General features: G+C 30.8%; 1 protein-coding gene across 1 annotated transcript; it reads right to left on the bottom strand.

Annotated features, from left to right (window-relative positions):
- Positions 1-24,483: 24,483 nt before the first annotated feature.
- Positions 24,484-51,165, bottom strand: LOC108917614 (protein tramtrack, alpha isoform-like). The gene is made up of 3 exons (XM_018724314.2): positions 51,085-51,165; positions 49,193-50,067; positions 24,484-29,420 (listed from the first exon to the last, which is right to left on the bottom strand). The coding sequence occupies exons 2-3, from the start codon at positions 50,025-50,027 to the stop codon at positions 28,843-28,845; spliced, it is 1,413 nt and encodes a 470-aa protein (XP_018579830.1). The 5' UTR covers positions 50,028-50,067; positions 51,085-51,165; the 3' UTR covers positions 24,484-28,842.
- Between the last annotated feature and the right edge of the window lie 20,924 nt (positions 51,166-72,089).

The following is a 72,089-nucleotide window of genomic DNA, read 5'->3' as shown; positions in this document are numbered from 1 at the left end:
TTTCAAAGGCGTTTTGTGTAGGTACTTTTAATATAGAATAGGAAGTAAGGAAGACTTGTATAGGACATTTTAAAAATGAACTTCATGTAAAAATAAGCAATTTTCATTAAGTAATTCTCGCGCCAATATCCTTGACAGGAAAAATGTCCTCGGATTGGACAGGGTCGAGCGGGACTATCGCTCTTTACCCACGCCATCTCTGTAGGCCCGGAAGCGTCGTAGAGGCAGGCTCTTCGTGGAAGCCTCCTCCTGTCCTGGCTGCACCCCGTCAGCTGGGGCCGTTTCTTCTGGCGCTCTTCTTTCTACGCCAGCGCCGGCTGGTTTGTGTAAACATGATTTAATCAATTGTTGCTCCTTTTCATTCTACAGATTAATGTTGAAAAAATATTTTCGATTTTTCGCTATATTTTAAGTATGTATGGATCGATTGTTTTAAAAATTTGTAGTTTTACGTTTTTCGAGGTGGTAAAAACGATTAAGGAAACAGTGTTGGGGGTCACAATTTCTATTAAGATATTCTCTTACTTTTCTAAAAAATAACGACAAGGAAAAAACTACTTCCTAATCAAATTTAGTAGAATTGATAGAAACAATATGGTATTGTAAATTTATTATGTAAATGCCTACTACTTTGGAAAAAATAATTTTCTAATTTAATTCCCAAAAACTTAAAACGTCTGTATCTCGAAAATGGTTGAGTTTATCGATTTGTAAGAAGGATACATTTTTTATTAATTTAGAATTGAATGTAGTTCAGTAATTTCTAGTTAAAGAATTCAAAATTGTAAAATACTAAAAGTTAGACATAATTTCACAATGCTAGGACAGTACACCTAGCCTCCCCTATACGTGACCCCAATACTATTTGCATATTCGTATTTGCCACCTCAAAAAAACGTAGAACTACAAATTTTCAAAACAATCGGTCCATACACATTTAAAATATAGCGCAAAATCGAAAATATTTTTTTAACTTTAACACCCTGTAGAACGAAAATGAGAAACAATTAATTATGGCATATTTGGCTCAATCGCTATATTTTGACATTAACAATCTTAAGCTGTGTACTAATGTGTATTAATGACTCACCCTGTATAAATAAAGAAGAACCATCTATTCAAAATAGGATTTCAACATTTCTNTTGAGTAGAATTGATAGAAACAATATGGTATTGTAAATTTATTATGTAAATGCCTACTACTTTGGAAAAAATAATTTTCTAATTTAATTTCCAAAAACTTAAAACGTCTGTATCTCGAAAATGATTGAGTTTATCGATTTGTAAGAAGGACACATTTTTTATTAATTTAGAATTGAATGTAGTTAAGTGATTTCTAGTTAAAGAATTCAAAATTGTAAAATACTAAAAGTTAGACATAATTTCACAATGCTAGGACAGTACAACTAGCATCCCCTATACGTGCCCCCTATACTATTTGCATATTCGTATTTGCCATCTCAAAAAAACGTAGAACTACAAATTTTCAAAACAATCGGTCCATACATGTTTAAAATATAGCGCAAAATCGAAAATATTTTTTCAACTTTAACACCCTGTAGAACGAAAATGAGAAACAATTAATTAAGGCATATTTGGCTCAATCGCTATATTTTGACGTTAACAATCTTAAGCTGTGTACTAATGTGTATTAATGACTCACCCTGTATAAATAAAGAAAAACCATATATTCAAAATAGGATTTCAACATTTCTGAGCTACATCTGTCGTAGTTTTCATGGACTAAAAGTCAATGATCAAGGTTGATGGGGCGAGACAGATTTAATACTGTTGAAATCAGTCATGTTACCTATTAATTGTCGAATATTTCTGAAAATGACACAGTTTCGAACCTAGGTTGCTTAATGAAAATTGTTCACTTTTGAATTATGTTTTAAAACTCTGATGATATTCTTATATTTCATGAAATATATGTTATAATTTCTTTTTTTTTACATTTGCCAATAACTGAAAGTAAGTCACTGTTTTTAGGTAACAAATTCGTCATCCAAAAATAGAAAAATTCATATTTTAAAGTATGTAAAAAGAGTTTGTCTTATCTCTTCATCTATTTAAATTTGAAATTATGTCTATTATTTAATGTTTGAAATTAAAATCTTAAAAATTACTTTACTTTGTTTAAAACAAACTTGAATGCAAAAAAATTAATTTCCTAGATTTAAAAGGCAATGTTTTTTAAACTGTATTAGTATTTGTATATTGCCTAGGTATTTAACTGAACTATATCTGATGTAAAGGTAATAATAATTACGATTATATTCCTGTTAACTTTGTCGAGAATTTCATCTCAATATTTTTGTTACTTTGGGAAACTGTATGAATGTCGTGTACATACACTAGACTAAAGAATGTTAAATAAATAATTTAAAACCGGAGACAATGTTTCATTTCCTCATCCCTGGAAACTACAAGAAACTAATACAAATTACCCCATTGTCTTGTTTTTGGAGACCTGAAATTTTTCAACTTCCTAACATCCGTAGGCTATTATCAAAGTCGGGCAAAAGGTAATCAGACATGAAATACCGAATACATAATTCAGTAAGGTCAGAAAATCTTAATAGTGAATACAATATTTAATATTCATAAAAAGTTTATGAAAACTAAATATTATTCAATATTCTCATTTAATAACTCACATTCGTTATTCCGTAAAAGCGGTGAATACAAGAAAGAAAGAAAACTTAATCCAGTTTCCAAAATATTGTCGATTTCTGGTTCATTAATATAACGTTATACTGAAAGTAGCTGTCAACGTTATTTAAATAAAAAAAAAATAAAATGGAAAAAGCAAGCATATAATTTTTTACCTGACTAAAAATATATTTCTTTTAAAATGTAGTCAAACGTGTTAAAATTCTACTCGTGAAATAGTTTTCTTATTCAGGGTGTCCCGAAATTAGAGGGCAATATTGCTACAGTGTGTTCTATGTCGAAAAAGATTACTTTTTCTTTATATAAACGTGGGTCCAAAAATTCTTCCTAAGGAAGTTATAGTCACTTAAAGGAGCCACTCTGATGATGTTTTTTTCTAAATAACTCCGAAACCAGTTGAGATAAATTTATGAAATTTAGTAAATAGCTTAACTCTTACGTGCTTAGTCCGCTACTAAAACGAAATTTACAAATTTTTATGACATACATTGCAAATCTGGGGGGAGCGGGGTAAAATTTACCATAACTTTTTTATGCTTTGACTTTTTTAACTTTTGACTGAAAAGTATGAAATTTCTGAGTTTTTTAGTAAAAAAATGTACCCTTGGTCCATATTGGTAGAATGTTCCATTTTTGTGTCAAATCCGTTTAAAAATAATGTTACAAGTGTTTATCACCGGGATTCGAAATTGCCAATATTTTCAATCGGGTTGTGAAGAACAAAAACGCGTTTGGCGTCATTTGTATTGACAGTTCAGTTATTTACTTTTTGCGAATTGTTATTTTCACAGTAATTTATTATTTTTAGTAAATTATTATTTGCCTAAGTAAAAAAAAACAATTGAAATTATTAAATAGTAATACAATAAACTAATAAAAATAACTGAAAACCACACTATTCATAAAACTTATCTTTATCTCAATAGTAATTTTTAGCTCAAAAAGATTTCCATTTTGCTGAATACATTTTTCAGCTCCACATCGAATTGCCCGCGAAGACCTCAAAACTTCAAAATTATTTTGTCTTATTTGACTCGCAGCTAAATGAATCCTCTGTTGTAATTCTTCCAAAGGATTTATTTCTGTAGCGTAAACTACAGCTTTCATCCTACCCCACAGAAAGTAATCTAGAGGATTTAGGTCTAGAGATCAATGTGGCCCTGGAATGGGACCACCTCTACTTATCCACCTGCCAGGCAAATGAGATTGTTTAACCAATTTATGACATTAAAGGTAAAGTGAGGTGGGGCCCCATGTTGTTATAGTGTAACGTTAAGCGTACCTGTGTCATCCAATAGTTCTCTAACATAATTTTGCAGAAAGTTTAAATAACCTTCTGCATTCAGGCAAACTGGAAACTGAATTAGTAGTCACTGGTCCTCTAAAATCCCTGCGCACACATTTATTGCAAATATATTTTCAAAATTTGTGCGCCGTATTGTCCGTGAATTTTTCATCTGAGCAGAAATGGGTATTATGAATATCTGCTATCTCTAAATTCGTAAAATGTTGCATTTTCGAATGATAACAATTCGCAAAAAGTAAATAACTGAACTGCCAATGTAAATAACGCCAATCGCATTTTTCTTATTCAGAACCTGCGACGATAAAAAATATTCACAATTTCGATTCTTGGTGATTAACACATGTAACATTGTTTTTAAACGTACTTTACACAAAAATGGAACATTTTACTAATCTGAAACAAGAATACCTTTTTTTACTAAAGAACTCTGAAATTTCATACTTTTTCGTCAAAAGTCAAAAAAAAGTCAAAGCATAAAAAAGTTATGGTATATTTTACCCCCCTTCCCCCCAGTTTTGGAACGTATGTGATGAAAATTTGTAAATTTCATTTTAGTAACGGACTGAGCACGTAAGAGTTAAGGTAGTTACCAAATTTCATAACTCTCTCAACTGGTTTCGGAGTTATTTAGAAAAAACCATCATCAGAGTGGCTCCTTTAAGAGGCTATAACTTCCTTAGGAAGAATTTTTGGACCCACGTTTATATAAAGAAAAAGTAATCTTTTTCGACATAGAACAAACACCCTGTAGAAATATTGCCCCCTAATTTCGGGACACCCTGTAGGTGTATTTTTATCTCTTATGGACTGCATTTCTAAACAATTTGATAATTCCGTAAAAAAAATGTCCCATATTAGTTTTTTTAACATTGCTGAATTTAGACTATTATAGAAACTTAGTTTGCTGCTCAGTAAAAAATAGAAACAAGATACTAATTGACTATATATCTGAGAAACAAAAGATTTATGATTTTTTTCATACAAACCTTTCTTTGAATTAATTATGCAAATGTGAAAGAATTACGAAAACATTATCTGGGATCATTTTAGTTTCTGCCTCAGCGGGTTCATTCACCTACAGCAAAAAGATATTTTTCATCTCTAAAAAATCATAATATTAACAGTTATTAAAATCTTTGATTTCCCAGATATTGCCAATTTCTTATCTTAAACATTTTTTTTCGGAATAGCGAATGGAGTCTTCTCTTTTTACTCGAAACTTAGCAATTTTAAGAAAATTAAAAATTTTGTGTTACATACATGGATATTAATGAAAAACTTATGACTTTAACACCCTTCTAAACAAAGCCTTTTTTGGATTGACGAATATGTGCTGACTGTATGATCATTGATATCTGTACATATTTAAATGAAACCTACTGATCTTTTGAAAACGGTTGGCTCTATGTGAATAGTAAAAAACTACTAGGTATTTCCTTTATCTTCAATTTTTCTTAGTTCACCTTTATGAAACTTTATATTTGGCAGTTTTCTTTCGAATTGTATCATCAAGAACTGTTAATAGGATTCTTTTCTCTTTTTTTTCTGACGGATTTTCCATTAACTTCCATATTCCACAGACGTTGATCACAATTTAAGTCTCAGTATCTAAATGTCTAAACGTTTGAAATATTTTAATGTTAGGTAATTTGATTTGATCTAATTATAAAGTATAACATGGAATAAAACTAAATAACGCAGAAAATTTATTTATTTACATTATTGTACAGATCTAGAAGTAGTTTAAACACCTAACTAAAAATAAAACCAGAAAAATATTTATTTCTGTTTCATATTCCGTCTACATAAATCGACTAAAATATGTTTAAATATTTAATCACTTTCTCAGACTTCAAGATACGTAAATCTTACATTCTAAAGGTATGATTACATGAATACACCCTATGGGGCAGATATTAAAAATATGTTTTATACATCTGAAAGTAAAGTTTATACATCTCAAAGTAAGTTCACATATTTGCAATGTACATGCGATACTATTTGGCACAAAGTAGTTATGGTATGGCTCAAAACAAACTAATATTTGCTTACTATACACAATACGTGGTAAAAGAAAATAAGTATATTTTATTCGCGACACAGGTAGGTATGTATATTTGAGCCACACATGTTTTTACAACTAATTAACAGCTTCATAAACTAATTAATGAGCTTAAGGTATCAAAAATGAGGAAAATTAAATTAAAAATGAAAATATACTTTCCCTTTTCACTATACATACAGGATAAGACAAGTAATGGCTATAGATTCTTTTGTATTTATGATTATTGGACAATGTACCAGGACCTTCCCATCAATTTTTTATATTGTATAAATGGAATAGGTTCACTGCACTTCTGCAAGATTGTGTTATTACCAGTTTATTTTATTTTTATTCATATAATTACACAGGGTGTGTTAGATTTCACGTAGGTCTGAAAAGGTGTAATTAAACGAATAAATAAATAGGGTTTTCCATGTGAATATTTTTCAAAATAGCTTCTCTCTTTCTCCCTGCCTCACTCTCAAATATTGGGTAATAGTATTATTTATAGTGTTTAAAACATACAAATTATTTTTTTAATTTCACCAAGTAAGAAAATTATCAAATAAATTAGATTTGTTTTTCTACGAGTAACACGATTTTCAAAATATTGATTCCAACAAAAAATTCGAGAACCGGGACATGTTTCATCAATAATATTAAATAAAAAAAAAGATTTGGAAGCTATTTTTTTACTAAATTAAATAAAGCGATCGATCAGTTCTTCACCGCTGGTTGTTTAGGAGACATTATAATATCGTTACATAAATACGTATGATATACAAGGTGTTTTCAAAAGAAGTGGCATAAATGTTACCGCTTAATCTACATCTAAAAAAAAATTGTATAAAAATTACCTTAGTAAAATGCTCATCCTTTAGAAGATACACCCTCTAAGTTTCCAAAAAAAAAATATATGGAATAGAGGCTGTAATTTGAAAACCAAAAAAGGTATAACAGTTATTTGAAACTATTATCATTAATAATGAAAATATAAAAAACGTTTTCTTTTAAATTGAAATTTTGTATCTCGAAAAGAGAGCATTTTTGAGAAATGCTTAATTTTAAAAGTATTATCACAAGCTTTTGGGTCCGCTATTAAAACTAACACACCCCGTATTTATTTTAGTTCAATATAGTTTCTCCATAGTTTTTGCTGTAAATATTTTAATCGATGTAATCATTCGATATTTTGCCAAATACAACTATCCTGTACTACGAAAGATACGATGATGTTTTTTTTTCAATTTTAGATCTGTGATGCAATGTTTGGCTAGAAGCTGAATCCTGTATGTAATTAAACATTAAACAATACCTTTCTTACGACCGTCTAGAGACTTAAAGATTGAAGAGATACCAATGCAATAGTGAGAATAAGAGATAGTACAAATAATTCTTTTCCAGCCTCATCTGTACTATTTCCATAGTACATTATTTATAATCAATAAATTTTATTGAATCAGTATTCATTCAGAATTTTACCCTGTATCAGTTACATATTAAAATGTTTTTTGACATTATTATATCATTTTTCTTATCTAATAACAGTTCTAAAGATGGAAAATTACTAGCACTTAAATTCAATAATTATTTTATTTAAAATTTATTCAAATGAAAAAAGTGCAACAGAAATATTACAGAGATGATTCCTGTCCTCTAAAAGATTCCTAAGGTATCTATTTTGCTTGCTTCAAAGATTCCAGTCAAGACATATACCTCAAATTTCGTACAGTCCAACGATTTTCCACAGCAAAATTGCTGTGATTGCTTCGAACACCCAGAAAGCAATTTTGCTGTGGGTATTGAGCACCCAGAGCAATTTTCTTTCTTTATCCTTCGGTTCTATTGTTAAAAATAAATTCATTTTAGATATCTCGAGCAAATATGAGTTCCTGTGACACACTTTTGAAAACTCAAAGTTGACGTAACAATAATATTTTTTTAAATTAATGTTTAGATCTAATTTTTTTCACTTGGGCTATTTATTCAAATTTGATGTACGTATTACTGATTATTATGATTGAGCAGTTTAATAGTAAAAACTCTTCTTTCAAATCGATATCTATAACTTTAAACTGTTAACAAACAAAGAAGGAATTTTAATAACAGATTACGTTTTATAGATACAGTCGTGAGCATCTTTAACTAGGTTAGTTAACTTTAAAAAATTATAAAATTGAAAAATAGTAATCATATTTTTTATTTTAAATTCGAAACAAATATTATCGTATTAACATTTCTGTTACAAAATAATCTCCTATTACAGACGTTACAAAACTATCTCCATTTACAACCCGTGTGCCTCTAGACCAAGGGTCGGCAACTGGCGGACCGCGGTCCAGGTCCGGACCGCGGAAGGTAAAATACTGGACCGCCAAAAATTTTTTGAAAGTATAAATTACTCAAATAAATTATTTAAAAAATGTTTTTTACGTTTAAGTGCCAATCTTATCATTTCTTCTAGTATTTCACAATTGTGTGAGTGTGTGAGTTCTTAATGGTTAGTAAGCAGATTAAATTTGAGTCAAAATTAAAATAAAAAAATAATATGATTTTTTTTTTGGACCTCGATAAAAATTTTCAAAAGTATCCGGACCCCTCCTAAAATTACTTGCCGACCCCTGATCTAGAGTTTTCATTTCGTTGAATGTACAATTTATGGGTAAAAATATTATAGCCACGACAATATTAGACGCTCGGATGAAATTATTTTGCTGTTATTTAAAAAAATTAGCGCAACGCAAATTACGGAAAGGTTAAATCTATTCGACTAACATTTCGACATTTCGAAATGGCCTAGGTAAGTATGTGAAAGAATACTCTAAGTAACATCACGTAAACTTTTTTGAGATTTGCAACCCTCCTTTAAATTCCGATGTATCAGTTAATTTTTTAACAAATTTTCCATGAAGTAGTACAGTCCGTACGATATTTGTTGAGATGGAATTCCAAGAAGACACCTGCATCACTTTCTTGGAATTAACAGCATTCAACACCCGAAATAGAAACACATTGACGAAAAATTTCAAGGCAAGCCGCACACCCTTTGAAGGATCATAGATCCCTAAAAAATCGGTTAAAGAAAAATTTGTTTATTCTCAAGAGAAGAGTCAACTGTGATAGTTTGTTGTAACATCATTGTTACGTCCTGTATGAATTACAAAAGAAATGTAAGATTACAATTAATCAGATTCATAATCATTATGACGTACGACTTGACGAACTAATGCAGAATGTATTTTTTGTAGGATGATGAAGCAAATAAGATATAATACGAATAATAATATATAATTTATAATCATGAAGAAAATATATTGTGAATTAAATACTTTTCTACGCAAGGTTTTCTGGTTCAAGGAATTTCTTAGATCCCTATAATAGACAATGGTAATTCTTTTCAATCTCAAGACGGCTGTAGAAAACATATTAGCTCAACTTCAAAATATTTAATTTAAACTTATATAAAAACAGTACAAGTTATAAACAACGTTTATTCACGAATATTTACAGTGAGCTAATATTTCAATATTTATAATAATGAATAGTTCCCACTGGTATTATAAAATAAAGTCATTACCTACCTATAGTTAGAATATAATGGAAGAACTTCAAATATTGCAAACTAAATATCATTCTAAACGTATTGAGCAAAGGATTTGGCACAAATAAGTAATACATTGAGTGTGTGGGGGAGTAATATAAATATACACATTTAACTTAAAAATATCAAACAATTTGGCACCACGTTTCATAATTGAGCTCTTAGAACTAAGTATATACACGTTTGTCGTTTCTATATCATATTGGACAGAAATATATTTTCAATAAAAAGACAATGACAATTATTATTTGCTTTTAAATGAAGTGTATTAAATGTATTATTTGGGAACAATAATCATGAAAAATAATACCTATTCATCATACAGTTCCTTGATAAATTATTTCATTATTTTGTCTTTTATAAATTGTGGGATTTGTCCACGATATTTATTATAGACTCTAAACGGGTAAAATATAATGAATCATAGAAAATTCAAAAAGTACTGCTAAAACATAATCCACTATAAATAGTGGATTATGTTTGAGTAAACTCAAGTTCCAATTATTCACGTCTTGCTACATACAATTCTATTAAAAAAAGATATACTATGCAACATTTAATGTTGCATACTATAGACCATGTTTTCGTTTATTAAATATTCGAAAAAGTAGTTGGAGAAGAAGTTCTAGCATAAAATATATCAATAATATATCTTTCCATCTATACTAGAAACTATAAACAATTTTTACAACCCCCAAAGAAACCTAGTATGTTTCCTCACTATGCAATATAACCCTGATGTTATAGCATAACGATTTCTTATTATCTTTGGTTTTAATCTTGCACATTATATTATTCAGAAATTCCTTAACATATATGGATGAAATAAAAAAATTTAGAAATTTTTTTATCTATTTTAAGATCTAAGTATAGTTCTCCTATGAGTTTTTACGGAACACAAAATGAACACCAGAGACCGTTCCAGTATGACTATAATTAGTTCTGAAGCATTGACATGTGAAAATTTTATGAATAATGCGGTAAAAGTGTTACATACCTCATTGCCGAATAATAGGTACTGAAAAGGGCATCGCAGAAAACAAATGGACAAGGGGATATAGTTAAAAGGACTGAAAATGTAGTATGCTGTACTTCATGACACCCTGATCAAAAGCCCTCAAGGACGCAACGTCTGAGAATGGCCAGTTTTAGAAATATAAAAGTCATGAATATTGGTATCCACTAATATTGAGAGTATCATATGGCGTAAGCACTCTCCTACCATCCACCCCAGTCACGCGGGTTTGAGTGAGTGAGTGTGTTCATACGTCCAAGCACATTTGGAAAACAGCATTAAACAACTCTTTACTCCATATGATACTCTCAACGATGACCATTGATCCTTTATATCTCTAAAACTGGCCATTTTCAGACATTGGGCCCATGAGGACTTTTGATCAAGATGTTATGAAATACAACGTACTAAACAGTCCATTTGACTATACCCCTTTTTCCGTTTGTTTTGTGCGGGATCCTTTGTAAAGTATAATAATTAGTACAATGCTAGTACACAGTATACTCTCCATAACAGTTTAAATATACGTACTGAGTCTTTAATGTTTCCATTGTATTATACCTACTGTTATGATGCATTTTTGCAATTCATGTTATCAATGTTTATTTGCTTTATCTTCAGTAACTGATAAAGATTGTCGAGGGTAGGTTCGATTTCATGTTGAAAAATGTTTTCATCGAAAACTGTCCCACGAATAGACTCGTCACTGCATTATTGTGATGCAAGATCCACTAGGTAAAAAAAAAATTTTTTTTTCACCTAACTTTTTCAGGTATTCTTTCCACTGCCTTCAAAATTATTTGGAAGAAGTAAATACACTACGTGAAAAAGTTAGACGGAAACATTCGACAGTTTTATCAATAACTCATGGATTTTCGTAACCTCCAAACAGGTTTTTTTATTGTCTCGACACTAAAGAAAAAGAGACAATTTAGTGGCATTGATAACACAGGTCAACAAGGGTCAAGAAGCAGACACACTAACATGCATTCCCGAAGGATTTTGGTGCGCTGAATTCGAATCTGGCCGCAGAATTGCTCTATCACGTCAGGTTTTTGAGATATCCTAACCTAAAAGTGCAAAAAACACTGTTTTTCGTCATATTTGAGGTTATGTAGTAATGCCTTCTATTTTAAAAAAAAATACATACAATTTAAAAGTACAAGGCTCCTTCTTTCAAATGCCGTTGAGTTTACTCAAATATCTTTTTTTTTTCGTTGATATATCACATGCTGAAATTTCTAAGTTTATCACTTTCTTAATATGCGAAAATCTACTAAGGATTCCTTAGACGTCAAACAGTTGATTGCAGCTCAGAAACTTTATTCTCAGAAACCTTCAATGCATACGAACTCAAACTCACAAACTCCAAATCCACAAACCCACAAACCCCAAACCCACAATCCCTAAACCCACAAACCCCAATCCTACAAAACCCGAACCTACAAACTCCAAGCTTACNATTTAGTGGCATTGATAACACAGGTCAACAAGGGTCAAGAAGCAGACACACTAACATGCATTCCCGAAGGATTTTGGTGCGCTGAATTCGAATCTGGCCGCAGAATTGCTCTATCACATAACCTCAAATATGACGAAAAAGAGTGTTTTTTGCACTTTTAGGTTAGGATATCTCAAAAACCTGACGTGATAGAGCAATTCTGCTGCCAGATTCGGATTCAGCGCACCTAAATCCTCCGGAAATATATAATCAAGTTTCTGCTTCAAAAAAAAGTTAAATTTTGTTGGTCTGTGAATTTTATCAGCATTTAAACAACAAAATTATTCAAAAATTATTATAAATAGAGCGAACGAATCGTCCAGTTTTGTCACAGAAGGTGAATTTGATGAGGTAAGTAACGAAAAATCGTTAAAATATTCACATATTTACATAAAAATAATTTTAATGATATACCGCTATTTAGGGAATTTCAGAATAAATAAAATTTTGCAAGAATTATGGTATATCCATTCAAGCAGTGTTCATAACCGAAGTCGATCTCCTACTGTAACCTCGTCTACTTACTGCCGCACCTTGAGCTTCGCATTCCTTTCTCACCCTGTCGATGATATCCGCAACGAGCTTTTCCTCTTTTACCCTTTGTTCCTCCCAATCCGTCGATTTGTTATCATATTTCCTCCTGCTAGAAGTCGCAACTAAGGGTGTGTTATTATTACTAGTAGTTTCAATAACCTCCTCTTTGATACTGATGTTCAGCTCTTCCTGCGTCTCCTGGTACTCCCCGTGTCGCGCGGAGATGTGCCCCATGTACCCCTTTCGACTTTTGAAGAAAACGTTACAATGGGTACATTTGAACAAAGGGGCTGGATTCACTAAATTGTTCACGTGTAACTTGTACTTATGCCTGTACCAGTGAGTCCTCGACGCTAAAACCTCACCGCACAATTTGCACACAACACTGCCGTCGTGCCTAGTCAAGTATTCTAATAATTCGTTTTTCTTTTTTTCGTAATTTTCGTCTACTTTTGAGCTAATATTTTCATCGTCCGTCAGGAAGTGGACTCCTGTGTTGGGTTCAGTTTCTATGCTCTTCTCGTACCTGTCGTCGACTTCCATGTTTTCCTGTAGCATATTTCGTGCCGCCTCTGTGGAAATAATTACGGATTCCTGCTTTATAGGCGCAATTAATTCCACAGTTATTGACGTTGGAAGGTTGGTGTGATTCTGGTTATTTTCTTGATAATCGTGGAACTCCTCTAAAAAAATATAAATTATTAACAAACACATTTATATTCACTCAAGAAGTTTGTATATGTATATACAGTAAGCGAAAGCCTATATTTTTTTTAGATTCAGCAATATGCTAGGTAAGCTATTTTGATTATGCATATAGAGATTTGCATCCTGAAAACTATAAGAGATCGGAAAACTGTTAAATATGACAGTTTTAAACCATTCTCCGAGCCATCCTCTTACTAATTTAATAGTAGCTCTTTTCATTTTCAAAAAAAAATAAAAAAAAAACGAAAAAACTTCTGTAAAGGCATTATACACCGTGTACTCAGTTTTCTTATAAATGTATTGAATTTTGTGCCAAATGAAGAAAAAAGAAAAAACATTATTTTTACAAATAAATTCTTAAAAATAAGGAAGTAACAATACCTAGATATCTTAACTGCAACATTTACTTTTTTTTTTTTCAAGATTTCTCGGAAACGGAAAGAACTTCTATGACTATAGCAGTCTTTTTTGTACAACAGTTCATCACACAATATGTATCACACAATTTAGTCAAAAATTACGTAGGTTAAAGAATATACCAACAATTATTTTGAATTAGTTGTAGCACTGTATTTGTGCTGAATGAAAATACATAGATGTATTTAAAGAAAAAGATAAATAAAGCATTTAGTACTTTTATGTTTATTTTACATTTTTCTAATAAATAGTGACTAAAATAGTATACAATTTTGACGGAAACAAGAAAATAAAAAGCAATAGTTTACATAAAGTTAATAATGATTTATTTATTAACAAATTAATTTAATGTATGTAACTTTAACTGGCTAGACAGTTCATACCAAAATTTAATTAATTCTTTAAACTCTACTAAAGTTACAGTGCCTGATTTACCTATAGGCTGTGTAGGCTGCAGCCTACAAGCCCTCACCATGATAATACAATTTTTTTAAGACCTCCTCATCATGAACAAGAAAAGAAAATTATTCTGAAAAATATAATTTTTTGTTCTTAAAATTTGAATAGGCCCCCCACCAATTTTCAGCCTACAGGCCCCCCACCACTGTAAATCAGGCACTGCTAAAGTAGTAGTAGTAGTATAATATGGTTGTAGTAACAAAATATTTTTTTTTCAGAAGTAGGAGCTAGTAGAGTTTCAATGCATCATAACATTTTTTAGATATTAGATGTTATAAAATTTNAATTTAATTAATTCTTTAAACTCTACTAAAGTTACAGTGCCTGATTTACCTATAGGCTGTGTAGGCTGCAGCCTACAAGCCCTCACCATGATAATACAATTTTTTTAAGACCTCCCCATCATGAACAAGAAAGGAAAATTATTCTGAAAAATATAATTTTTTGTTCTTAAAATTTGAATAGGCCCACACCAATTTTCAGCCTACGGGCCCCCCACCACTGTATCTCAGGGACTGCTAAAGTAGTAGTATAATATGGTTGTAGTAACAAAATATTTTTTTTTCAGAAGTAGGAGCTAGTAGAGTTTCAATGCATCAGAACATCTTTTAGATAATAGATGTTATAAAATTTGTGTACATAAAAAAATTTAAATATCTTTGAAATGATTAACATATGCAACCAATTATACACTAGAAATAACCAAATATTGATGTTCAATGTATGAGAAATATAAATTACACTGAATTTAATAGAAACAACATTTTGGAAAATGACTGGATTTTGCTTTCATTTCCACTTTCATTTTAATTGTTGTCCGATTTAGTTTCATGAGCTAAGAAAAATAAAAATCAGTCTCTAAAAACTATCATGTCCTCCTGTATGTATTTGAATATGAAAATAGATGTGTAGTATACCGCTTCATGTTCTAACAACCAACAGTAATTCTTTTTTCCAGTAATGTATTATATATATGTGACTGATCAGTGACGTTTCTCATTATTTGGTAAGTTTTAGCTCCTCCCAAATTTTTCCTTGTAATACAAAAAACATCGTCGTTTATTCATTGTGTATTTTGCACTGGCATTTCTTTTACATGTACGGTATATATCTCAGGAGATATGTACCTTGTATGCCATATATTATTACTACTATGCAATACACTTAGGATACTTATATAAATAATAACATGACTAATAAGTAAAAATATTCGGTAAGTACCTTATATAAATGGAAATTTAAAAAGTAGAGCTCATTCAAAAGCTACTTGATTTTTTAAAATTTACAAATCACTATAAGTTCTTCAGTATGTGCGAGAAACATAAAAATGTACTCATTTTTTATACATACACCCGAACCCGAAGGTAAGCATCAGAAACTTAATTAATTTTTTTTAATTTAATACACCTTGGGGCAAAATATTAATACATTTTTTAAAATTTTGAAATTAAATTATACTAGCAGCTTAGCAAATATCGTATAGATTTATTTATGTATTTTTGCAACCTAATTTAAAAATTTTTACTATCTTGTTCTGAATGCTACTAATTATAAACCATTTAAGTAGGTACCTACCTTTATTATTATAATCAATATAGTTACTTCAGACTGTTCTTATAAAGTGTAAAAGTTTATTTATTTATTTATTTTGTGAAATGTTCTTTAATTTCTTCCCAGATGATCTGCCAACAAAGACTGGGAACTGCCCTGCCTAGATGGATAAAAAAAAGATTGACTGATTTATGAATTAAAGTTTTTAATAAATTGGCAATTTTTAAAATGTAGTAGTTTTGAACAAAATAAATAAAAAATCATAAGATCTCATATAGATTTCGAAAATTAAGTACAGTTGGCGCCACCCAAATGTGAACGGATTTTGGTTGTTATGGAAATTTCATCTGGATTTTATCATAGTAAATCAAACTTTTCTTAGTGGCGTAACACAGAGAGGGTATTCTGATCGATAAATTCGACCAAGGCATTGTCTTCCGCATCACTGGAAACCTTCCCGACACCTTGCCTGACATATCTTTGTAATCTTTGTTATTTAATATAAAATATAAAACTCTTACTAATATTTAAATCAGCAGCCCCTTCACTCAAAGACCAATTTATCTTCTAATTTAGCTACAGCCCTTGCTTTTGCGCCTCAGTTAAATGTTCCTGCATATTTCACGTTACTCGTACTTGTTTACATTTCATTCTGTTTGCTCTAAGTGACATATATTTGACTACTATTGAATTTTATGACGACTATGATTTGAAGTTTAATTACACGGTACAATATTGCCGTTCACAATTGGGTGGCGCCAACTGTACAGGCAGAAAGAAAATGTATTCTCGATTCGTTTGGTGTAAACATGGAATCTGTTAACTTAACGGAAACCATATAAGACAAAATCTCTTATCTCCTACTTCCATTGTTCCAAAAACAGAATCACTTATCCTGTTCTTGCACGTAATTTTTTGAACTTGATATTATAAATAATTTTTTGGATATACAGTCTGTTTGATTATAAAGGTCCCAAGCAATAACTCCGTTATCTATTTTTGGACGCCCTGTAAAGTATATATATTTTTAAATGGGATGAGAGATGCAGATGAGTGGTGACGTCATCAATATTTTTTTAAATGAGAATGTATAAATTCTTTCGCACATTTTGATAGATTTTCTTATTTTCTTTCCAATCATATGAAATATGTATGCTTTTTCATAACGAAAATTTTGGGAAAAAATGAGAAAACTTTCAGCCTTTGACTTGAGTTTACGGAACTCGCTTTCTAAATCGTATTAAATATAAGACGCTGGAAAAACAATTTTGCATACTGCTATCTGTCACATATAGTTTTGTTTGTAATTGCTGCCATATTTCAACTAATAACAAACTTAATGATTACAATGAATTAGTTGATATACTGCAGGTTTATTATGAATGTAGAAAAAACAGTGTAACAACTTTACATTTATATCAACGTTATCCTAATGAATTTTTCCTAACAGAAGAAAGTTTAGTAAACTTGAAGTAAATCTAAGAGAGTTAAGGTATAGGAAATATATGTATGTAACAATAACTTATTAATATTAATAAACAAAAAATTGTACAATAGGTACACTATTAAATGCAGACAAAAAATGTAAAATGAATACATAGTGAAATTTAAAAATATTGTTCACACTGTTGTCCTTTTCTTTCGATATATAATTAGCATCTTCAAATTACACTTCTAACTGCATTTAATTTAACGTTATGTGGAATACTATTTATTGCAGTACTAATTCTGTCTTTCAACTGATCAATGTTATTTGGTAGTGTTAGACAAACTTCGTTTTTTACGAAAACCTAGGGAAAGAAATCCAATGGATTAATATCTGGGGATCGTGGTAGCCAATGTATGGGTCCTCTTGTACCATTCCAGCGGTCTTCAAATGTAGCATTCAAATAATAATTTGTTTATTTGAGAATTATGTGAAGGTGCAACGTTGTCTATAAAATTGTAAAGCTGCAACTGTTTTTTCTACATTCATAATAAACCTATTTACAAAATCAGTTTGGAGAGCATTCAAAGGTGTTTTTTAAAATTTGTTTAATTTAAGTTAGATGGTCAGTACCCACCCATTGGAAAACTTCAGAGCTAATTTGTTAAAAATATTTTCTATGCTAAGTTTATACGATCTTAGAAGAACTGACTCTTTAAATTTTATGAATAAACTTATATAATAAAATTGATTGCTCAAATTTTCTTGAATGAATTAGTTTCCACGTTCCAAGAGTAGAATTTCGTATCATTTGCATTTTTTATCTTCCCACACCACATACTCTAATTTACTGAAATTCTCTTCTCTGTATTTTTTATCTGAAATTATGCAATAGGTGTGCAGGATAAAATTGGAGATATTTAATTGTAATTACATTATCTTAAAGAAAGTATTACTTTGTTTCTACTTGTGCATGTTTGATTATATCCTAATTATGATAATCCTTCAAATACATCTGTAATAATCTGGTCACGTGACTGTGGGATGGTGTAAATTTAAAATGAAAATAAAAATAAAAATAAACTTCTTCATTAAAATCATATTCATTTCATTACAAGTTAAACTTGAAAGGTGACCACAATTACAAACAAACCGATATGTGACAGATAGCCGTATGCAAAATTATTTTTCCAGCGCCTTCTATTTGATATGATTTAGAAAGCAAGCACTGTAAACTAGTCAAAGGCTGAAAGTTTTTTAATTTTCTTCTCAAAAATTTCATTAGGAAAAGGCATACGAATAATACATGGTTAGAAATAAAATAAAAAAATTAATCAAAACATGCAAAAAATGTATACAATCCCATTTAAAAAAAATATATATGAAGTCACCACTCATAAGTGACAAAAAATAAAATTTTTGTGCATCAGTATAAGAAAATAACATCCCATTTAAAAATATATATTTTTTACAGGATGTTCAAATATGGGTAACCAAACCAACTTTTACTTATACAAATATTTACTTTAACTCATGCAAATATTGTACTAAATTAGCCAAGTGATATGGTAAAAAATACTAATGTAAAAAAAGTTTTGCCTCTCTTGAACAATTTACATATTGGTGCTTATTACAATTTTGCACCAGTTGTATCCACTTTCGGTGAATACCAGAACATTTTTGTTCTTTTTCTTAAAATTGTCACTTCCTTTATAATCAAAACATATTTAAGTATGGGCCAGACTATATGTTACAATGTTACCTGCAGAGGGACTGGTGTGGGGACTCTGAGGCACCGCCTCCCCCCCCCCCTAGAAATTTCCATAGTAAAAAAATTTAATTTAAAATTTAGTTTACAACATTATCTAGATAACTAGAGATTAGTCTGATGAAACACATTAAAAAGGAATTGTTAAATTTGTAATGTAGTCAATTCAACTCGACTTGCAAAATTCATTTGAAAAACACTGAATACGTGGGCTCCTCGTAGCTCGCCTCTAAATCTGTAGTGTTTACAGTGGTGGTCATGGTTACCGTCACACAGCAGTGAAATACGGAGTGAGAGTAGCGCATATTTACTATGCAATTTGGGCTTTGTTTAGTCCGCCCGTAACTGAATAATAGCTATTCACTGCTTTTTTTTATTAAACATAATTTGTTTACGTGTGGTGTAAAATCTTGTTACATATACGTATTCTTTCTTGTTTTATAAAAGATTGTAAAAGTTAGATTGTAAAGACAAACTCACAGAACTTGCAATGTTGTCTATTGAAAAATCAATGGTGCGAGAAATAGCAAACTTTAATGAAAAAGTAATTGAAAAGTTTATTTCAGACAAAAGCAGAAGTATGAATTTTCACTATAAAACATAATATTGAGCTCATTTTCCTTATATTTCAATTGTAGTTAAAATAAGACTACCCAATTATATCTGATTTTTTTTCAACACTATACCTATATTTTTCCGTCCTCCCTGGTATGAAAGTCAAGAGTAGGGATGCAAACGATACTTCGATACTTACGGGGTATCGATACTTTTGTTTCGATACTAAGGTATTTTGGTATCGATACCTTCAATTTGATACTTTACTAATATCAATACTTAAAGAAAAGTATCGTATCGTATTTTAATTGGTTTTGCATTCAGCTTATTTTACTTTGCAAAATACGTGGGATATAGAAAAATGCCATGTTTCAATGATGATCAACACAGATGAAGAGGGTGGGAGAATTGTAATGAAAATACGAATAATTGTAAAGGACAGATTGAGGCTATAAATAATATTTTATTTATTAAGTACATATTTATTTACTTGAAATTTGGGAAAAGGTGTTGCTTAAACGATATTTATTGTTCATTATAGAATACAGATGTTCTGAAAGCTACATAAAGTATACAGTCATGCGTAATGTTCTGTGAAATGTCGTTAAAATTTTGAAAATTTTTTCTCGAAAACTAGGATCGACCGCACAAAAATAACTCCAGATTCGTATTTAGCATCTTCGAAAATAAGAGAGTAGGAAAAATTTTTGTGACCATTTGGGCATTTTTGTTATAGTAAATAATATGAAAAATATTCAGAATAAAATATAAAAAATATTAGAGGTAGATTTATTAATTAATAAAGAAAAGTACATTAAACAAACAATATTAATTCTTACGAGATAGACTTTGTGGAAAAGGAAGTATGATTATATATTACATAATAATACATCTGCACCAGTGTCACTAAAAATAATATAACGAAAATAAACATAAACAATAAAATTAATTATACGACACGAGACATATATATTTATATATAATTATTAAAGCATTAAAAATTAATATAATACCAAAACGACAAAAAATATAACGATGCTCGAATTTTTTGCAATCACAAATCTATGAAAATAAAGGTAAATTAATAATCATCGAAAATAACATAAAAATTAATATTTATAACATGATACTGTTTATATAAAAAGAAACATATATGGAATATACTATAAAATACACAAATTTTGAATTTTCAACAAGATGCAAATTCACAATTTGCTAAAATAAATTTGTATCCTCATTCTTTCTTAATACTAGTAACGTTAGTAAATAAATTTCTATATTAATTGCACTTAGTGTTACTATTCTTACTGAATAAAGATCGCAACTGTCTCTTGTCATGCAGTCGCAACCTTACCTGGAAGAACATTGACAAAAACTGGCCTTGGCCTAACAAATGTTAAACAAAAAATAAAAACAAAAACTATCACACAGTGATTCTATACTATTGCCTTTTTTCATAAGTTAGATATTACATATCTAAGTTTTGTACATATGTCCAAAGGCATTTCGCCTTAGTACAAAATAAAATCACAATATCTTTATAATAAAACAACACTTAAAGCACAGGATAAAATTATACTGTTTTATATCAAAAATGGAACTGAACAGTTAAGGCACGTTTACATAATTTTTTTAATTTGATTTCTGACAATGTCCAATTTTTATGTTTTGAAAAAGTTTCTGGAATACAAAGAGTGACCGCAAAATCCGCCTGTTTTTGAGACTTTAATAGAGGCGACAGGAAATATCCTAAAAATATTCTAAAAATATTCAAAAACTCGTCATGAAAAATGAAAATGAGCATCACTTTCAGTTTTTCGAAAATTTTCGAAAATCCCCCTTATTTAGGGGTTGAAAAGACAAAAAAAGTGAACAAATTAAGAATCATCAACAGTTGTAAAACCCCAAATATTTCTATGTTGTTATGAAAATATTTTTTCACATTATTTACAATTTTTATATTTGGGGGATGATTTTACCCCTTGAGGGATGATTATTTTTGAAAATGATTGATAATGTATAGGAGCACTTGTGTATAAATTATTCTAATGAATGTATTTCGAAACATTTTTTTTTTCGTGCATTATAATTATTTTATGTATGTACTTTGAACCCGATGGTTGAACTTAGGGCTGGTTTTACCCTCATTTAGGGGTATTTTCCTTCGGATCTAGTGATTGTGGGTTATTAGCGGATCAATTATCACGTACAAAAAAAAAGAAAAAAAATTGTAACTTTTAATATTTTTTATATTTTGCATTTTTAGGCGTTTAGGGAATGATTTCACCCCAGGTATATTATGGGTTGATTTTCAATCCGGACAAGACCGTATCAAATATGAAATTAGATATTTTCACGTTCATAATATTATTTTGATAACAACATAGAAATATTTTGGGTTTTACAACTGTTGATGATTCTTAATTTGTTCACTTTTTGTCTTTTCAACCGCTAAGGGTGATTTTCGAAAATTTTCGAAAAACTGAAAGTAATGCTCATTTTCATTTTTCATGACGAGTATTTGGATATTTTTAAAATATTTTTAGGATTTTCCCTGTCGCCTATGTCAAAGTCTCAAAAACAGATGAAAAAATGGCTTTTCTTGCGGTCACTCTATGCTAAAAAAATCGTCACAACACATTATGAAAAGTAACGTTTCAGGCGATAATGTATAAAACAATCATATTCAACATTTTGAAGATACTTGTAAAAAAAATTTTAATTTTTCCTTTTTTTGGCAGATAAACGACGGAAATTTTTTATTAGATTTAAATTCTTGAAAGTGTTTTGGATTAATCCATCCCAGAATATTCCAAAATTATATTAAAGCAAAATTTCTATACACAATATTGAGGTTCAAAAAAATCAAAACAGTAATATGAATTATGTTAAAATTTATATTTTCCGATGCGTAACGTGTTAATTAAGAATATAGACAAACATTAATTAATGAATCTTTGGATTTTAAGAAAAAAAAGTTCATAGGCACGGGGATCTGCAACAGCTCTGTATTCCAGATAGATAAAGCATTGTTTGAAAAAAAATTTACAACTTTTTTTCTTGAAATATTTTTAGATTGCCCATATCTATGCCCATGGCCCAGGAAAGAAAAAAATATTTAATACTTGCAAAATTTACCTTTGAATATACAGGGTGTTTGGTACGTCGATGCATTCCTTGCAGGAGGTTATAGTACATGTGATTTGTTTCCGATCTACAGGGTGTTAAAGTTTTAATAAAAAAATGCAAATTTACAAATATTGCGGCAACCGCTCAGAATATTTTAATGAAATTTTACAAGCTTTGACAGTTAACAACAATACATGTTTTATGATAAAAATATTGTTTTCAGTTGCGTGCACACAGGCACCTCTTTAAATATTTTAAAATTATATGCCACTGAATTTTCTTAAAATAAGAATTATTTTTAAATTGCTTGTTCAATTTCGAAGAGAAAAGGTATCTCGACTGTTTTTCGGGTTAAAAACTTAAAATCGATTTATTGCATAGCCTCATCCGGTTTCAATAATTCTTAAAATATCAGATATTATGCACTCAGCTTTTTTTTGTACCAATTTTATTACAAAAAATTATTACTCCTCGCAGTTAACATCAGTCTAAAAATTTTTTATCAGTTTTTAACTTCACTATTCACTATCTAAACAGAAATTAGCAAGTTGGCTGACATTTTCGACCGGGGTAACCCGGGCAGAAATAAGGTGAGCACGTGCGTGCGTTCTTTTGAGCAATATGTTAAATAGTTACTAATTAAAATAAGGTAATAACATAATAATTATATTAGTAATTTTTTTCATTTCCTAGCGAGCTTTGTACTCATTTAAACTAAAGATTAGTTAAACGAATTTTAAATTACAGATAACATAATCTAATCTCTAATTAAATAAGGAAGCTTTTAGACTGATGTGAGCTGGGGGTAGTAATAACGTGTTGTAATAAAATTGATACAAAAAAAACTAAGTGCATAAGTAATTTCTGCTATTTTTCAAATTATTGAAGCCAGATTACGCCATGCAATAAATCGATTTAAATTTTTTTACTCCAAAACTGTGCGTCATAAGAAAAACAGTCGAGACACATTTTCTCTTTCAAATTGAACAAGGAATTCAAAAATAATTTTTATTTTAAGAAAACTCAGTGGCGTATCATCTTTTTCGTTAAAAATATCCAGAGATGTTCCTGTGCGCAAGCCACTGGTGAAACTGAAAACAATATTTTTATTGTAAAACATGTATTGTTGTTAACTGTAAAATTTCAATAAAATATTCTGAGCGGTTTCCGCGATATTTTTAAATTTGCTTTTTATTAAAACTTTAACACCCTGTAGATCGGAAACTAAGCGTTTTCGGAACTTGGTATATTAAGAAATTATATCACAAATCACTTGTGCTATAACCTCCTGCAAGGAATGCATCGACTTACCAAACACCCTGTATATTAGTGTGTAAAGTTTTAATGAAATGGCAGATAGATTCTTACCATACAATACCAATAAAAAAAATCAAATTATTTTCAAACTGAATTTTCTATCTGAAATCTAGAAAATAGAGCATTTGGAATTTCTATAACTTTTTGTCTCAAAATCAACCAAAGATCGATTCCTAAAAGTTTCTCTACATACTGTATTAACACCCTGTACATCTTATTTTCGATGTCATGCGAAGGAATTACTTTTTATTAAAGATGGAAGGTTGTGGTTTTCCTGAACATTGGCTACTTCTTTATAAAAAATCTTCATGTCAAAACAAATTTCCTAATTTCTATAATTTTGGAGTTAAAGCCAAAAATATATATTTTGTTTTTTACTTCTCAGAGACCACTGTAGCAATAAAGTAATTTTTTCTGAATCGACACTGTGACATAAATTTTTTCCCTAGAAGCCCTAGTGGCATATTTAATTCTTCTTTTTTTTTTAATAAGTCAATATTTTCGATTTAGAGGTCAAGGTTATAATTATTTAAATGGAAACCATAGTTGGCCAGTTAAAAAGAGAGATTTATATCGGGAAGCAAATAGTTCTTATTTAATCCATCTATTTAAATTTGTTTTTCTCCATAGCCAGCTATATACAATTATGACACCAGTTGCTTTTTAGTAGAGTATTTGTTTTTGATCATGGCCAAGTTCATTATTTTTATTTAATTTAGAAAAAAAAAGAACCCTTTTTTGGTTTTTGAAATAAGTTAAAATATATATTTTTAGAAAACATTCAACACTATTTTTAACTATGTCACCGCCAACTTTGATTCCATTAAATATTTAACTGATCAGTAAGTTGAAAACCATTACGAGGCAAAAAAGTAGGCCACTGTATTCTATAAAAAAATGTGGTAACATTTTAAGTCAACTGTAGCTGCGACAGAGGTCACACAAAAAATCATTTTTTTTAATTCTTTGGCTGTTCAAATTCAAAATAAAAAAAAAAATTAAGATCTGCTTTCACCCAGAGATTTCCCTCGCAAGTCGCCCATGTTCATAAAACTTAACTTTTATCTTTAATAATAACCAAAATGCCCTAGCATTACACGAAAAATAAAATGCAGTCCTACTGTAAATTATGGACTCGTAAAATTAATGAAAAAAGAAATAAGCTATTTGGTATCACGAAAATTTCATTTATGAGATATTAATACGTTAATCGCCCACGTCAAATAGTAAAATTTTTCCGCCTAAGCCAAAACTCTCTTTAGAGATATTTTTATTGATAACTTTAAAATATTACGTAATAATTTACAAACATTGCGACATATTTTTTCGTAAAAAAAAAATAATCTTAAAATGTGAACCAACGTTTGGTTCTAGGAGCCTATGTATCTGTGAGGCCCCGTGACTCAAACACGGTTCACGCATCATGCAGACTTGCATTGCCTGTTTTGACTTGTTTGTAAAGCTCCAACAGTATACGCTTGTCACCGACGGCACTTGCTTATTCGTTACGTTTTCCTATTTGATACTGAGAGGACGTTCTATTGGAAGTGAATATGAGTGGTGATTACAAAAGAAATCAAGCAGAATTACAAAAAATTTGGGACAAATTTTTGTCTAATTTGGAAGAAGAACCTTTTCAAGGTGAGTCTTCATCAGATGAATACAATCCTAAATCTGATAACCAATATTCTTCAGATGAAGATTTTAGGCCACATAAAAGATGCAAAAGGTAAAATTTTTCATTTATTTTCTCCCAAAATATGATGTAGGTATTTTTTTTACTGTATTGTACTCACAAATTATTTCTTCACCATTTTTTTACATAGTATTATCTAAGTTATTTTTTAGGCCAGAAAGTATTGCATTGACATCTAAGCCAAGAGCAAGTCAAGATCATGATGACGCTATTCCTTCAATGTCCAAGAAAATTTCTCAACCACAGAATATAAACTCGTCTGTAAAAGATGCTATAGAGGCAGTTATTATGATATATTGCACAATGGATAACGACAACTTGGACAATGATGATCCTGATGAAGCAAATGAAGATGCGACTTGATCTAATGTTACCGGAACAGGAAATTTGATTTAATAGGTCCAGTAGGCCCCTCTGACAAAATTAGGGAATCCTATCTGGCTAAGACACCTGTCGATTTTTTTACAATTTAGTAAATCTTATAGTAACCGAAACAAATTGTTATGCTCAACAAAGGATCAGTAAAGGAATTCAGCAACATTCTAGACTGCATAGATGGAAAGACACTGATGTGGAGGAAATTAGCTCATTCTTTGCAATTTGTTTGTGGATGGGCTTAGCAAAATACCCTAAGGTTACACATTATTGGAGAAGAAGCCCACTGTATTCAAATTAATTCTTCCGAAAGATGTCCAGGAACCGTTTTGAGTTGCTGCTGCGTTTGCTGCATTTTAGCAGTAACGAAGATGCTATTCCTGGTGACCGTTTAGCAAAATTAAGTCCTTTGCCGAGACTACTTTCTGACGAATTCAAAGAAGTTTATGTTCCGGAACGAGAAATTTGCATAGACGAGAGTTTAGTTCCATTTAGTGGTCGTCTACTGTTCAAATAGTATATAAAAAATAAACCCTTCAAATTTGGGATAAAGCTGTACAAGATTTATTGCAAAGGAGGATATACATACAACCTGAAAGTTTACACTGGAAATGACAAGGATCCAAATATTAGTGCATCAACAAAAATTGTCCTTGAACTTATGGAACCACTTTTACGGTTCTTTTTACGGACAATTTCCATGAAAGCGTTGGTCTTGCACAGGAGCTCCTAAAACGAGAAACCCACCTAATCGTCACCCTTAGAAAAAACAGAAAACTCAATCCTGTAGAAGTGACCACCAGGAAGCTGAAAAAGGGAGAGATTGTTATTAAATAAAATAACGGGGTGGTTATCCTAAAGTGGCAAGACAAGCGGGAGGTACTTACTCTTAGTACTTGACATATAGCAGACACAACCAAAGTTCAATGACGAGGTGATGATATTGACAAACCGACACATATGCGATTACAATAGTAAATCGTTTATTGATTTATCCGATCAATTGAAGTCGTATTCCATGCCCTTGAGAAAGGGAATAAAGTGGTATCGCAAGCTTGCATTTGAACTGCTATTAGGAACTTTATAGTAAACGCCTATATTCTTTACAAGATGGTACAAAAGGACACATATCTATAATAGACTTCAGAGAAAAAATTGTTCAGAGTTTATTGAAACTGAATTATATGGAAGAAGAAAACGAAAACTACACCAAACAACATGTATTAGAGGAAACCAACTCCAGAAACCACCATAGATGTGTTATTTGCTACGAAAAAATCTGCAGCACTGAAGGTCGAAAACAAGCCCAGCTAAAGGCAAAGGTCGAGGTTATCTTGACAAGCTTGCAACAAATTTTACTGTTCGTCATATTTTTTCAACGTTCATAAGTGTCAAAAATAATTTTTGTACTTATTTTTTTGTTGTTTATGTTTACACGTTTATGTGGTACCATGTTTCAGTTCCTAAATTAGCTTTAGTGGATTTCTGATATTACATTAGATACTAATAAAAAAACTTAAAAACTTTTTTTTTGAATATTTTATCATGCATATCTGTCGAATCAAAAACAAAAAAATCCCAGGGCCAAAGTCTGTTTGGGACGGCCAGGCCCCATAATTTAATAACCCATATGAAGCAATGTAAAGCAAGAACTAAATGGTGATTCACAGACCCGAGAACAAAAGCAAGTCGTGAAGCCCATATATGGGTCACAGGGCCTGGTGGTATAATTTTGTTGAGACTCAGATGTCGGGTCACATGGCGATTAACGTGTTAAAGTTAAAAAATTACTATCTCATTTTTTGAAAACTAAAATATTGAGACGCATCGTGCTCACAAATTAACTCAAAAATATTCATACTGAATAAATTTCCAGTAATACATTTTGACTAATTTTAACATTCTCAAAAAACGTTTTTTAGCAAATTTGGGTACAAAGAACATTTTCTCTGGCAAAACTTTAATACCCGATAAGAAAATGTGAAAATTTCGCTTTCCGAAATCGATATAAAACAGAACGACTTACTTAACGTGTTATTTCAAGATATAAATATTCCTTTTTATTGAAGTTGTCCTAAATTTATGATTTGTCATCCATCCTAACGCTAATTATTTAACAGAAGACAAAGCTTATAGCAATTAAAATAAATAAGATTCACAATGGCATTATAAAACAGAATAGAAATTATTGTTTCTCTTTGCCCCAACACCTAAATATTTATTAAAATATTTTTAACTTACACGTATGTATATATTTATTTGTGCGCCTGCGGCATTTATATATAAAATATATATATTTATTTATTGTCTACTCTGTGCAGTCAATATTCATTTATATTGTATAAACATTATTCTACATGGACTTATAATATTAAATTGTTAATTAAACAAATTTGTTATAAACAATAGTTATGGTGTAAACAACCTATTCTATAGAATATTTGCAAGACCCCTAACACTATCCAAACTGAAAAAAAACTATGATAAACTTTTTTAAGAAAACAAACAAAACTAGTACGTTACTGTTGATTAAAATTATTTTGGATTAGTCACTGCTTAGCAGTTGGTAAAATTATTACTATTAATTACAAGACCTTTAAGGTTACTTTTTATCCTCTACGGGTTAATCACATTGTTAACTAACTAGTTATGAAAAACTATGTTGTACTTTTAGCTGAAGAAATTTTGATTTACTTTTTAAAAGTAGCACCAAGTACGATATATATTCAAGTTGCTTCCATGCGATATATCGCAGTAAACCATTTTACATAGTTGGAAAAAATCCCATAGGGGGAAATACCACATCTTTCGGCATAAAACAGTCATGCACTGTTTTCATGTGATTTTTCATTTTATCGGGTCGCGAAAACTCTTTTTGACAAACAGGACATGGAAATACTTTTCTCTGATGGCCTTCGTGATATAAAAATGCGTGTCGCTGAAAACTATATTTGTTTTTAAATGTTTTTTGGACGTCAACCTTTGCACATTCCGTACACTGATAAACTCCTTCATTTATCGAAGCATACCGGAACAGATTTAAACCTCTAACTGACATTTCCGTGAGCTGTTCCGCGGGGTCTTGACTTTGTGATGTTGCTCTGCGCCTTACCCTCCGTTTCGTCGGTTGTCTGCCACTGGGCGCACTCATGGGTATTGAATTCTGTACAGTCCCTGCACTGGTGGAGGGTGTGGTCATGTTGTTGTTATTATTCAAGTTGTCGGGAGTACTTATTCGACTCGATTCTGGTGTATGGGGTAGCTGATTCGATTGATCTGAATATTCAGGGTGATCGTTACTCTCGGACTTAGGTGTTAACAGCTTTTGAGTAACGGGAGAATCTGTGAATCAGGAAAAACGTAATAAATAAATAATAGGAAACTACTTGAACTATTAAGGTACAGCTTATCAATGTTTATTTATATCAATATCAAAAAAATGTTATCACAAACACAAACTCTAAAATTTAAATTTTATTTTACTTCAAGGCTAATTACTTATTAGTGGATGGCCCATTGAGAACTAATTTAATTTTTGAATTACATTACAAATATATTTCAACATTTGCAATTAAAAAGAATATTTTGTCAAAGAATTTTCAACAGATTTTAATGACAAGAAAAACTATCTACAATAATTTAAGGGGTAAAGCCACTCCAGAATAAAAAAAAAAATTGATTTTTGGATAAATGGTTTAAACAGTGCTTTATTATATGAATAAAAATGGAAAAAGCTTCAGGCAGGAGAAACATCGGGAAGACAAGATTTTTCGAGGTAGAGCACAGCCGCTCGCAGCACACTGCAGTAGTGTTTATTGTAACTCGTTGGAACGTGTGTGCCAGAGGCCAGATTGAGTCTCTGATCAAGCTAAAAACGAAGGGGATGAGGAAAATTTTAATATAGAAGACCATTTATCAGGGATACGTAATTTTCGGATTTACCAAATAAGTGTGAATAAATGCGAAATATGGGAATAAACGCGAAGCGGTACGCTTCTGGTAAAATCTTGGAATTAATTAAGTCCTTCACATAAAATTTAATGAAACGAAAGAGATCTACCATACCAACACATTGGATACATTTTATCCCTTTTCCAAAATTCCGTTTTTTAAAAATATCCACCAAGATGGAGCTTATTGAACGCAACTATATCAAAGTCGCTATCATAGACAACTCGTAGCTGCTTCAGATAAAACAGTCACTCCCGCTATTCTTCAGGTTTTATGCGCAACTAAATAAATTTAAAGTTTATGGTCCTGTAAATAGTATTAATGCGGAGCTATTTAAACACTGTCATCATCAGGCTGTTCTAAGAAAATGTAGAAACAGCAATGTTGGCTTTCAACTAACAGTAAGACTATCTGATACATATAATATACTTAAGTTAAATTTACAAATGTTGAGCCAATATTTTTATTATTCTGTTGCTGATTTGAACATTCGTTTTAGCGAATAAATGCGAAATTTTGGATTTTTGTTTTTGCGAAATTTGATTGTTTTTTTCCGAAAATTACATATCCCCAACCAATTATATAATGCAGGCATAGCTGATTGAAGGTATACATATAACGAATTTCTTATGCTGAATGGCGACAAAAACTTTAAAAGGGTTTTTTAAGAAATCTCTTCTTTTTTAACTGGCCAGAAGTACCTCACAGTTTTCAACGAATCGAACTGAAATTTTGTAGAACATAACTCAGGCAACATCATAGGGGTTTTTCGATTAACAAATTTCATTAATGCAAAATTTGTTCTTTTTTCAATACTTTTTTTGAATGTTCACTAAATCAATAATAATTATTTTTTAATTTCCCTAAGATGTTCCCTAGCTTTTAGTATACAGTGTGTCTGTAAATAAGTGCAAAATATTTTAGGGGGTTGTTGCCGAAGTTATTTTGTGAAAAAAGTTCATATAATTGTAGGTCAAAATATCCTTCATTTCCGAGATAGTGTTTAAATTTTAATTTTTTAATTATTATTTCATAGTTTTAAACATATTAATTCGAAATTTGATGGTTGTATTTTATTTAGCAATATTGACAGCAACCTACTAGATAATGTAGAAATTAAAAATACACAACTTGCAATAAAATATGTTAATTTTTTCCTCAAAAACGGTGCATCCTACGAAAAAAATTAAGAGACCAATTTCATTCAGAATTGATGGCGAATTTCTAAAAAAATATTAAAACTGGAAAAAGTAAGTGGCATACCATTTTTTTTTATCAAAAAAGATTGTGGCATTCTCGCACGAGTGTCACTGGTGCAAGCAGAAATATTCGAATCACACCAAAAAATGCACATTTATCCCTCTAAAGCGTTTTTCAAATTTCGAGTCAATATCTTTACAACTTTGAAATAATTAATAAAAATAAATAAAAAATGAAAATTTAAACATTGTATCTCGGAAACAAAGCATATTTCGCACTTATTTACAAACACCCTGTATAATATCAGAAAATTTTTGTTTTTTGATACCAAGACCATCCGTTAATAAGAAACCCTCCCGGCCGTAGATCCCTCTGAAAAAAAGGTGTCGTTGCTTGCCATCACCTACAGCCGCCATTTTGAATTAGAATCGTTTGAGGAAATTGACAATACTACTAGAAAACATGTACAATAAAGCTTTTTTGTTCCTGACACTATGTACATCTTATATCAATTCTTCCTTGAAAATTCCCAAAAATCACCCATTTTTCCAATCTCTAGAGTGGCGTTACCACTTACTGATGATTCTGGAAGCCATAAACAACTGTTTTTGAACCGAAAAAAGACATGTGCAAACTGTAAAATTGAAATTACACAGATTTAGTCTTTATTACGTCCCTCACAAAAAAAAATATATTAAAGAACCTTTCGTTATTCCAACTGAGTACGAATAAACATTGATAACTACAAATAACAGAAGAAAAACAATAATCAATACAAAAATGATGATACTAGGAACAACTATAAAATAAAAAATAAAAACAAAAAATCATAATAAACTTTATTCGCAGAAATGATTAACTAAAAATACCTATATATTTAACCTCTGTACATAAGGTAACTAAATAAGTGCAAATAAATTATCTAAAATCTAAATGTAAGTATTTAAAAAAGGCTACAAACAAAAAACAGTAAATAATGTAATTATTGCAACATTTACCTTATAGATACATCTTCAGTACTTTCCTTAAAAATAACTAATGAACTAATTCACTTTTCACATAATTTTAAGTTTATTTAGGCAAGAACACTTTAAAACACTACTACAAAATATAGGAATTTATTATTGCCAGTTCATTTTTAACAAATAATCTATATATAACTATAATTAACATTGGTATAACATCTACAATATTAGTAACTTTCAATGAAAAATCATAACAATAATAAAAATAAATTTAAAAAGGTAAAATGCATATTGCCCCTCTTAGTGAAAATATAAAAGTGCAAATGTTGATAAAGTTACCAGTACAAAAAAAAATGTTTAAATTATTTTTATTTGTTATAAAAAAAATTACATAAACATTGTGTATAAATAACAGTATTCAGATTGAATCGATCAGCTTTTTATTTTTAAAGTTATGTAGATTAAAAAGCGAAAAAATCTAATAAAAAATTAAGTAATGGTAGTTTGTACTCTTTCTAGTTATCTGTATGTAATTGTCAATGGAATCAAAATTATTTCAGTTGTTTCCTATTTCAATTTTGTTTTTTATATACAGGGTGTCGCGCTCAAATGCTGTAGCTTCTTTATTTTATGAGATTTCAAATTTTTTTTTTTAGTGTAGTATAAAAAAACTAACTGTAATGCTGCTGTTGAATGCAATACACGGCCAACTAGGACGCGTTTTTTTTGACGTCAAAACAGCTAATTGACATTAGCGATTTTTTTTCCAAAAAACAGATGATGTATTCTCATTCAGCATCCCTTATAAATGTCATCACCAAGTTTCATCAAAATCGATACATCTTCAGAAGAGCACTAGTTGCTCGTGTATTGCATTAATAAAAAACAGCAGTATCACAGTTAGTTTTTTTTATCCTACATTCCATAAAAAAAAAATTTTGAAATCGGCCAAAAAATACCAAAGTACAGGCTTGTATTACATTTCGCGACATCATGGAGTGCTCCTCTGAAGATGTATTGATTTTGTTGCAACTTAGTGGTAAAACGTTTTAAGGGATGCTGAATGATAATACGTAGTTTTTTGAAAAAAAAAAAAATAACATACCAATCAGCTGTTTTAATGCCAAGAAAACACGTCCTAGTTGGCCGTGAATTGCATTAATAAAAACAGCAATATCACAATTATAGTTTTTTTTGGACCACATTCCAAAATAAAAATTTTTGAAATCGACCAAAAAATGAAGTTACGGGCTTGTATTTAAACGCGATACCCTTTATATTGTCGATAAAAAATATATAAATGTAATTTATTTTAGACATTTAAAAAAAAATACATTCATTAGATGAAAACAAAATACGAATTTTAGTCTTCATTTTTACAATCACAATTAGCAGATTATATCTACCTCTGAAATACAAGGTGAATTCTAAATATATGGTAAATTTTATCAGACATTTTTGGTCTGTAAAGGAAATTTTCTTTTTCATCGGATATAAAAAAATTCATGTCATTTCATAAACATTAGGTGACATTATATTATTTGCAAAATATTTTTTTAATAAAAAAGTTTTAGATACTTTGTATCATTGCAGAAAAATTAAAATTTTTTTCATAGAAAATATTGTTCAATATGCAAAAAATTTGTCCTTTTCTTATTCTGAATAATTATTGTTACTTGCCACGGTGGGCTTGAACATGACTTAAATGCGAAGTTTTAGCACCACTGATTTTCTTTCGGCATTCGATTCCTGGAGTCATAAAAAGGCCAGAAAAAAAAATCCACCGTAATCCTTAGAGCCGTTTTCGAAAAAACACCCTTTTTCAACAAAGAAAAATTCACTGTTCGAGATATCGGGATTTTTCTACCTTTCGCTCACTTTTAGTTGCCAAACTTTCCCAATTTGGCAAAAATTACATTTTCCTGAAAGTTTTACACTAGCACACAAACATTTACAAATTGCCCCTTTTACTAAGACCGGGGATACTCATTGACGATTCTCAGAAACAGGTTAAAATAGAAAAAATTTGAAAGAATGATTTTTCATTCGAGTGAGTTTTGCGGTAGTATGTCAACAAGCGAGAATCATGTCATTTATTTCCATCCTTGTTTGATTTGCGAGGTCATTGAACTATCGCCAACCCCCACCCCCCGATTGTTTGTTTACGTTTTGTAATACTCCAGATCGAATGATCAATATTATTTGTGAAATTAGTTAAAACTCCAGATAGTCTTCGACCCTTTGACTGTGAAGTTGTAATTGTTCTCTTCGAAATTTCAATTTCTTCTGAAAGTATGGACAGAAGATCAAAGGATCATGCAGGAACCCATCAAGAAAATCGGGAGCGGATATATTTTCTCTGCCTGCAGAAGAAACAAATGGTCAAAATCAGTGGTAGTTTATGTGTGAATTATGCTGAACAGGATGAACGTTTTCCCAATGTTTTATGTAATGCTTGCAAAATTATCTTATATCGGTCAGTGAAGTGTGGAAGTATCGAGAAAATAGCCCTGCCGGACTATACAGAGTTCAAAATTTTGGAGAATACTCGGCCGATTTTCTTGATGGGTTCCTGCATGATCCTTTGATCTTCTGTGCATACTTTCACAAGAAATTGAAATTTCTGAAATCAAAGGGTCGAAGACTATCTGGAGTTTTAACTAATTTCACATATAATATTGCTCATTCGATCTGGAGTATCACAAAACGTAAACAAATAATCGGAGGTGGGGGTTGGCGATAGTTCAATGATCTCACAAATCAAACAAGGATGGAAATAAATGACATGATTCTCCCTTGTTGACGTACTACCGCAAAACTCACTCGAATGAAAAATCATTCTGTAAATTTTTTTCTATTTTAACCTGTTTCTGAGAATCGTCAATGAGTATCTCCGGTCTTAGTAAAAGGGGCAATTTGAAAAATATGCTTGTAAATGTTTGTGTGCTAGTGTAAAACTTTCAGGAAAACCTCATTTTTGCCAAATTGGGGAAGTTTGGCAATTAAAAGTGAGCGAAAGGTAGAAAAATCCCGATATCTCGAACAGTGAATTTTTCTTTGTTGAAAAAGGGTGTTTTTTCGAAAACGGCTCTAAGGATTACAGTGGATTTTTTTTTCTGGCCTTATGACTCCAGGAATCGAATGCCGAAAGAAAATCGGTGGTGCTAAAACTTCGCATTTAAGTCATGTTCAAGCCCACCATCCCGCATTGTCAATAGTTTAATTTTCTCTATACATAACAAAGAATTTAAATATTAATACCCTTAATCGCAGAAAATTTTACTGACATAAAATATAGTGTCTCAAATTGCTCTATAGAAGTTGGGCCCCGCATCTATCCTCATGGAAAACCGGTCCCGGTCGAATGGTATGAAACTTTGCCAAATAATGGTCCTCAATGTGTCGATCAAAAAAATCCATGGGACCTAGGTTTGAGAAACTACTGTTCTGAAGTTACAGCCTTCTGAAGTTATCGAATTCATGTGCTCGATGACCATCAAGTCAAGTTTTCTGAAGGTGCTTCAGCTATTTTCTAAAGACCGAGGAATGCTGTAAAAACATAAGATGTCGCTCAAGCAGTACGTGTCGCTATCGCTGTTCTTCAGTAGGTGCTTGACCGATTTTCTGAAGACTGAAGGATGATACAGCTATTTTGACCACGGATTTGCATTCAGCACACGAAAATACATCAAGAAGCAGCTAGCTTGGTCACTATATAAAGAAATATTTGCTTTTAGTCGCCCGTATATCATTGGACTTGATGGTCATCGAGCACGTGGATTTTTAATTTTTTCAAACTTAGGTCCCATGGACTTTTTTGATCGACACATTGAGGACTATCATTCGGCAAAGTTTCGTACCATTCGACCGGGACCAATTTTCCATAAGGATAGTTGCGGGGTCCTTTCACCCAGTGGTAGAATTTCTCAAAATAAGAAAAAAGTTTCCACAATCATAAATCCAAAAATATCTCATTTCATGTTTATTAAAATATCTCTGAAGATGTTTGATATAGACAAATGAAACTTTAGTTAATTAACCTCATTAAAGGTAAGAATCTATAGATTTGGTACAGATTTATCAAACAATGGCATGGATACTGCGAAGCACTGTCACTAGTCACTTTCAGAATTTCACCACTGACTATTTTGATTTTATTTTTTAATTTAAAAAAGTCCATTCCTCATGTAGCTCTAAGAAAAAAAATATATATTTCACTTTATTCAAATAATGAGCCATTATGGCATAATTTTTTATTAATTTTCTGAATTTAAAATAAATAATACATAAATACATTGTTGAATAAACTGAAAACATTTCTAAAAATATATAAATTTTATATTTTATATATTTTTAATATTTTCTTCCAAAATCTATGAAAAAAAAAATAAATAGCCACTTCAATGATTGAAATAAATAAAAACTTGAAAGCAACTTATCAAATAAAGTAAGACTTTTTAGAAATAACATTCACACAATAGGAATCAAATTCTCTTCAACTTTCAAAATAATTACTGGAGTCAAAATGTTGAGATTCTTATTATCGGTACCTTCCAGCATCTCTATCACATATTTGTAAGTCAGTTCAGTGTGTTTTTGGCTTTAAATTAGGAAAACTATTATCCAAAATTTCATCAAACATCAACAGAGATTTTTAAATAAATATACTTATACATTTTTTTTAAGTTTGTTATGTATAATTCAGAACACTTTGTTAGTCATCCAATGCAAAGACTTTAAAGTATGTAGAATAAAATTTGGAAAGAAGTCTCAACACTTACTTAAACAGAAAAAGTGCAATGCTATACATGATGTTGCAATATCCCAACAACCAAATTTTGTAGCACTCTCTGCTAAAAATAAAAAAGCAAGTTTATATAAATATCGGCAAATCTCTTGTTTTTGAACTAAAGGCAGATAAAATTTTACTATTTTTATTATTTCTGTTCAATTATATTTATGTTTTTCAAAATAAGCTCAATATGTATCTTTAACAACTTTCTGAGGGCTGACATAATGACAATTATCAATGGAAATAATCAGAAAAATACTTTTTTTTAATCAGAACTACTTTAATCCTCCCAACATATTTGTTGAATCTATTCTTATGAAAAATTTGTTTTATTCTTAATTTTTTCGATGTTTTTTCGATGTTGTGATTTTTTATGTATCCGTAACTGTTTGGATTCATCAAAATGTGACTTAAAGCATGGTCTATTACTTCTGAGGTCTGGCGGTTAGCTTTAAATTATGAGAAGAAACAAATGAAAATAACTAAAAAAATAATAAAACTTCATCGCTTTGTATCTCAAAAACGAAAGTTATTGCAGTTCATATGAACTCTTTTTATTTTTGGTCGTCACATTGTAACATTATGGACAGATCGCTTACAGAGAGACAATTTGTTTTTAAATATGTGAGTATACTTATATGTAAATGAGCTTATATGAATTAAAAGTGAAGAACTAAAACATTGCAACACACTGTCTTACAATTAGACAAGATAGATTAAATAAATGTGAGATATTTAAATTCCTTCGTTAGGCAAATTTTTTCAATATTCCATTAGCTTTGTTCATAACATATTTTGACAATTAAGGACCAAAAATACAGTTACTATTTAAATATTCCTCAGACCTTAAAGCATCTCCATTTGAAAAGTTTGTTCTATACATATATAATTTGCAACCTTCGGTCTTATTTTATGGTTTCACTGTTTCTTTGCCATTGTATTAAAATTTGCACTTTTGTGTTTGTTTTTCCACAAATACACCTAGCCTATAATAGTGGAAGAATGTAAACATATGCATGTGAATGAAATTTTTTGTACTGACTCGCTTCCTTCAATTCTCTTTTATCTAAGACACCTTTTCTGTATCTACAGAACCTAGAGACCTTTAAAACTTAAATCCTCCTTGAGGAATTCTTAATAAATAAATATAAATTCGGACCTAAAACAAAACATTGCTAAAAAAATAATTTCTTCACATTCCTCAACATTAAAATTGTTAAAAATTAAGTTCCAGGTACCAATGACAAAAATTAAAATACAGTAGAATCTCATTAATCTGACCCTGGCAGGACCAATCAATTTTTCCGTATAAACGAAAAAGTCCATTAAGTAATACGAAAGTTATAAGAAACATTTCAAAGGAAGAAATTTTAAAACTATAAGAAAAATTGTTTCTAACAACTTTCTCAGGAAACTTTATGGGAGATTTTTCTGAATGAAATTTAAGATTGCCAATTTGCCACCAAATATTACCCAGAGTTTCTGATTTTTTACATTCCATTAATAAGTCTGTGACATATTTGACATTTATAATGCGTTTACAAAAGCTTTCTTGTGATTTAAAGATGCCAGTTCAAGTTACATAATTTTTCAAAAAACGCAGAATCAGGTTACTATTTCCATTAATTTTACCTGCTAGTCTGGAAATTGAACTTTTTTTAATGTGCTTAAAATACAGTAAGTGTATAAAACTAAATCCCATAATTGATTTTTTTTAAGCAAATACATATACACTCACCGGCATGAAAAACGGAGCACTCGCATTTGTTTCAAAAAATCTAAGAATTCAGATGTTTTATTTTTCTAATAATGCAAACATAAGCAAAACAAAACTTTTTAAACCATTTTCAAGAATGCTTTAAAGATTATTTGATAATTTTGAACAAAATTTATGAAATCTGAATGATAGTAGGAATCTTATTCCTTAAAAGTTTGTGGGCTCAGGATACATATGCGTGTTTTTAAATTGTTTTGTAAACGTCAAAAAGTTAAAAAAGGTTGAAAGTAATGTTGAGTTGCGTTGTGTTAGTTTAATCACATGAATAATGGCTGTAAATTCTGAAACAGTGGCTGCTGTTGTTGCATTGATTCAAGATGGAAGAAGTCAGGGATATGTTGTCCAACAATATCAAATATTGAATAGCATAGTCCACCGTATTTATGGACGTTTTGCGGAAACTGGATCTTACAGCAGGCGACCTAGAACTGGTCCTCAACGGAGAACCAATGCCCACGATGATCGTTTTGTTGTCATGCAAAGCCTTCGGAATCGGTGTGCTACAGCTGTACAAATCAGAAATAGGCTTCAGTACGTTCAAAATACCAATGTAAGTGAAATGACAGTTAGATGTCGACTTGGAGAAGCGAATCTGACTAGTCGTAGACCTGCAACAGGACCAGAACTTCTCAGACATCATCGCACTGCACAACTTCAGTTTGCTAGAAATCACCAGTGTTGGGGTGAAAACGAATCTTGTTCACCGGATGAGTCAAGATTTAATTGCAGTCTCTGCATGGTCATGAGAGAGTATGGCGAAGGCCACAAGAACGTTTTACCGAATGTACCATCAGTCCTAGAGTCGGATATCAAGGGAGTTTAATTATGGTCTGGGCTGGAATTTCTCTGGACGCGCATACAGAACTCCATATTGTTCCAAGGGGCTCCCTCACAGCTAGGGTTACCAGATCTATGTTATAACAGACCCTCAGGAAATCTGTGAGACAAATTGTTTTCGAAGAAATCAATGTCTTAAAAAAAAAGAACGTAATTAGGAAATATCTACTTTGTGACAGACCTGGAGGAAATAATTGATGTCTAAAAAAAAAAGGATGAAATCAGGGAATGTGGGAAATGTACGATTTTTCCAGAAAACCCGGAAAAATGACATGTTAACCCGGAGTCCGAAGATGTACCATCAAAACTCGAAGACTCTGGGTCAAACTCGGAGATCTGGCAACCCTACTCACAACTGCTAGGTACATTGCTGAAATTCTCCAAGATTTTGTTGTTCCTTATACCGGTTTCATGGGAGATGAACTTTCTGCTAATGCATAATGCTAGACCCCATACTGCAAGAATGACGTGACAATATATGAATGAACGAGGTAAACATTGCTGTTATGGAGTGGCCAGCATTAAGTCCAGATGCCAACCCAATTAAGTATATTTGGTACATGCTTGATCGATGAATTCACAGTCGACTTCCTGCACCACCTTAAATCAGCTTCAAGATGCTCTTGTGGACGAATGGGAACTTATTGCCCAAGAGAAATGAGGGACCTGATTTTAGGCATGCCAAGATGAATTAATGCAATAATAAGTCGTGGGGGTAACACTCATTATTGAAAAACTTTTATTGAATGGAAACTGTTTTAAGTTTTGGTTATTTTTGCTTTAGTTTGCCACAATACTTTCTTGCGTTTTTTTGATTTTGTTCACATTTTGTTGTAAAACTTACGTGTGAATCATGAATAAATATTTTCTTATTAAATATCATAGAAAATATTTTATATCGATAGTGTTTACACTAATACAGAACAGAAACATTATAATCAATTAAAAAAATAAGATTATTTTAAAAACTGTGACTTCCCTTTTTCGTGTCGGTGAGTGTAGTTTTAGGGTAATTTAATATTGCTGCTATTTTATCAACCAATAAAAAGATTGAATCCTTATGTGCCACAAATACTGTCGATAGATTGTCAATTTTTTTATACAGTGGCCCTCTAGATGTATCTACTTTTTGAATCACTTATTAGGATCTAGTTAGCAATCCATAGCCTATTAGTTTTTATTTTGAATTTTTTTATCAGTTATCATGTAAACTCTTAGAATTGAAATTTCACTCATTTATAAGACGGAATAAAGTTTTGTACACTTATATTTTTAAATTTAAGTTTGTTTCAGTTTAATAATCTAGAAAGCCTGAAAATGATAAATTAGTCAATAACTAACCCTAGTGATCATAATGGACAAATAATAGAGACTGGAAGATTTATATGCAGACTCTATTATTTACCATTTTTCATCTTCAGATATTTCCAAAGCCTTCTAGAATCTGAAACTGAAATAGAAACTTCGTAAATTAAAAACTTTTTTAAGTGTGACAAAGAAAAATATTTGAATTTCATGAAATATTAGAGATATAGGTTTTTAAGTGACACTAATTAATACGACATAACCCAATTTTTTAATTAAAAAAAATTCTGCTTTTTTCAAAAATCGTTTCTAGAAATTACATCAAGCCTTTACCATCATCAAAATTAGTGCAGCAAGTAATTCTGTATATAATGTGTCCACGGGTTGAGTGCAGATGGGGTGTAAATGACAACAATTTTTCGAGTTGAAATTTGAGCTTCTGAGCATCATCCCTGCTTGGCCTTAAACTAAGAAGTTAAAAAAATTAGTCCAATTAATTAATGTACAGGGTGTTTTTATGGTGAATTTTCAAAAATTGTCAAGAGCAGTGACTTTACTTTTAAAAATATCAAACATTTTTACTTAGATAAGTTGTTAGGAATTAAAAGTTATGACAGATTGGTAATTTTCAATTTTATCGGCCAACTTTGATTTTTTTTCTTGTTTTTTTTAAATCTCTCCTTGGATTGAAAGCAATCTGTTATTTGTTTATGTCAATCCCACATGTCAAATTGGTGTGGTATCTCTTATGAACGCAAATCGTTCGAGAATGGCTAGATGGTCAATTTCCTGGATGGTAGATTGGGCGAAATAGTTCAATTCCTTGGCCTCCTAGAAGCCCTGATTTAACTGTAAGGGACTTTTATTTATGGAGCTATCTCAAGCAGAAAATCTATGAGTCCTCGTTGAATAACGATTTATTTGAATTGAAACCAAGAATAAGATACAATTAATGCCATCCCAATTCAAGTAATCCAAAACGCCTACACATAATTTATCCAGCACACTGAACGATGTGTAATGGTTGGTTGCAGAACATTTGAATAACTTTTATATTATTTGTTTATTTATGTTTATTATATTAGTTAGGTTTTTTTTTAAATAATTAGGAATTTGTACTTTGTGGTTGTGAAACGTAAAAAAGTTGGCCGATCAAATTGAAAATAGACATACTGTCATAACTTTTAGTTTTCAACAACCTTTCTATGTAAATATTTTTCATATTTTTAAAAACAAAGGTACTTGACAATTTTTGAAAATTCATCGTAAAAACACCCTGTATACTAGTTGAATTAATTTTTTCAACTTCTTAGTTACCAAGCAGAGATGATGCCGAGGTCAAATTTCAACTCGAAAAAATTTTGTCATTTACACCCCACGTGCCCTTAATCCGTGGGCACACTGTATATTGTAAAAATCAGTTTTACAGGGAGAGTGTCCTTTTTGTTAATAGACCACAATGTACACACTATTTTTTTCTTATTAGAAATATAGGTGGAAACTTTTAAGTCCTTTATTTCATTAGTTACTTTAAATACAAAATGCAAAAAAAATGCAAGCATAATTTTTGCAGTATTATTAAATAAGCAAAGAAACAAAAAAAATGTCAGGTCATTGCCAGTTTCCGCATTATTCTTTTCATATGTATTTTACAAATAAGTGAACTAAAGTTGATTTGAAAATACTTTTTTTTTTAATTTTTTTTCTCGTTATTTTACCATTTTCTAGGTTGAAAAAAATTTCAATTCTGAAAATTTCAAATCGATATTTTAATTTCTAAAGGTCACTCATAATTATTTTAACTTTCAAAGTACTATATTTTCGAGCAACTGCTAAAAAATAAACGAACTAATAATTTTTTTTTATTGAATTTGATGAACAAAAGAATAGAAATAAATCGCGACCTTAAATTTTAAAAAATTAAAAAATTATAAAAATTTTATACTCGGTGCGATAGTATATTTTGCCTCGAGAAATTTTTTAAGTGTCTTGTGATTTATTTCTATTCTTTAGTTCATCAAATTCAATAAAAAAAATTATTAGTTTTAGAAATTAAAATATTGATTTGAAATTTTCAGAATCGCGATTTTTTGAACCTAGAAAATGATAAACAAGAAAAAAAATTTAAAAAATAATTGAATTTTTGACGATTTTGGATATTTAAAAATATCTTGAGCGACCTCTAAAAAAATTTTTGAGCTGATTTTTTGAGGGGGCTCTTAAAACATGATAAACTAACATATTTTCATAAGAGACGAAAAAAATATTAGTTTTTTTTTCGGCCACCCTATACAACATATTTGGTATTTTTAGAATGTCCTCAATGTGATCAACCGAAGTGATACTAAAAAAATTTATAAAGTTTTCATAATTTTTATGTATGGTGAGATCATGTGAAGTTAATGATGATTAAAAAACTATCTTACTCAAAGGCGCAACCTTAGCACAAAAATTCAATCCAATAATGGACGATCTATTAAACGAAGTTCTACTGTATTCATTTCCATCTCACCTTGCATTTGAAAAAAAAATAAAATAAAATAAAGACCATTTATGAATGGTTAGAAAGTACCGAGATTAATTGCTGAACAATTATCTTTTTCATTTGGTAGTCCCTAAGTAATAAAAGGTAATTGTAGGAAGCAAATTTAAAATAACTTTTGAAAATAAAACCCTTATAAGTACAATACATTCACTGAACGTCATAACTAGAAAACATCGAACTTTCCTATAAACAAAATTCATAAAATCTATTTCTAACATTGTTATAACATTTCATCTAAAAAATATATAGTATATATTTACAAATCACACAAAAATCTGTACAGCAGTACTGTTACATTTTATAAAAAATATTTGGATTCTCTAGACAATATAAGTCTATAAAGTTTTATAAAAAAAATTGCTTCTAAGGCACTCATGTTGCACTTTGTTTGTGTATGATTTTTAAGTGAGCAAGCATGTTATCTTTCCTTGTAAATTCCTTTCCGCAAACAGGACAGGAAAACATTTTTACGTCAACTTTATGAGACGTCATATAGTGTCGACAGAAATTGCTTATATGTGTGTATAGTCTGTTGCAAACCGTACACCTATATACATTCTCTCGTTCTCTCACACAAAAGTCTCTCGCCGATTTTTCAGGATCATTAATTTTTTTCGAATAATTTACATATTTAAACGATTTACTGTCAAATGCGGGGTCATCCAACACTATATCATAATTTGCGAAATCATCTAAATCTAAAACAGATTTGCTTTTCTTTTTCTTTGGGCTACTAGTGGTATTGGTAAAACTATCTAAGATCATTTTAGGATCTAATTTTATATCTAGACTTTCGTAATTCGAATCTATCTCCTGGATATCATTATCGTTTTCTTCCATTTCTACATCAGACGTTGAATAGTCTTGGTCCTGATATGGCAGGCTATATTCTTCATGCAATGATGAATTAAAGTCTATACATTGCATACTATTCGATGAATTAAGTTTTTCCTTTTCATCTGAAAGAAAATAAAAACTAAACATTAACCGCCTTCTTTTATAATAATTGCATAAAAAAATTAGATACATGCTAGATATATAGAAAGAAAATATATTTTAAGAACATTAAATTCTATTACAAACTTATTATTAGGAAAGTGCACTAGGTACTTATCACTCGATGCTGTCAGTAAAACTAGTGAAAATGAAAAGCGATGTATATGGATTATAAAATACCAAAATCTCTCTTATTTGTTCATTTTAGTTACTTAGTTCACTAACATACAGAGCCTTCAAAAATGATTACAAGCCACCTGACCAGTAATATTGTTGGGAACAGTAATTATATTTCCTTCACGTTGGCAAATAAATTTCAGTAAAATTAAAACAATAATATCAAAATTAGATTAAAACACAAAATTTTGTTTCACCGACGGGTAATTGGTGTAATTTTCACCCAGTCAGCGATCGCATTATTTCGAGCGTAGACGTAACAGTTTGTCATTGTTCACTGGAAACGAATCATTAATATTGGTGACGCCAAGATCTAGAAAATTTTCGTTACCAGTACCAATCGTGCAATGTTGGTTGCCTAAGCTCTGCAGTCACGTGGCTTGTAAACATTTATGAAGGCTCTGTATAATACATAAAACGTGTCAAATGTGAAAAAGCATTTTCCTTCAAAATATTTTCTTATACAAACATCAATCCTTCAAACTGTTATTTCAGTAGATATGTACAGGATGTTAAGGTTTTCAAATATCTAAATATTTTCTTATTTTTTCTGTAATTAGAAACTGTATTGAGGCACACATATCCCATTTTGAACACTTTTTGTAAAAGTTTTAAATTTATCTAAATCTTTGTATACTGATATTTTATTTTATATTTTATTTATTTAATTTCTATTTTTTACCGAATACTGGGAAACTATGAGCTACAAATTAATAGAGGAACTATACTCCTAAAAATAATGGTACAAGATTCTATAACCCTTTTTTTAAATTTCAATGTTAACAAAGTTGCAAAACCCCAAGGAAATTTTATTAGTTAATACTTTTCCATGACTTTTTTGGTAATCGTTTTTTTTTCAAATTTTGTACTCTAATTAGTGGCAACAAACTACACTCAGAATCAATGTCCCTTATTTGCAAGAAAATTGATTATAAAATATGTATTTAATATTTTTGGGTTAGGGTATATTCTGCAATCAAGTTTTCCACGGAAATCACGGTAAATTATTTTTAAATTTCACAATTTTCATTAATTACATAATGTTATTCAAAATAATTTGTTGATGAAGTGCTTACAATAACTGTACCATTATTTTTATGACTAGAACCATCTAAATTTATTGCTACTTACAATTAAATACACTTCAATATATGCATTTACTCAAATGATATTTGTTTAAATCAAAAACGAGAACATTGAAAGAAAATGTTTACACATAAAAATATTCTGTTGTATTAAGTTCTGTACAATAGGGCCAAACATTTTTGCAAAAATATAAGAAAAAGTAGAATTCAGTATTTCTTTCTCAGAATCAGAAAAATATTTGAACTACAAAAAAATAATATACCTTTGATTTAATATGTGAAATGTAACAGGAAAAGATGAAATGTTTTGTAATATGTAATGTCAGAGCATGCACATTTATAACTTATATGCAGACATTATATTAGAAAGTAAGGTTAAAAGATACAACAATGAACCTGTATCTGCATAATAAAGGTACATCAGATATATCCATGTAATAATATTGAATTTAATGAGCAAATATATTGCTGTCCAAATAGAGGCCATATCTCGCCTACACAGGTATTTGTATTTTGTTACGTAAAACTCGATTAACTTAGACATTTACATGAACCTTAAGGGATGCAATCAGTTAACAGAATTATAATAAAATGCTTTAAGAATTTGCTTATGCATCATTTTTATTTTCTTAATTTTTCATGTGCAAATATCTAAGCAGACAGTTTTCTTTCCCCAAAAAATATTTAATACATATGCAGTGGGAGCTAGTTCAACAATAAAATAAATTTTCAGGGATTATCAAAGATTTGGTTCCTTGGTTGCCTACTTACTGATCAAAAATTAATAAGTAGATTTTGTTTGAATTGAATATTTGTGTACTTATCATGACAATGAAATTAGGTATATTTTATATAAAAATTATTGGTTGTGAAAAATTTTCATACATTTCATAATGTAGATTAAAAATATATAGCACGATTCGATTTATAGACGTAAAGTCATTCATATAATGAATACAAATAAATTTCCTTTTGAATTTCAAATAATTTCCTAGTAAATAGACTGAAGCATGCGCACACTTAAAAAAGATAATTTTTCAAAATTGCAAATTCTAGGCTCGTGTGATTTTGTTATTAGCAATTTTTTAACTGAATTCTAATAACTAAAAGTTATCATATAGCCCATACACCGTACAAGGAGTGACCGCAAAAATCGCCCGTTTTTTCACAATTTGCAGAGAACTAAAGAAAATGATAAAAATATGTTTTTGGTCTCAAATTACTCGTCGTAAAAAATTAAAATGAGCAGTTTTTAGTTTTTTGAAAATATTCAAAAATCACCCCTATTTAGAGGTTGAAAAGACGCCCAAAATGAAGAATTGAATATAACCAATAAATATAAAAATTATTAGCATGTAAATTTTTCTATCGAATGATTCTTGATACAAAGAAAGATTTATTCTCATGACTGAAATAAGCATATTGAATTAGAAAATCCACCCTTAAGCGCGCTCAGAGGGTGGAATCAACCCCAAAAATAGAGAATATCAGAAATAATTGTAAAAATTCCAAAAAAATATATTAAGATAATTCACATGCTAATAGTTTTTATATCAATTGGTAATATTCAAATTCTACATTTTTTGCATTTTTTCAACCCCTAAGTAGAGGTGACTTTTAAAATTTTCAAAATACTAAAAGCTATGCTCATTTCAGTTTTTTACAACAAGTAATTTGCGACAAAAAACATATTTTTATGTATTTTTTTAATTATCTGCGAGTTGTGAAAAAACTGGCAAAAATCACAGGTTTTTTGCGGTCACTCATTCTATACAAGATTCATTATTAAATTTTGTTCACAAATTTAAAAAGATAACAGGTTCTTGGTAGGTTTTAATTTATAACATTTACTCTTTTATTATTTATTAAAATTACACTTTTTCTTACACGTTTAATCCATAACTAGAAAATATTGAATAGGTCAAGACAATGGGTGTAAATGATTGTCATATTATTAGATTCTAAATAAAAAAATTGTTAATCTTAAAAAAAAATCTAAGAAATTTAATAACAATCATAGTAGCTCAGGATTTACAATTTTGAGAGATATAGTTTCAAAATATCCACATACTTAGGACCCATTTAGCAGAAAAATATTTGAAATTTATTTGGTTTTTACTTAGGTATGTATTCTGTTAATTAATGGTGTGTCCACTATACATCGGGACTAGCTGTAGAAACCAAATATAAAGAAATTGCATGAGGAATATGGTAGAAGTTCGGAGAATACCTTTATCTGCAAAATATGATGTAAAATATTTTAGCCACTAAATATTTTAAATATTTAAAAATTTTGAATATTGGAAAAACTGAATATGGCAGAAAGAAAATAAGAAATAAGTTTTCTTTTTACAAATGATTCCAAAGTATTTGATTTAATAAGGAACTGATTGTTCAATAAAATATATTTTCTTCTAACATTAAAACAAAATAAGGTAATAGGAAAATAAAAATGTTGTAACTACAATTTTGATCAGTAGGAAATGAATGCCACCAATTATTTCTAGCCACAAACTAACTCAATGTACATGCCCATTTTCAAAGTCCACCACCAAAAAGCAGAATGCAATGTACAATACTGTTATAATAAATAATACTGTTATAAAGGGAAAAGCTATAGGGAATAAGCCGCGTCTAAAATGTGTGGATAGAAGATTAAGTGATGTAATGTGACACATATGAATTAGTAATGTTAAAAACAATGGCTCATTCCTTTAACTCTTCCCTTATCACTAAAAATATTCATTAACTCACCTCAAAATGTGATGCACACAATTTTAATTCACTAAAACAGCACTATAGCTTTTCCCTTCACTCACATAGTTATAAATATTTAAATACCGATAAATAATATATCTGCAAATTTAAAATTTGTTACATGTTTTCCGTTGACTTATAATGAAATTACCTGAAAGGAATTTATTTCCATTTTAAATATATAGAAAAACAAATTTTTAATCGACATATCGGAACATCATTAAAAAAATGACCAAATCGTATTTAGAATACGTTTAAACTTAAATTCATATTTAAATTAATACCAACACTAAACACATCAAATCTTGATTTTGAGATAGATTAAGGTGCCTTTTAAGTACCTATTTGAATAGTTAAATATCAGTAAAATCATAAAAAAATTTTTAGTGATTACTTATTTTTAATTTTTTAATTTTTAAAAGAAAAAAAATAAAGTAATAAGGCTCGAGGTGACAGGGTCCAGTGTTATTATTAGCCAGATATATAATTCATAAAAAAATATGTCTTATTTTATTTTTTATTGTAATTTATCATCAAAAATTAAAATAAAATTGTGACTAAATAAGCTTAACTTTTTTATAATTATTATTTTTAATCCAGAGTAAAGTACATACCTATTTAAATATGTTCATAAATTTTTTACCCCTAATGGAGAGCAACATTGGACGACAGTAAAAAATATTTGGTTAACAGTATAAATTATAATTTAGATGTTATTTAAACTTACCAGAAGACTGGACATCATCTGAGGTTTTTGAATTATTAAACGTTTGCTCTTTAGAAGTGCCAGCGACTGGCTCCGTATCATCCTTTACTTTATCATCGTCATTGTCTGGTTTTCCAGTACTGGTGTCAGAGTTATTTCCAGTAAAATTGTCCATTCCCATTTTAACTTCCAGCATTTCCGGACTTCCTTGTACTATATCCTTATTATCATAATCGTCAGGTCCGTTCGAACTACCCGAGAGTTTCCGAGGCCTGCCTCTTTTCCTCTTCGGCTGTAGTAATGCGTTACCTAACATGTTTAAATTATTTCCGAACCGTTTGTTTTGTTGCAGGCGTTGCAAATGGGGCATATTGGCATTCAGATTTTGTTGAGTGAGAGAAGAAGTTATAGTATCACATTTTTCTTCATTAACTTCTGTTAAACCCTTTATCCTGAGACTTTCGGCTACCCTTAAAAAAGCCGTTAACCTATCTTGGTCTACGCTTACCTCACCTCTGTACATAAAGTCCAATAAACTTCTCATATCACTATAAGGTACATCTTTTAATATAACTATAGGGTGTTTGTCAGGATGATTTATAAATAATGCTTGAAAATAAGGACTACACGCTGAAAGAACCATTTTGTGTGCTCTGAGAAGTTGTCCTTCGACGGCTAAAGTAACATCTACAAAACTTTCGTCATGTAGCAGTTGATCGAATACTGATAGTAAGTTTGATTGATGGTTATTCCATCGTAAGCAAAAACGTTGGGAAGACATTGCTGGTGCTGGGACTGCCAAGCCAGGTTGATGATATTGTGTCTGCGGTGGGTATCGATAGGTTAAACTTGACATTGGCGGTACAGGTGGAATTTTGTATTTTTTTTGGAGACCACTAAAACAAATAAAAATATAATGTCACTAAATCACAACAATTTTAATGTCATCAAATAGCATATTTTTATAATGACAATATAAGCTTAGTACAGGCATACTTTTTTTTTACAGAAAAATTAATGCATTATAATCTCAGTTACCTATTAAAACAAATTTTATTTGTTGTTACATGGACAGAAAGGAGAGTAGAACAAACTTATGTATTAAAAATTTATTAAAATTGTCTAATTATTTATATCATTAATAAAAATTAATTAGAAAATATTTAAGAGACAGGAGTTCTGACCGATAAAATCAGAAAAATGTAAACACCACTGAATAAAATTTGAAGCACTTAAATAATTTTTTACAGGTATATTTGGTTAAATTTTATGAGCAGTATTCAAAATTAATTATAAAGCAAAAAAATAAAACATTCGAATATTGCGCCTAAAAATCAAGGCCTATATGATTATAATGATCACACAGGTGTCCACATAGAGATGCCGAATCGTTCTTGAACTCCTATATTACATCATATCAATTCTTGCCCCTCCCGCAATGTAGCATCTAACATCATTGAACATAAACATTGCAACTTGTGCAGTGTAAATATACATTATTTCTGAATTTGAAATATATTCCTGGTAAGAGACAACCCCTCGCGAAAAATGGCACAGCCCTGCGCCATGTTTAAAATCACTTATCGCGGAGAGCTACACCCCGCCTACTACGATACGAAAGCCAGTTTACGCAACCCTTTGCTTTAATTAACTAAATTTAAACACAACAAATGCTAAATTACTACTCTGTGATAATAGAATGAAAATGTGGGTGAATTAACACAAGCTGCGGGTACAACATGAGGGTTTACATATTGATTTATAGAAATATATTGATTTTAAAAGCTAGGGTAAATCAAGTCGACGACCCTACTCAAAATAAATTCAATAGTTTTCTTTGGCCTACACCTTGTAAACGACTGAAACTCCGCAGGAAAATAGATAACAAAGTTAGAAATATTTTTATAGGTTACCTTTTTAAAGTGACACCATAAAAACAAAAGGGTTGAATCCCTAAACAGGATAACTAAACACCACAACACTTTTAAGACGCCATGTCAGCAAATATTCTGTCTCTGTCGGGTTCGGAAATTATCGGGGTTGCTCGGGGTACAAAGAACCGCGAAGTCTTTGAATGTTTTTAGCGCATAATCGTATTTTCCCCGATACCCGCGGATATAATAAAGGCACCGTTATACATACCTTCCTGTACATATTACTTCACACGGTTTGTGGTTAGCTTAAGATTATTGAGTGATAAACACAGAACAACTGATAGATAAATAGTACAGCAAATTGATTTATTAAATTTACATTTAATATTTTAATCAATAACCTTTATTAGACAAATTCAAATAAATAAATAGTATTTAGCCAAGTTTCAGAAAATATTTCAAATAATTCCGTGCGGTTTAAAACTAGGTGTGTTAAATTTAGTAAGCTAAGGCAAGTATTTTTGCTTCTAAACTGGTGGCTTATGTCATGCGCCGTGGATGAGGGTGTGCGCAAATCGTTTAATTCTAAAACACTTACGCAATAGATTGTCCTTGTAATAATACAAGCAAGCTGTGTCTGGCGTCTCACAATTGTTTACTAAAAGCACATGTAGATCACCACCACTTAACTGACAGGTCACTCAGATACAAATTCACTGATTGCATGGGGGTGAACTCGGGTGCGGGTTGAGAAGAACTGACAGTGACAGTGGTGCGCACCCTTCAAGTAACTAAATGGAACTCGAGTCGAGCCCCGCGCAACTATGGCTGAGAATACCACCACCACACAGCCGCGGTGACCTTGGGAGTTGTGGATGCACAAGCGATCAATTGTTTACTGAGTGTACCAAGCGTTTAGGCGTGATTTAAACATATTTGGCCGACTCGATTTGAGCTCTTACATTGAGGGCTCGAACAGTTGCCCAAATCGGTGGTACTGGGTGTGTTGCGTTCGTTCCCGAGTATGACTTAACAGGGTGATTGCACCGAAACGGGGATACACGTGCATGCTAACGTGGGGTGGTTGACCCCCCTGAAAAAGAGGACGACTTTTTGACTCTTCGTAACACTTTTTTAAAGAATGTTGCCCGTATACTCAGCTACAGAGCATAGGGGTGGGTGGGACTTGAGATAAGCCAACACGGATCATTACAAGACTGTTAGAGTATGTCCGCTTTCCGCTTATTCTAAAATATCAGATTACTTACGTTTATTCATCGTAGAAAGCCGCGCAACAGGTGAAACAGTCCAATAAGATTCTTGTTAATTTTTCGGTCTTATTGGATGCACCCTTGGGGTGTTGGAAAGTTTGGACCTTGGACTAAATGGGCGAATTGCACCTTATCTGGCTGGCTTTCTTAAAATCATTATAAGGTAATTATGTAATTACCTAACATTCCCCCATAACAGCTGTACAACCACATTAGAATAAAAGATACTTATACCTACCTATTTAAATATTATTTTTATAAATCATGACATTGTTTAGAGCAGACAAGATAGGTATCTGGATTACTATGCACTACCTACCTACCTTCCAATGAAACTCCACCTAATTTATGAGGGTAAGTAGGTAAATTAAAATAAATGCCTACCTGTTATAAATATTTATATAAAAGAATTATTTTATGTAATGTAATGTGCCTATAATGAATTCCTGCTATGATATAGCTTACAAATACATGTCATTTAAGGGAGAAATAAAAATTCTAAAATGTAATTTTTTAATTTATGGTTTTTTAAGCTTCCTTTGAGACAATATAAAAGCATATACCTGTACCTAAGTATTTTTTTTTCGTAAATAGGTATAGTTGTTTTAAAAACATATTTCGAACAACATTAGGTAGGTATGTAAGTAAGTTGAATCATGATTATCACGTATGCCATCAACACGGTAGGGATTTGTATGGAAATTGAAAACATTTTATTTTTCTTAATTTACCTATAGGTACAGGGTACAGAGGTACCTACATAACTAGTAAGTATTTTTAGTTTTAATTATACAGGGTGAGTCAGTTTTTTGTGGTAGGATTTTAACAGTTTATAGAGATTGATTATTTGATAAGAAAAGTTCCTATAAACGTAGGTCTTAGAAAGCTTCGTTTGTGAGATATAGGGTGTTGAAAACAAACTTTTTTAAGAATTTTTCTTAATATCTCTAAAAGACCAACATACATATTGGACTGTAATTTGATGTTAATAACACATTAGTTATGGTGAATAAAACAAAGATATCTGTTATCCATTTCACACACCAGTGACGTGCCTGAGGTGGGTTACTGCCCCCTTTAAAAAAATAATTCGTACTCTCGTGGATTTTTCTGGAAAATAACATAATTTCTAAATTTTTAATCAATTCTAAACAAAACAGCTCTCTTTCAATTTTTTATAAAATGAACGGTTTTTGGTTAAATTCATTTGTCATGAAACTGTTCCAACGATATTGGTACCTAATACATTTATGAATTAATAAGAAAAATATGATGTGCCCTGAAAATCAACAAAAACGATTTAATGAATAATAACAGTTGATAGAGAATCATATTTTAATAAGAAAAGTTCCTATAAACATAGGTCTTAAAACGCTTCGTTTGTGAGATATAGGGATATAGGACCAACAAATATTAAACTGATATTTGGCATGAAAAAACAAACACAGAACTTAAAAAAAAGAACTAATTGACACACACGTTACACAATGTTTGCGTTCTTATGTTAACGTTATGACATTTAATCGTTTTTGTTGATTTTCAGGGTACATATCATATTTTTCTTATTACAATAATGTATTACCTATATCGTTGGAACAGTTTCATGCCAAATGAATTTAACCAAAAACCGTTCATTTTATAAAAAATTTAAAGAGAGCTGTTTTGTTTAAAATTGATTAAAAAATTTAGAAATGATGTTATTTTCTAGAAAAATCCACGGGCGTACGAATTATTTTTTTAAAGGGTAACCCACCTCAGGCACGTCACTGGTGTGTGAAATGGATAACAGATATCTTTGTTTTATTCACCATAACCAATGTGTTATTAATACCAAATTTCAGTTCAATATATGTTGATCTCTTAGAGATATTAAGAAAAATTCGTAAAAAAAGTTTGTTTTCAAGACTCTATATCTCACAAACGAAGCGTTCTAAGACCTACGTTTATAGGAACTTTTCTTATTAAAAAATGATTCTCTATCAACTGTTAAAATCCTACTACAAAAAACTGACCCACCCTGTAGATACAATAAAAAAACCATTCAATTTTTCATATAATAACAAATAATAATACTACAAGAGAACGTAGATTGAGGGTGAAATTAAATGTGGAAACGTGTACCCTCAAAATAAAAGTTGACTTGTTTTGAAAATTCAAAGAAATATAATAATTAAAGCTGCAGTAATAATTAAATAACATTTTTCTTTTTAGTAAATTATTGAAAACAAGTTTTTGCCTTGGAAACAAAATGTCAGTTTTGGAATAATGTTGAATATGTTTCATATAGGTACCTAGAAAGATCACCTGATCACCAATCATTCAGACAATCAAACTGCATAGTAAAACAATATTTATAATTATTATTATGGACCTAAAAATTGAACTGATTTCATAATTATTTTAAATATAACTCTAGTATAGTCAAGGGTTGGTGGATACCTATATCCATTTACTCAAAACATGACATCGTTATAGTAATGTACTTAAATACACAGTAGGTCTCAACGACCTTTGGTTAGAAGTAGATATATAGGGAACGAATGCAACCTTTAATGACAATATTCCAGACTTTGTTATGAAAAATTCTTAGAAATCAAAGAAAAAAATAAATCGCCACACGTGTAGGTATGACACTTGCAATACCTAAGAATATTAGAATAAAAATAGATTTATTTTTGCAATTATATTAAATATAAAAGATGGCACATCTTATTATTTCACACCATGCCAGTGACGGCTCGCAAAACAGAAAGTGGTTGTGATAATGAGACATGGGATCCATATCGTTTTTTAAGGAGTGACAGAGAGCTTTCGTGATGCAAAAAATTGGTACGAAATTTGCATAGGTACAAAAAAAATAAAATAGGGGTGGTCGACCCTGAGATCTCTAAAGAGGTTGCTCATTTGTTCGCATATTTTTTTCATTATCAACTGACGGCTGCAATCAGTTGGTTTTTATTTTTTATATTTTCATTTTTTTTAATTTAATTACATTATAATACAGTCATTGAAGCTTTTCACCTCCGAATTCTTTGATACTGAACCGATCGACTTGAAATTTGGCAGATAGTTAGAGAATAGGTCAACGAACATTAGTAACATAGCGCTGATTGACCCTTCCACCATGTTGGGGGTTGACACCAATGACACCGCTTCTCGGGGTAACGCTGAAAATTGATAGAGATCAAATTTTGAGCAAAAAATATTCGAAGAATTTTTTCGAGAAATCAAAATTTTTTTAGTTATTCACGATTGAACACTTGGAATTTTGAGTGAAAAAAACACTTTTTCAAAGTATTTTTCGCGAATAACTCAAAAACTACGGATTTTATTAAAAAAGTGTAATGAACAATGTAGGTTATAAATAAACAAAGAAAATCGTTTTTAAAAAGTGTTGTACGTCCTATACAAAGCGAAATATGGTTAGTGGAAGGAGACTTGTTTTGGGAGGAATACTCGAATAGTACATCTATTCAACGTTAAATAACGAAAAAGGAGTAATTTTATGTGTATAACGCCCCAGAAGTTTTTTGTAGTACTCAAAAAGATCTTCAAAATGAGCACTTATAAAAGTTAATTAGAACAAAATTGAAGATGGGTTGCTCATATTGTTTAAGGAAAAATTAGCAGTAAACGCTGTACCATTTCCATCAGAATTAAAATTAATCGTAGATCCTTTACAATTAGTTTTGTTTTAGTGTTTTTCATACGATCCTGAAGTTAGACCAGTTTAGAATGTGTATTTTTTGAATAATGTAGGTACAGTAAAAGTTGAAAACGTATTTTTCATTAAGTACCTATTCAAAAAAAATTGCCTTATTTATATAATAACTCTGAAACCATGAAAGATACGTAAAAAATGATAGACAACAAAAATGTAGCTTTTTTTCAACAAATATTTTGCTTATCGCCGCTTGAAGTATCCATTTTAGTGAAAACACGACCTGTCTCGAGCCCTTCGATCCTTTCCCTTTAAAAATCGAAGGACTTAGGTTTTATATGCAAACAATCTTACAGCTCTTGAAATTATCTTTAAAATGCTTTTTGTAGGATACTATAGCTTCAAAATTAACCGAGTTATGGTAAAAAAACCAATGACATTTTTTCGGAGCAAATTCATTCTCATTTTTGGAGCAAAATGTTAGGATTCAAATGCGGGTAGCAATTTTTTTTATGATTGAATATATTTAAAAATCGATTATAATAAAAATATTTTACATTAGTATTGGTAAAAGGGTAGTTTATAAGAGTTGAAAATGGCAATAGTAAAATATTCTTTCATAAACAATATAATTTTTATTGTAAATTATTGCACAATTATAGCGTTCCAAGATTTAAAACGTAATTTTTTATAATTATTTTAGCACAGGGGTGATTTATAAGGGTTGAAAAGTGTTATGAGATACAAATTCTTTCATAAGCAATGAGGGAATTTTTATTTTAAATAATTGCACGATCATTCCAAATCTTTAAAAAGTATTTTTTTATCATTATTTTTTGCATAGGGGTAGTTTTTAAGGGTTCAATAAAGGATCGAAAAGATCAAATATATCATAAAACATGTTCGAGAACATGGAACATTATTTAATTTTTGTGGAGCCTTATTCTAAATTTTCATGCAAATCCATGCAGTTTCAAAGAATTTGGAGGTTACAGCTGATTTTCAGCCTCAATGACTGTACTATTATGAAGCTTGAAAAAAGGAATATTAATGTCAAATTAAAATAGAAATAAATATCGCTTGTTTATGAAAAAATATATATATTTCAAATATTTCGTGATCTCAGATCGGCCTATCCTTTTTTAATTTTTTATTTCGCAAATTTCATTTGAATATTATTCATGATGAAAGTTCTTTATATGTACCTAGAAATCATCCCCTGGATTCTACTCTTCATTATCAAAATATAACCATTCTAATATTCGCCAGCCAAATAATTAAGTGTTCGTCTGTATACGAAAAAGATTACGAAGACTATTATTACTTTTGATAGCTGAAAGTTTTCAGCTATCAAAATTTTAATACAATTGAATGGAAATTTTCGATACGACTGGGGTTAGCTACAGGCGATATGTCATATATTTTTAAGTCAAAATTCGGAAATCAACAAAACATATAGGGTGTTCTATTTGACATACCTAAGGAAATTGACAGCTACTGGTACCTATAACCGTTAGGAACTGGAAGTCATTGAAGAGAACCTGAACATGTCGATATGTTCACTTCCGTATACACATTTTCGAATTTCAATATGAATTTATTCCTCCTAACCAAAGGTCTTCGCAACATAGTATGTGACTTACATTACATGTCAAAATATCAGCATGTGATACTGCATCAGTGACCGAATATCAAAATTAAGGCCCTCAAACAAAATTCAATTCGGACCCCTTCCTCAACTTCTAGCTGAATTTATTTTTTTATATACCCACCATTGGCAAAAAAATCATTTGCTGCAAAAATTTTGTATTTAGCGAGACTTATTTACATTGTAATTAAAATCGCTTTTCTAGAAAAACATTGGCGGAAATTTCGCTATGGTGCTACGACTCCCTGGTACTTCTACCAAGATGCAGTATTTCTACATCAGTGATTTTTTTTCACATTTAAATTAAAAACGGATTTCCCGATTATCCAGCAACGCTGAACTTCTCGAGCTTTTGAAGATAGTAGTGACCCACTCCGCCACTGGTTGACGTATTTGTATACGAATTCAGCGGGTTTGCCTTTAATTATATACTTATCTATTAGTTATTACGAGTCCAGAAGTACTAGAAAATATAGAAAATAATAAGTAATTGAAAAAGAAGTTTCGTTCAATGGTTCAACCAATGCAAGATTTCTGATAAGATGCGCAAACGTACAAGAGCATCCAATACATATAAAAGTTAGAGGATCTAGTGGTCGGAACTAAAGTACAATCGGGAGAAAGCTATATTGGGTAAAATTCTATGTTACCTGCCACTAAAATACAATTTATTTACATAAACCTATTTATTTATTCTCATCTTGTTTCCTTTTTGCGAGATTGTATGTTGTTTGAGTGTCGAAACGAAATGAGCTTCGCGGTTCCTTCTTACACTTTGCCACTGCGCATCCGACCTTCACCGCCTAGATGAAGTAAGTTGAGCTATAAGAACGAATGTCTAGAAAGCGGAAAAAGATATTAGAATTAAATAAATAATCTCTATTTTAGGTGGATGTGCTCTTTAGAAATTACCATTCTTTTTTACGACAATTATACAGTAAAAAATATATTATGTCGAAACTAGTTGAAAATTATGGTTTGTTGTGCCAAAAAACGTAAAAGTTGATAAACTTTTAAAATTAATGAGAAAGTTATGAGAATTGGATGACTGTCGACAGAATATGTCGAAAATAAAAGATGTGGTGGAATGGAGTTAGGTTAGGCTTGGAGCCCCCCAGGCAGATGGCGTGTACATTCCCTCTCCCCCTACCTCCTCCCACACAGCTCCCTTTTACTGTATGATAGTTCCGCTATTGTACTGCATCTTTTGAACAATAAATATCTACGAATGATTTAAAGAATTAAATCCTGTAGGACTTCATGCGTTACCTTCTGTACAAAATTTAAGAAAACTTGTTTACTGGTGAGATTTTTGTTTAACTGAAAATTTGTATGGGGTAAAATGGAGACCATATGTATGTAATAAAGTTGTACATTGTAAACACTTGGAGTTACGGGAGTGATTATATGTGCAGTCAATAAAATATCGGAATAAACAAAGAGCATTTAACGAAAAAGTCGATCGTGGCTAGTCGCTTAGAGAATATCTGGTTAATTGTTCTTAATCTCGTATGACATCAACTAAGTTATACAAAATATCCCTACCATTATACCAAAAGACCCTAAGAATGCATACATTTAAAAACCATAACTTTCTCAAAATGATATTTTATCTGAAATTAAAATAACTCTTAAACCTTTATTCTATATACAGTTCCTAATACCTATATTTACGTATTTTAAAAAAGACAATTTTGCATAAACAATTTTTGCTTTTCCACAATCAATATTTATTATTTGAAAAAAAAAAAACATGGCAATACCTATGCCAAGTCAAAAATTGTATATCTAATTACGTACCTACCATTTTTAACATTAAGAAATTGCCGCCCAAAAAATTGTAGTTGCCTTTGGATTTGCAATTTTCAGAAAGTTATTTACAGTTATGCACTATGTAAAAAAACTCTTTGAACTTCTCATTGGTTTTTACTTACTATGTAGGTAAATCGGGTACCTATATAAAATACAGTGCGTCCCAGAAGTAACGCAAAAAATTCATATTTCATTTTGTGTTGAGTCTTCACAAAAACGCTAAAACACGTCAATTAGTAAATTAGAATTGTCGTTTTGTCACGTTGCTTAAATCTACTTTGCGCTATGTTTCATAAACCTATGACGTCATCGAAATTTTTTTTAAATAGCACCACCTAATTTTTTAAGCATAAATGGATAGTCTTTTTGAAGGGAAATACGTCGATGTAGGGTTTGGCCTACTTTGACAGGAGCGGAAAAAAAAAGCCAATGACTGGAATGGACATGGTTTAAAATAACAACAAAAGTAGGTATCATAAACTGATGCGAGAACAGTGCCACAGTATAAAATGGAAATTTGGGGATGTTTTGTGTTTTGGTTGATTGTAGGTACGTTTTTATGTACTGATATGTTGGCGTTTGCGGCGATACGACCAACGGCAATGTGTGGATTTTCAGTAACAGCTAAACATAACATTTTGCCTATCATTTTCTATCACTGTCGTTGGCCTTCTAGATCTAGACACATTTCTAACATGGCCAGCGTCTTCAAATTTGGGTACTAATCTGCATACTATACACGGAGGTATTGGTTGCTCTGGATACTTGGCATTGAATAATTGACATATTTCATCATAACTACGGATCCTATATCTCCGTATTCAACCATAATTAAGATTTCAGTTCTTCGTTTCTCATTTAAACACAACACCATCGTAATGTAAAGTTATGGTATTTATAACTGTGACAATGATATGTGGCACTATTGCATTCGCTAACTGTCGTCTTCAGAACAATGCCTACATAGCCACTGTGATCGGGTGTACCTACCCAATCTACATAAAAACATGTGCCAACAATCAACCAAAACAGATTTGTTGCTATAGCACTGTTCGCGCATAAGTTTGTGATACCTATTTTTGTTATTAATTCAAACCATGTTCATTCCAATCGTTGGCTTTTTTTCGCTCCTATCAAACTAAAGTAGGCCAAACCCTATATCGACGCATTTCCCTTCAAAAGGGCTATCCATTTATGCTTAAAAAATTAAGTGGTGCTATTTAAAAAAATGACGATGACGTCATAGGTTTATGAAACATAGCGCAAAAAAGGTTTAAGCAACGTGACAAAACGACAATTCTATTTTACTAATTGACGTGTTTTAGCGTTTTTGTGAAAACTCAACACAAAATAAAATATGAATTTTTTGCGTTACTTCTGGGACACACTGTATAAGGAAGAAGACAGTGAATTCATCATCATTAATTCAAATACGTTTTTCAATAATGCAGATTGCTAAACTATATTTCTTAGTGTATTAAAAAAATTTAGTAACTACTTTAATTTTATCCAGTTCCATATAACTTATCATCTTAATCGAGAAAAGCTATAAATCATCATTGACGATAGAATGCAACCTAAACCTTGAATACAATTTTCAATTAAATTTTTGTTCGTGGTAATGATTTTTTACACAATGTCTAGGAATTATGGATAAACATATTTTAGTATCTTCGTCGGAGATTATAGATCAGAGATTCTCCGATCTATAACTTCCAAATCATCAAAAAACTTTTCTGCCAATAAATAAAAATTTACTGTTGAAATCTAAATCTTCTAGACTTACGAATTGTTCTGAAAACCAGCTTAGTTGTTTTACCAATAAAAGAGTTTGCTAAAAATTGCTTGGAAACTACCAAAGTTCTTTATCAAAAGCTGTAGAATAAACGAATTAATTTCACATCGAGCCACAATAATATTTGGAAGGTACAGACAATTTATATGAAAAAAAATAAATGGGGCTTCAGTACTAAAATAACCCCTATGATTGTAAACATAGATTGTAAGGCAAATATTAACGCAAGCACAGTTGTATTCAAAAGCTAGGTTGTCTAACGGGAGAACCACACCTATTGTAGCTCTGGATCTCTCGCGACTGCTAAATATTTTTATTTGAGAAGCTAGATCTGTACGCCAAAATGAAAGCTGTACAATAAGTTAGAGGCGTATCAGATTTCAGGAATATCAACTGACCGCCTACTCCGAAGGCACACCTTTCAACAGTATCTCCAGATAGTAATACTAGAAGGAAAAAGCAGGGGAGTCACTGTTAAACTTTGTATACGGACAGCTACAGCTCAAAGATAGACAAAGAACTCGAACCAGGACAGGCCTAAAAAAGGGTTCAAGTCTTGGGTACCGGGACTGGGGCACGAAGGATATCGGGCAACGATAATGATAACGACATTCTTGCAGGCATAGGTGGAAGCCCATAAGCATAACCCATAAATGATGGTAAGAAGGACTTAAACAGATACAAGCCAGGAAGTTCTTAAGAGAAACAGAAGGAAATAACAGCAGACCTATTCAATAGATCCATAAACATAAGAGTAGAACTGCTAACAGGACATTTCAGACTAAGGTAACATCTAACTAAAATTATTCGAGCAGAAAATAGATTCTGCTAGGAGGAAGAAACCAGAGAACATGTATTGCACGAGTGTGAAGATCTAGCTGTGCGCTATCTACTATTCAGAAGAGAAAAACTGGAGGCTTAAAACTCTGGAGTCTAATTACAAGGCTAAAGCTAGATGAACTTTAAGGTGATATATAGTTAGTCTATAGTTGGTCATAGCGGAAAAGGTTGGTAGATATCTACAATGTACAGGCCATTTTACAATTATTATTAGCGCTCGTACTTTTGTATATTATAAAGATATTAAGCTAAATAAATAAAAAAAAAATTGTTCCTAAAAAATACTATCAAATGTAGTCAAATGTTATTCGATACCAAAAGTCTAGGTATGCAAGATTCCTAACTGCTGATATTGCAGGAAATAACTATTATATGAGCTACATGCCCCTACTTGAATTAAATTATAGCCCTTCATTCAGGATGTGCAGAGCTGACTCATCCCAGTTGCCACCCTACATATAGATAGAATAAATTTTCTTAGGTATACATATATTAGCAAAAGTATATATTTAATTTTATACCAACAAATAATAAATATAACAATCTGTTAAATATATATTTAGGTACTGATAAAAAAAATATAGACATTTTGTTAACATCTCTCCCTTATATACGCATGTTTTTTATTCATGCTAACTTACTGTAACGTTTACTTAATAAATTTAGGGGCATTGTCTCCAATTGATAATTCCTCTACATCTTCTTCATCATTGCACTGAGATTTATTTTAACCGTCTAATGTTCTATAGTTCGCTTAATTTAAATTCTGTCAATTCAGATAAATTGTCCGTAATTATTTTTTAATTTGTGCAAAACAATATGTCTGTGACTTGTGAAGGGCAAACAATTTCATGCTTATTTTTTGGCTGCGTCGTGTATTATTATTCTTATGATCCCTTTGTGATTATATATTTTGCTTGAGTAATTAGCACCGAGGATGACATCTTCACAATTATCTAACGAATTAGTTAAATTTACTAATCATCATATATCTCATTCTAGGGAGAGAATTAGTGAGCACGACTAATAATAACTGGAGATTTGTTTAAGATAGAATAACTGTATTAGCAGTAGGTATTAATTTCAGTTAAACAATTTTTAATGCTAAAAAAGCGTAAAATCTAATAAGTTTTTTTAGATTGACATGTTTCTTGCTGTGAAATTTTTGATTAGATGAAATTCAATATCTTATTAAAATAGAGGTGGTTTATTCATTATTCATTATTATTATCTCAAAGATTTTTCAATGTGTCGGAGTAAATAGTAAACGATAGTTAGGAATCTATCAAGTCGAATGGCTTGGAGTTTTTAGAAAATATTCGATTACCACTCGATTTGATTTCAAACATAAATCGAAAAATTCCGAAATATTATTTCCCAAAAATTTCAAAATGAACAAGAAAAACGTTTCAATTTTGTATCCGTATTTTAATTTAAATTTGCTAGTAAAATGTTTATTTTGTTATTTATATCTATTAGGTTTTGATTGTTTTGATAGAATTTTTGTCAATTTTTGTCGTAAATTTTTAACGAATATCAGGTTATGAAAAATATACGGTTTCATAAAAAACAAAATCAATCAGTCTTGAAGATCGACTTTTTCAAGTATGTATATGTAACGTAACTACATGGTTTGACTTGATATTGACATTATTACCTGACCTGAACTAAAATAGCTTAGGAAAATCAAATCAGCTTGTGAATACTAACTATAGTTTATAACTTTTTATAATGCTAACAGACGATGCCTATAAAAATGAGATCTTTGTCTTTTAAATCTTATCGCTATGGTTTAAATATCTAGAAAAAATTCCCTGAAAACAAAAAATATTAATAGGCATAATAGGCATAAATGAAACAAAGCACTTTTTGATAAGACCTATGGTTTAGGAGATGATGAACATTTTTTGCGGCTATACAAAAGAGAAAACTAAAGATAAGGAAACTATTAAAAGCCTATATTATAAAGGAGCGTACGCAGTTTAGGTAGGAACCTTTTTATTGTCCACAGCTAGTTGCCAAATACAACTCGTTAAACCTGGAATACAATAAATTTTTCCTCCATTTTTGATTTATATGTAAATAAATTTAAATGGCCAATTTCATGCCATCGTTTGAGAAACGTGGACTAAATATATCCTTCATTTCGCTAGCGTGATGACTCGTTGCAGACGTCAACTAACACTTGAAACTTGAATACCTAGCTCAGCTGCTCGCTACCTGTTGCACATAGAACAAGTGACACACGTACAATAGACTTCACTTGTTTTTATGAAGACTGCTGCTGCAGTTCAACAAAAAGACTAGCGGTGGCTAACGAATTTTACCAGAGATTTGAAAGCGGTGCATTTTATTTCCTGAGAGAGGCATGGGAAGGCAGTGTCGTACAATGATCTGAAATAATATGTAAGTGTAAGTATCCTCGGTGTAACTAAAATGTAAAAAATTTAATGTAATGTAAAAAAGATTATTATGATAGAGCACGAAAGGTTTAATACTGTGCCTTGTATCGAAGAGCTACGAAATCAAATGATTTTTGAAATAATGATAAAATAACTCAAGTAATCACACTATTCCTAATTTTTGCACTATAAACTGGTCGCAGTTTGTCATGGCTCAAGTGAATGAGATACCTCCAACGCGCTTTCAGGAAATCTATTTTACAAAAAAATCGTTAGTATCAGTGAATAAATGAAAAGTTACAAGGATGGCAAGTTCTTAAACGGAACTATATTTAGTTAACAATGCGTTTATTCAATGCTTTTAGTTTAACCCAAATTAACTCCCATATTTATCCTACTTTTTTTTTATTTCAATTAATCTATTTTGAAAGAGAAAATTTAAAACTAAATTTTTGGTATTAGATATTGCCAAACAGGGCTATTTCCTATTTTTTATCTATTTGTTTATATTTTCTCATAAGAAGATTTGTATGTATGTTAACGTTAAATTCTAATGCTTGTTTTCTAAATTAATTTTTTATTTTCTCCGAAAAATGTTTGAATATCTAATCATTAGTTCTAGGCTGTTGCAACGTCTTTGGCCAGACACTGTGTATTGCTTAAATTAAAAAAATAATGTAGAACACGTACAAACTTAAAATTATATATTTTGTACCAACTAAATTAATGGAATGACATCTCTATTTGTACTTAAACATAGCTGTAATAGGTAGTGTACCAATAAATAATCAATATTTGAGGATAATCTATTACAAACTACAAAATATTTAATATTAGAAAGTTGTCATACAAATTTTTGTACCATATTACCTACTAATTTCCGTGCCATTTCCTTGATATAATAGAAAATTAAATATTTGTTAATGGCTCTGTACAACAACAATCCGGTTGTCATTATAAAGGTAGTGGCAGTTTAATAAAATTGATGAATTTTTATTTTAGACATTACTTAAATATTTACGGAGACTCCAATAGAGCAATATCACCCTTATAATGCACGAGTGTACTTTTAATAAGTACTTACGTATTATTTGAGAAGCAGTAAAATTATTAATATTGTATAAGCAAATATTTGAAAACGTTTCATAAACTACCTCAATATAGTACTAATGTTATTATTACAATTTATAAAAAGAACAATACAATAATTGTGACCATAAGTTAAAAGAATTACCTATGTTTAAAATATCATGAAAATAGATTTAATAAAAACGTATTTTAACAGTGAAGTAAATACAATCCGTACGATATTTGTTGAGATAGAATTTCAAGAAACGAATAAGCCAATAAAGTTCTGTTATCGGAACTACTATAACAATTTACTGCGGCAGGGGCGGGTCTTGAATTTTTCCGCGTTATTTTCAGAATATTAAAATATATACCTATAAGATAAATATATATAAAGTAAAAAATAAAGTAAAATTTTTGGATTAAAATATGTTTTTTCTACAAACGTCAAAAAATGACAAGGTTTGCGCATTGACAACAATATGCAAAGTGACACTTTTTTTCGGATTCTTACGTTACCATGACACCGTGCGCGAAATACTTCGCGCACTAGGGTGCGAAGTATTTCGCACACTGCATGTAAATTAATAAGAGTTTTGTATTTCAATCTTTGAAAAAATGAAGCAAAACTCCAAATTATTATTTATTTTTAAATGAATAACAATTAAATACTTTTAAAATAATGATAGAATTTTACAATAACTTTAGTTATTATTTACAATATTAACATTANCCTGTACATTAAATTGATCAAGTGACTATCTTGCCAAGGGCTTCTGGACAAGCAAACATTTTTATGAAGAATGATTTTTTTTTTGACAATTGAAATTTTGTATCCATTTCAGGTATAGGCAACCCGAACTGGGGACGCCCTGTATATAAAGTAAAGAATAAAGTAAAATTTTTGGATTAAAATATGTTTTTTCTACAAACGTCAAAAAATGACAAGGTTTGCGCATTGACAACAATATGCAAAGTGACACTTTTTTTCGGATTCTTACGTTACGAAATACTTAGCGCACTAGGGTGCGAAGTATTTCGCACACTGCATGTAAATTAATAAGTTTTGTATTTCAATCTTTGAAAAAATGAAGCAAAACTCCAAATTATTATTTATTTTTAAATGAATAACAATTAAATATTTTTAAGAGATAGATTTTGACGTTTGTAGAAAATATATTTTTTGCATCTCGTGCGCGAACTACTTTGGTGGTCTCGAATAATTTTTTAACTCGGCTTCGCCTCGTTAAAAAATTCAATTCTCGATCACCAAAGTAGTATTTCGCGCACTAGATACAAAAATAACTATTTATTTCTTCTAAGTAGAGTACAAATAATAAATAATTAGTAAGGCCAGCGTGAATGTAAGTTTCATCTAAAAAACCAATTGGCCCACCTTGGCTTCTATCGAGGCTTCTATAATACTTAATTTTGTCTAGATAGCGCGAATATCAGTCTTCTCTATTAGTACCCACCGATTGTTCTTAGTTTTCTTTCTCCTGAATCCAAGTTTTTTAATAATGCTGTACCTACGTTTTCTCAAAAAACCGTATTTCGTACTTGATACATTTCGTAATTGTGTCAGAGTAACTTGACATGCCCGAAATGTGGCGAAGGGGAGGACACCCCTGTCCACCTCCTGGAACAGTGTGCAGCCTTTGGGAGAATAAGACATAATGTCTTTGGTGCTGAAGAGCTGCAAGGGGTTGAGGTGATAGACCTTCCATGGACCAAAATCCTGGCGTTCATTAGGGCGTCGCGTAGGTTCGAGGAGGGTCAGAGGCAGAGAGTGGTTAGGTGATGGGACGGCGGGGTAGGCAAAAAGGGCCCACTTGTGGCCTAATTGCCAGGCTGAGGCCGCCCCTTTTACTGCTAGGTACTTCTACTAACTTGACATCCTTCCGTTTTGTGAAAATTATAAATCGTGTTTCTAATATCCATTTGTTCCCATTCTGGTAGGTATGCTGGTTTTTGTACATATTCTCTTGCGTTTTTTATTAGAACTAAATTTTACTTCATCAACACCATTGTTTAGGGTTTGTCACTTTCACTTAAGATTCTCTCTACAGTGGCTAAAGATACTCCTGTAGCAGATACAACACGATTTTTTAATTGTATTATATATATATTTTTAAATTGTTTAAAACAATTATACATATTAAACACGATACACTTCGACTGGGAATTAAATTCATTTCTTTTATTTTTCGCTTCCATTGATTTATTTTAATTACACTGCAAATGCACGAAACTTACGAAGAAACACGTCTACGTAACTGCAAAATACATTATGCACTGCAAGCTGCTACGGTGAACGCCACGCCGCTATTGTTTTTCTACCTCGGATGTCGAATGCGGTTAATTCCAAGAAAGTGGCGCAGGGGTCTTCCTGGAATTCTATCTCAACTAATGGGTATCGTACAGACTGTACCTACCATTCAGTTCTTAGCAAGTTGCGGTTGTAAGTTATTTTCAAATAGTTAGCAATAATTGACAATTCTTATTATCCCTTTTGACATGATAATTTGATATTGATAAGCAAAGAAATTTGAGAATAAAATTAGAAAGTTATAAGGGATTAACGTTTAACTATTAAATAAATATAAGTAAAACAGACAATATGTAGACAACAATTTTTAAGACTCGTTATTAGGGAAGATTGATGTCATTTTAAGCAGGTATATGATTGAAACAAACACCCTCGTGGTGTGTTGTGAATGTGAAATGTTATAGTCATAACTTTCTTATTACATGTTGGGGATCAGTTGCAATTGGAAATTTACTGCAGTAAAACAAGAACTGTAATTATGTCATATTTCTTATTCTTTAAATTTATATCAGTAGTATGTAAGTATGTCGGCCATTTTGATGTTGCTTATGTTTCTACAAATGCATTTGAATTTAATCAAATATTTTTAAGAGAAAAAACAGAGCAAGTAACCGAATATATCTCAGTACCAAAATGTTCCCTAAAAAAATTACGGGCTGACAAAGAATGATTTTTGGGGACTATAGTCGCTAAGCAAGTTTCCACTCACATTTAGGGTTTCAACTGAACCTTTAGAATATTTTGCACTGACTCTACAGATGTGTTTGATCTTAGGATATTTTATTCCCCTACGCCTCATAGAAGGGTTAGGTAAAGACGGCTTGAGGTGTTGGGTGTTGGTGGTTTATCCCTTGAGGGTCTTTCCGGAGGTAGGACTGACCTAGGCGGAAAGAATAAGGGGGTTGAGGGTTTGCCTGTAGGTAGAACCTGGAGCTCGTATGCGCAGTTGCCTGAGAAAGAATTATTAATATCCTTGTAAATTTTTGAGCGTGCTACTAGCACTGGGCAAATGCCCAGAATCGACGTTCAATCGCATCTTGATCTAGTCTCCGACGTCCCATGGGTTGGTGCGTGGCTCTCCAAATCCCCGGTAAACTAATGTTTCCAAAATAATAGCGGCTCCTCAAAATTTCCATCTACGGCCTCTCCGGATAATGGAATTTCTCTGAATCCTTTAGTTAGATTAATGACGTTTAGGGTATTGTATGTACTATATTCGGCCTCGAGACATAAATGATGGCTGCGATATTGGGGCGGTTGGAACCGAGTGCAGCGGTTTTTGAACGCGGATGGAGCAATCGGCATCATCTAGAGCTGCCTTCACAGCAATGTACAGAACTGTGGTTGGAGGGTTCGAGCGGAATCGAACGCAACGGGACACACAACATTTGGAAACATCGATGAAAATTTAACGGTTTATTCTGGTTTTCCAGCCCCTATTGAAAAGAGAGGCCAATTTTGAAGAAAATAAGTAGTCATTTACTAGGGCGTAACAGATACTCCATATTTCAGTGAAATTCGTCAATTGTGCCATAAAGTCTCACATATAATATTACTATTATACTGATACTAAATCCGATGTGCTCATTATGTAATTACTTGTGACGTAGTTTTAACTTTTTCTATGTTTGTTGAGTACTTTGCCACCTTTGAAAATAGTATACGTAGACTCTTGCGATAAAAGGATCAATCAATTGTAATTTTTATTAAATCAAAATCTTACACTGACGAAATAGACAAATAAAAAATGTAAAATATGCATATCGCTATATCACGCTGTTCAATTATACATTTCGAAAAATCTATATTTTTTCGTCAAATATCATTTATAGATTAACAATTAACATTCCTTCTCGAATTTTTTAAGTATAATGTTCTGAATTGCTTACACTAAAGAAATCCATTTTATTCCTAATTATAATTCTAAATGGCATTGTAATAAGTACACTGAATGTGACAAATAAACAGGAGAATGTTGGATATAAAATAGTGAAACCTGGTATAGGGGAAGTTTTGGGATCGTCAAATATGAGTATAAGCTTACTTATTACTTAAATTATAGAGGTCGCTAAGAACACCTTGAGCAGATGTTTATTATCAATTTTTTTGTCGGTTATAGATTTTGAGATAGTGTTAGGTTTTTTGAAACACCACTTTATTTACTATAAAGTAGGTATACTTCCTCAGAAAAAATAAATTTAATTCTACACCAGTTATCAATTACAGTGTCGATTATTATTATTATTATTTGTGGATAATCGAGTGTAACTAAACTTCACTTTTTCGCTAAATTTGTAAGTTAAATATTTTTACGATTTAGACCAACTTATTTTCGTTTTAGCGAGAAATTTTTCGAACTGAGATAGTCCAATATATCTTAACTCTTAGTTTCCAAAATAAAATGGTAACTTTTCAAATGAAAAGAACAATGAACTGAAAAATGATCAATAAAAACTATAAGTAAATATCAAATCCGAATTAAGTAATATTAAAAATTAATGTCATGAATCATACCAGCAATTAAGCCGTGCTTGGCCCTTTTTGCCTGTTAACTTACACTACCCTCCACCTTAACAATCACAAACATCTATGGGTACGACCATTAAGCAATATTAAATATTATTGGTAATATTTGCTAGACAGTAATTAGAGCCCTGAGTCCGTCGACATGCAACCTGATAATAAGATTCATTAGAAAGCTTTAACTTACTACTTACTCTGTTAGAATTGTTAATGAAATTTTGTTCTGTTTCAGTTATGAATGAAAGATGATCGTTATGCTAAAGCATAAGGAATTAAAGCAATAATTGATCGTACAGTGTGCAGTTTCTTATGACACTTTTTCGAAAGCTGAGTATTAACGGAATTACATTATCCCAAAGTCATTTTTTTTACAGTAATATTTCGCCGTAACTTTTTCTTCTGCTAATCGATTTTCTTCAGATTTGAGAAAATTCTGAATGCATAGAGGTTAATTATCTACTGACTAGAAAATTGATCTTCACTCGATAGATTAAATCAGTGGTTCTTAACCTTTTAGTGATGAGGGACCATTTGACAAAATTTCTGTCTGGAGGTAATATACAGTAAATGTAAATGAATGTTCCATTTATAAATAAAACGCGCATACCCACAGTTGTTCAAAGCCAACAGTATTTTAATTATTTTACGAAAATTTTACATTACAGAGATGAGTATATTATTTTAATGCGATTTTTGTGACTGTATACATACTCTCTACTAACTTCTGAATCCTTGGTTCAGTGCTACTCAAAGCCAAACTCATGTCGGCACTGGCATCCAAACGATTTCGGTGTTTGTTTTTAATTATCAGAAGCACCGAGAACCCATGCTCGCATAGATATGTCGATGAAAACAAAGTTAGGTGACGTATAGCAATTTCTCGAATCTTTTAGTGGAACAAGAACTAAAAACGACGATACAATTTTAAAAAATATTGATACTGAAGAAAAAAATAAAATAAAAGTTTTGAACAATGTAAATAACTTCTTTGCAAATCAAGGCGATCAAGTCAATCACATTAATCATATTAATGTTGAAAAAGACATTCAATTTTCCGGTAACACCATATTTATACTTCCGACCGACCCAAATGTGGTCTACAATGTAATTATGAGTTTAAAAAACACTAATTCTGTAGGGGAAGATGAAATACAAGTTAAATTACTTAAATTGACAGCGGCTGAAATATCAATTCCACTAGCATACATAATTAATTTGACATTAAAAACAGGAATTTTTCCTGAAAATTTTAAAACTGCCCATGTTAAGGCCGTGTATAAAAAAGGTGGAAAAAGTCTAATGAACAACTATAGGCCTATTGCATTACTGTCAAATATAAGCAAAGTTTTTGAAAAAATAATCTATAACGGAATATTACATTTTTTGGAATGTCACAAAACGGGTTTAGGAAAAATAAAACAACAACAAGGGCTATATATCAGGCATTGTGTGAAATTACAAGATTACTAAATGAAAAAAACAGTACCATGGCTGTATGCTTGGATTTATCCAAAGCGTTTGATTCTGTGGATCATGACATTCTAAATAAAAAGATTCAAATGTATGGCATTCGAGGTGTTGCCTCAGAATTGATAAAATCTTACCTGCTGAATAGGAAGCAGTGTGTTGTAGAAACGGACGATACTGGTGCTCTCATAAAGTCAAACGTAATATTAATAGAAAGGGGTGTACCTC

This window comes from Anoplophora glabripennis, unplaced genomic scaffold, assembly GCF_000390285.2.
Source record: "Anoplophora glabripennis isolate ALB-LARVAE unplaced genomic scaffold, Agla_2.0 scaffold58, whole genome shotgun sequence".
NCBI lineage: Eukaryota > Metazoa > Arthropoda > Insecta > Coleoptera > Cerambycidae > Anoplophora > Anoplophora glabripennis.
This window is presented reverse-complemented; position numbering and strand designations above follow the sequence as displayed.

Bases quoted from the DNA above. Each gene is read 5' to 3' on its own strand.
- LOC108917614 (XM_018724314.2), bottom strand. From the start codon at position 50,027: ATGTCAAGTTTAACCTATCGATACCCACCGCAGACACAATATCATCAA. The intron at 29,421-49,192 runs GTAAGTTTAAAT...CCTGATTCACAG, and splicing joins AGATGATGTCCAGTCTTCTG to ATTCTCCCGTTACTCAAAAG.